This window comes from Giraffa tippelskirchi, chromosome 3, assembly GCF_054371585.1.
Source record: "Giraffa tippelskirchi isolate mGirTip1 chromosome 3, T2T-mGirTip1v1.2.pri, whole genome shotgun sequence".
Classification (NCBI taxonomy): Eukaryota; Metazoa; Chordata; class Mammalia; order Artiodactyla; family Giraffidae; genus Giraffa; species Giraffa tippelskirchi.
The window spans coordinates 188,508,747-188,578,383 of NC_137277.1; the positions used below are offsets into that span (position 1 = coordinate 188,508,747).

Genomic DNA, 69,637 nt, shown 5'->3' on the forward strand with positions numbered 1-69,637 from the left:
TGACATCTACCTTGTGAGAGACCCTGAGCCAGCATCATGCAGCCAAGCGGCTGCTCCCCAACTCCTGACTCACGAAAACTCTGAGATAATAAAGTTATTTTTGTTTCAAGCCACTACGCTATGGATTTTTGTTCTAGAATGTTTATTGGAGTATAGTTGCTTACAATGTTGCATTAGTTTCTGCTGTACGGCAAAGTGAAACAGCTGTATACATATATCCCATCTTTTTTGGATTTTTTTCCCACTTAGATCGCCACAGAGCCTGGAGTCGAGTTTCCTGTGTTATACAGTAGGTTCTCATTGAAGTGAAGTGTAGTGAAAGTCGCTCAATCGTGTCCAGTTCTTTGCGGCTCCATGGACTGTAGCCTGCCAGGCTCTTCTGTCCATGGGATTCTCCAGGCCAGAATACTGGAGTGGGTAGCCTTTCCCTTCTCCAGCGGGTCTTCCCGACCCAGGGATCGAACCCAGATCCCCATATTGCAGGCAAATTCTTTACCATCTGAGCCACCAGGGAAGCCCAGGTTCTCATTAGTTACCTGTTTTATACATAGCAGTGTGTATATGTCAGGCCCAGTCTCCTAATTCATCCCACCACCCCCTGCCCCCCCTTGGTATCCATATGTTTGTTTTCTACATCTGTGTCTCTATTTCTGCTTTGCAAATATGTTCATCTGTACCATTTTTCTAGATTTTTACCAAAAGGTACTGAATATAACCCCCAGTCTGTCACACGGGCTCCAAAGCTCAGGTTGCGCCCCCTTCTCGCCCTGCCCGGCTGCCCTACAGGGTGCCCTCTGCCCCCATCTCTGGGCCTCAGCCATGCTGTGCCCAGTGCCTCCAACCTCTAAGCACCATCTCGCCCCCCAGGTCTTTTCCACATGCTGTTCCCTCTGGTCCCCATCCTTCTTTCTCGTCTCTTCTTCCAGCCTGTTCATCTTTCAAGCCGTCTTAAAAGTCACTTCTCTTAGGGAAATAGTTCCCTGAACTAACTGTGCTGACTTCCTTGGTTGTGTCTCTCGAAACATGTATCAGAACAGTCATCAATTCATTATTTGTGTAATCATTTATTTAATTCCTGCCCTCCTCTACTCTGAAGGCTCCCAAGGCTTTGGGTACACCTAGGACAGGGAATACATCTGTTTTGTTTTTTTTTTTTAATATTTATTTGTTATTAAAAATATTTACTTATTTATGTGTCAGGTCTTAGTGATGGCACGCGGGATCGTTAGTTGCAGTATGTGGACTCTTAGCTGCGGTGTGTGGGATCTAGTTCCCCGACCAGGGGATCTAACATGGGCCCCCTGCATTGGGAGTTCGGAGTCTTAGTCACTGGACCCCCAGGGAAGTCCTCCACGTCTGCCTTTTGCATTCCTAACTCCACACTGCCCTGGTTGGCATCTGGAACATAGTAGGAACTCAAAAGATAGTTGCTGAATAGCTGAGTGAGATGTGTTCCCGTTATTTGACTCAGTTTTCATCCTCTCCAGTCTGAAAAAAACAGCTTAGAGCCAACCCTTAATTGATGGCAGGTCAGTACATTATTCTTAAAGGACAGCACATACACTTTTATTTTTTTTATTAAAGTCTTACTTCCGACAATGACTCATTTTGTGACCTTGGACTGCTTGCCTTTCCACTCTGGAAAAGGTAGATAGCATTTGGTACAATGCTTCTCTGGAAGGCTGGGAAACTGTTTCGTTTAGAGAGAGGTTTGCAAGGTTTTTCAGTGCTCTTAAAGTACAATTTTCTTAGTATCCAGGTGGTTGTAAATGATTATATAAGTGATGAATAGAAATGAACTATGATTTACCATGTGAATGTATTTCAGTTATAAGGGTGTGTGTGTGTGTGTGTGTGTGTGTGGTGCTAAATCGGTAAACATTTGTGTGTGCATATTGGGCTTCCCTGGTGGCTCAGACAGTAAAGAATCTGCGTGAATGCGGGAGACCTGGGTTCGATCACTGGGTTGGGAAAATTCCCTGGAGAAGGGAAAAGCTGCCCGCTCCAGTATTCTGGCCTGGAGAATTCCATGGACAGAGAAGCCTGGCAGGCTACAGTTCATGGGGTTGCAAAGAGTCAGACACGACGTTCACTTTCACTTTCATTTCTTTTTAAAGAATAGTTTGCTCTAGAATGCTCATGAACATCCAGAAGTCTGCTGCAGATTTGTTTGAAGCTGTAATTGTTTGACTTTTCTTGAAGCTGTCAGTTCAGTTCAGTTCAGTCGCTCAGTCGTGTCCGACTCTCTGCGACCCCATGAATTGCAGCACGCCAGGCCTCTCTGTCCATCACCAACTCCCGGAGTTTACCCAAACCCATGTTCATCGAGTCGGTGATGCCATCCAACCATCTCATCCTCTGTCGTCCCCTTCTCCTCCCGCCCCCAATCCTACCCAGCATTAGGGTCTTTTCCAATGAGTCAACCCTTCGCATGAGGTGGCCAAAGTATTGAAGTTTCAGCTTCAACATCAGACCTTCCAATGAACACCCAGAATTGATCTCTTTTAGGATGGATTGATTGGATCTCCTTGCAGTCCAAGGGACTCTCAAGAGTCTTCTCCAACACCACAGTTCAGAAGCATCAATTCTGCGGCGCTCAGCTTTCTTCACCGTCCAACTCTCACATCCATACATGACCACTGGAAAAACCATAGTCCTGACCAGACAGACTTGAAGCTGTATTCATTTCTAATTCATTTGGCTCTATTCATTTCTGATAATAACAAACCAATATTTACTCATGTGCTCAGAATTATGCAAAACCTTTTCCTTTATCAGAGCCAACCCTCCTGATTACTTTTGCGAGATAGGGACTACTGATATTTATAATTCCCGTTTTACAGATGACAGAGCAGGGACTCAGAGAGGTGAAATAACTTCCCTAAGTCCGCACAGCTAGTAACTGACAGATCAATAAACTACAATCTGTTTGGTGTGTTCTTAACCTTTGGAGAAACTGTGCATGTGCATTTCTGACTAAGAAATAAAGAAAAAGAGGAATGTGACCAAAGTTACTATTCATTCTGAAGGATTTTCAGCAGAAAGGCGCCTTCTGAATAGCATTAGTCTACCATCAGATGTCTCACTACTGAGTGGTATGAATGCAAGAGGGGAGCAAAGGTGATGGATGAAAATATTACCTTCAGCGCCCCTGTGTTTGTGAGATAAGCTGGTGCATCCATCAAATTACAGTCCAGTGCAAAGCAAAGTCATGTTTGCAAAACAGAGCAGCCTAAACCAAGACTGGTATTTGGATACAGCTGGATCTCAGGAATGCAGCAAGGGGAGACACCTACAGCCCCCCAGGCCCTGAGCCAGAGCAGGTGGGAGCAAAGACGGGGTCAGAGGAGGGAATGTCAAGGTCGGCTCCATTTTGTACTGACACTAACCTCCCTGTGAATCCCTCCGCTTGGCCTCCTTCATCTAAGCACATATAGTCACTCTTTTTTAATTAAAAAATTTTTATTGAAGTATAGTTGATTTTACAATGTTGTGTTAGTTTCTAGTGTACAGCAAAGTGATTCATATATATATGTATTTATAAATAACATATTTTTTCATATTCTTTTCCATTATACGTTATTACAAGATACAGAATAGAGTTTCCTGTGCTATATAGCAGGTCCTTGATGTTCATCTATTGTATATCTTCATTCACTCAATCAGCCATTCAACAAATAATTTCTGGCCACTTGATATGTAGGCACAGAGTATGGAGGAGAATAAGGCATATGTGTGTCCTCTGCTGCTGCTGCTAAGTCGCTCAGTCGTGTCCGACTCCTAGCGACCCCATGGACTGTAGCCCACCAGGCTCCTCCGTCCATGGGATTTTCCAGGCAAGAGTACTGGAATGGGGTGCCATTGCCTTCTCCGTGTGTCCTCTACCCTGGAGCTTACAGTCTTGCTTGGGAGAGGGTTGTATGTCACAGGATATGCGCTAAATGAACAGATGTCCTTGTTGCTCCCTAAAGTCTCCTAGGACACTAGACCACACCACCCAATGCTTCTCTTTGCTCCAGTCATCTACCAGCCCCGGGGGCCATCTCTCTTAAGGTCTGAGCTCCTGCCTCTGTGTTCTCTGCTCTGCCACTCCTGCTTCATTCTTGGCCACTTCAATGTCCATGAAGTGGTCCTCTGACCTTCCTGCCTCCCCGTCCCTCCCCTGAGGATCCTGTCTTCCACCCATCTCAGCACTCATCCTCACTGTCATACCCTTGACCTTGCCATTGTCAAAACCTGCAACCCCTACATAATGTCAGTTTTTTAGTTTACTTATTTTTCACTGGAGTGCAATTGCTTTACGAAGTTGTATTAGCTTCTGCTCTACAATGAAGGGAGTCAGCTACATGCATACGTGCATCCCCTCCCTCAGGTCCTCCCTCCCCGCCATTGCACCCACCTAGGTCGTCATGGAGCACTGAGCTGAGCTCTCTGTGCTACACCGCCGGGTCCCACTAGGGATCTGTTTTACACATGGGGGTGTATTTGTGTCAACCGTAATCTCCACGTTCACCCCACCCTCCCCTACCCCACTCTGTGTCCACACACTCATTCTCTCCGTCTGCATCTGTTCCTGCCTTGGGATTAGGGTCATCTTGTGTCACTTTTCGAGCTTCTACATTTTTCTAGGTTCTACATTATCTAGGGTTCATACATAGATGAACCCTACATAACGTCAATTTAAAGCATCCCACAGGGTAAGAATTCACCTTCTAGTGTCCCTTCAGCCACACAGCTTTGACCCCACCTGGGCATCCAGTTCATGGATCTTGCTACCTTTCCATCCTTCTCACTGCTCATTTCCTCCTCCCTCAGCTGAAATCCCTCGACTCCTTGCATGTCTCTGTATCAGCGTCCTGTTGCTGCTGTAACAAATGACCATAAGCTTAACAGCTTACAACAACACATATCTGTTCTCTTGTAGTTCTAGAGGTTAGAAGTCTGAAGTAGGGCTCACTTGCTAACATCGAGTTGTCCCTAGGGACAGGTTCCTTCTAGAGGCTCTAGGAAAGGATTTGTTTCCTTGTCTTTTCCAGCTCCTGGAGGCCACCCATATCCTTTGGCGCACTGCCCTTGCCCTCTGTCTTCAAAGCCAGCAACGTTTCGCTGAGTCTTTGTCATGCTGCCATTTCTCTGGTTCTCTCTTTCCTTCCTTCTTCTTCTGCTTACAAGGACGCTGGGATTACTTTGGTCTTATCTAGACCACATAGTTCAGTTCAGTCACTCAGTCATGTCCAACTGTTTACGACCCCATGGACTGCAGCACACCAGGCTTCCCTGTCCATCACCAACTCCTGGAGTTTACTCAAACTCATGTACATCGAGTTGGTGATGCCATCCAACCATCTCATCCTCTGTCATCCCCTTCTCCTCCTGCCTTCAATCTTTCCCAGCATCAGGGTCTTTTCAAATGAGTCAGTTCTTCCCATCAGGTGGCCAAAGTATTGGGAGTTTCAGCTTCGGCATCAGTCCTTCCAATAAATATTCAGGACTGATTTCCTTTAGGATGGACTGGTTGGATCTTCTTGCAGTCCAAGGGACTATCAAGAGTCTTCCCCGACACCACAGTTCAAAAGCATCAATTCTTCGGTACTCAGTTTTCTTTATGGTTCAACTCTCACTTCTATACATGACTACTGGAAAAATCATAGCTTTGTTTAGATGGACCTTTGTTGGCAAAGTAGTATCTCTGCTTTTTAATATGCTGTCTAGGTTGGTCATAGCTTTTCTTCCAAGGAGCAAGCATCTTTTAATTTCATGGCTGCAGTCACTGTCCGCAACGATTTTGGAGTCCAAGAAAAAAAAGTCTGTCACTGTTTCCACTATTTCCCCATCTATTTGCCATGAAGTGATGTGACCGGATGTCATGATCTCAGTTTTCTGAATGTTGAGCTCTAAGCCAACTTTTTCACTCTCCTCTCACTTTCATCAAGAGGCTCTTTAGTTCTTCTTTCCTATCTGCCATAAGGGTGGTGTCATCTGCATATCTGAGGTTACTGATATTTCTCCTGGCAATCTTGAGTCTAGCTTGTGCTTCCTCCAGCCCAGCATTTCTCATGATGTACTCTGCATATAAGTTAAATAAGCAGGGTGACAATATACAGCCTTGACGTACTCCTTTTCCTATTTGGAACCAGTCTGTTGTTCCATGTCCAGTTCTAACTGTTGCTTCCTGACCTGCATACAGGTTTTTCAAGAGGCAGGTCAGGTGGTCTGGTATTCCCATCTCTTTCAGGATTTTCCACAGTTTATTGTGATTCACACAGTCAAAGGCTTTGGCATAGTCAATAAAGCAGAAATAGATGTTTTTCTGGAACTCTCTTGCTTTTTTGATGATCCAGCGGATATTGGCAATTTGATCTCTGGTTCCTCTGCCTTTTCTAAAACCAGCTTGAACACCTGGAAGTTCACAGTTCACAGACTGTTGAAGCCTGGCTTGAAGAATTTTGAGCATTACTTTCTAGTGTGTGAGATGAGTGCAATTGTGCAGTAGTTTGAGCATTCTTTGGCATTGCCTTTCTTTGGGATTGGAATGAAAACTGACCTTTTCCAGTCCTGTGGCCACTGCTGAGTTTACAAAATTTGCTGGCATACTGAGTGCAGCACTTTCACAGCATCATCTTTTAGGATTTGAAATAGCTCAACTGGAATTCCATCACCTCCACTAGCTTTGTTTGTAGTGATGCTTCCTAAGGCCCACTTGACTTCACATTCCAAGATGTCTGGCTCTAGGTGAGTGATCACACCATCGTGATTATCTCAGTCGTGGAGATCTTTTTTGTACAGGTCTTCTGTGTATTCTTGCCACCTCTTCTTAATATCTTCTGCTTCTGTTAGGTCCATACCATTTCTGTCCTTTATTGTGCCCATTTTTGCATGAAATGTTCCCTTGGTATCTCTAATTTTCTTGAAGAGATCTCTAGTCTTTCCCATTCTATTGTTTTCCTCTATTTCTTTGCACTGATCGCTGAGGAAGGCTTTCTTATGTCTCCTTGCTATTCTTTGGAACTCTGCATTCAGATGGGTATACCTTTCCTTTTCTCATTTGCATTTCGTTTCTCTTCTTTTCACAGCTATTTATAAGGCCTCCTCAGACAATCATTTTGCCTTTTTGCATTTCTTTTTCTTGGGGATGGTCTTGATCCCTGCCTCCTGTACAATGTCACGAACCTCTGTCCATAGTTCATCGGGCACTGTGTCTATCAGATCTAGTCCCTTGAATCTATTTGTCTCTTCTACTGTATAATCATAAGGGATTTGATTTAGGTCATACCTGAATGGTCTAGTGTTTTTCCCTACTTTCTTCAATTTAAGTCTGAATTTGGCAATAAGCAGTTCATGATCTGAGCCACAGTCAGCTCCCGGTCATGTTTTTGCTGACTGTATAGAGCTTCTCCATCTTTGGCTGCAAAGAATATAATCAATCTGATTTCGGTGTTGACCATCTGGTGATGTCCATGTGTAGAGTCTTCTCTTGTGTTGTTGGAAGAGGGTGTTTGCTATGACCAGTGTGTTCTCTTGGCAAAACTCTACTAGGCTTTGCCCTGCTTCATTCTGTACTCCAAGGCCAAATTTACCTGTTACTCCAGGTATCTCTTGACTTCCTACTTTTGCATTCCAGTCCCCTATAATGAAAAGGACATCTTTTTTGAGTGTTAGTTCTAGAAGGTCTTGTAGGTCTTCATAGAACCGTTCAACTTCAGGTTCTTCAGCGTTACTGGTCGGAGCATAGACTTGGATTACTGTCATATTGAATGGTTTGCCTTGGAAACGAACAGATACCATTCTGTTGTTTTTGAGATTGCACCCAAGTACTGCATTTCGGACTCTTTTGTTGACTATGATGGCTACTGCATTTCTTCTAGGGGATTCCTGCCCACAGTAGTAGAGATAGTGGTCATCTGAGTTAAATTTACCATTCCAGTCCATTTTAGTTCGCTGATTCCTAGAATGTCGATGTTCACTCTTGCCATCTCCTGCTTGACCACTTCCAATTTGCCTTGATTCATGGACCTAACATTCCAGGTTCCTATGCAGTATTGCTCTTTATAGCATCAGACTTTGCTTCCATCACCAGTCACATCCACAACTGGGTGTCGTTTTTGCTTTGGCTCCATGTCTTCATTCTTTCTAGAGTTATTTCTCCACTGATTTCCAGTAGCATATCGGACACCTACTGACCTGGAGAGTTCATCGTGCAGTGTCCTATCTTTTTGCCTGGAGTAACAAGCAAATTTGGCCTTGAAGTACAGAATGAAGCAGGGCAAAGGCTAAAAGAGTTTTGCCAGGAGAACGCACTGGTCATAGCAAACACCCTCTTCCAACAACACAAGAGTAGAGCACGCAAGATAACCTTTGATAATCTCCCCATTTCATGGTCAGCTGGCTAGTAACCTTAATTTGGTCTGCAACCTTATTCTAATTCCCTTTTGCTGCCTAGTCTAATATATTCAGAGATTCCAAGGGTGAGGATGTGGACATCTCTGAGGGGGCCATTATTCTGCTTCCCACAAGCCCCTCAAATGCCTTTCCCTCCCCCTGGGTTGTTATTCTAACCTGAGCAAAATCCCAAATCTCATTCCATCCAACTGTCTGCTTGCTCCCTGTCTGCACCCGTGCAGGGCAACATGGTTGGAGAAAGACGGAAACCACAGCTCACTCCACATTCATGACCACTGGTCTTTTTAAAATTAATTAATTTTTGGCTGCCCCAGGTCTTCATTGCTTTTCTCTAGATGCAGTGAGTGAGGGCTGCTCTTCATTTCATGGCCAGATTTCTCATGGCAGTGGCTTCTCTTGTTGCAGAGTGTGGGCTCCAGAGCACTGGCTCAGTAGCTGTGGTTTATGGGCTTAACTGCCCTGAGTCACGTAGGATCTTCCCGGACCAGGGGTTGAACTCTTGTCCCTGCATTGACAGGTGAATTCTTAACCACTGGACCACCAAGGAAGTCCCCTATGACCACTGGTCTTGAGTAAGCCCTTAGACCTGCCAGGCAGTTCTCCTACATTTCCTTAGTCCATTCACTTTCTCTCTCTCCTGTTTGATGAGCTCATACCTCCTCCTCACTCTTCACATCCCCACGCTTCCTTCCTTGTCCTCACTCTCCGCTGAGGCTCTTGTTTCCTAGTTCCCCGAGAAAACTGGGGCAATGAGAAGCAGACAGACTCTGCCGCACATCCACCTGCCCACTGGCATCTGCGCTTGTATCCACCCTCCCTCTTGGTGCTATGGACCAACTGCCCAAAGCCAGTCCCCCGCTGGCGCCTGGAGCCTCTCCCTGTTCGTGTCCTCGAGGCCGTCACTGCAAGGGAGCCCCCCCACTTCATCCTGTGCTATCATTACCCACCCCCTCTGCCTTTTGGATCATTTTCCCATCAGCATACCAGCGTGCTATCATTTCTCCCATCACACAAAACCAAGCCGAAGTAAAACCCACTTTGGATTTGACATCATCTCTCCAGCCGATCCCTACTTCTTTGCTTTTTTGGTACAGAAAAATGACAAAAAGAGCTCTCTGCTTCTCGGGTCCAGTTTCTTTCCTCTTACTTCCTTGGATCTGCTCGCATCTGGCTTTGGCTGCCACTGCGCTTCTCAAGGTCACCGACACGGCCAAGCTGCTGTATCTACCGGTGGATTCTTGGCGTGGGCCTGGCCGGGCTCCCGGCAGCGTCTGATACAGCTCACCTCTTCCTCCTGAACGCCCTGCCTTTAGTCCTCGCTTGCTGTCCCCCTCTCTCAGTGACCACTCATCTCAGCCTCCTCTGTGGAGTTCTCCCTGTCTCCTGGACCTTGAGATGTGGGAGGGCCCCCTGCGCCCTTGGTGATCGCATCCAGGCCCCCAGCTTGAAATACCGTTTTATAAGCTGCGCTTGTGCTTAGTCACTCAGTTGCGTCCGACTCGCCGAGACTCCACGGGCTGTAGCCCGTTGGGCTCCTCCGTCCCTGGGGAGAGGCTCCTCCGTCCCTGGGGAGAATACTGGAGCGGGTTGCCATGCTCTCCCCTCCAGGGGATCTTCCCAACCCAGGAATTGAACCGGGGTCTCCTGCTTTGCAAGTGGATTCTTTACCAACTGAGCTATCAGGGAAGCCCCTTTTTATTAACTAACCACCTCCAAATTCTAAGGGCTTCCCTGATAGCTCAGTTGGTAAAGAATCTGCCTGCAATGTAGAAGACCCTGGTTTGATTCCTGGGTTGGTAAGGTCCGCTGGGGAAGGGATAGGGTACCCACTCCAGTATTCCTGGGTTTCCCTAGTGGCTCAGCTGGTAAAGAATCTGCCTGTAATGCAGGAGACCCGGGTTCGATCCCTGAGTTGGGAGGATCCACTAGAGAAGGGATAGGCTACTCACTCCAGTATTCTGGCCTGGAGAATTCCATGGACTGTATAGTCCATGGAGTCACAAAGAGTCAGACACGACTGAGTGACTTTCACTTCAGTTCCAAATTCTATCTGTAGCCTGGACCATTTCTGAGTCCATTCTCTTTCCTAACCTCCACTCTTGGACGTCAAATAAACTTCTCAAAATTGAAGCGTCTAAAAACGGGGATGGCCACGCCAGCCTCTCAGTTAGTTACTCCAGACCAAGAATGTTAGCATCAATCTTGATGCTAACAATCAATCCTCTCTTTCCCTCACACCCTTCACCCATCTGAACTGTTCATGTCAGCTCCTCGGCAGGTGCACCCAGGATCTGACCCTCCTTGTCACCTCCACTGCTCCCACCCTGGTCCACCCACTCTCTTTTTCTTTCTTTTTTTTTTAAGTGTGTCCGACTCTTTGTGACCCCATGGACTGCAGCATGCCAGGCTTCTCTGTCCATCAGCAACTCTTGGAGTTTGCTCAAACTCATGTCCATGGATCGAGTCGGTGATGCCATCCAACCATCTCATCCTCTGTCATCCCCTTCTCCTCAGGCCTTCAATCTTTCCCAACATCAGGGTCTTTTGCAATCAGTCAGCTCTTCGAATCATGTAGACAAAGTATTGGAGTTTCAGCTTCAGCATCAGTTCTTCCAATGAATATTCAGGACTGATTTCCCTTAGGATTGACTGGTTTGATCTTTTTTCAGTCCAAGGGACTCTCAAGAGTCTTCTCCAACACCACAGTTCAAAAGCATCAATTCTTTGATGCTCAGCTTTCTTTATAATCCAACTCTCACATCCATACATGACTACTGGAAAAACCATAGCTTTGACTAGATGGACTTCTGTTGGCAAAGTAATGTCTCTGCTTTTTAATATGCTGTTTAGGTTGGTCATAACTTTTCCAAGGAGCAAGCATCTTTTAATTTCATGGCTGCAGCCACCATCTGCAGTGATTTTGGAGCCCCCCAAAATAAAGTCTGTCACTGTTTCCCCATCTATTTGCCATGAAGTGATGGAACCAGATGCCATGATCTTAGTTTTCTGAATGTTGAGCTTTAAGCCAACTTTTTCACTCTCCTCTTTCAGTTTCATCAAGAGGCTCTTTAGTTCTTCTGCGTTTTCTGCGATAAGAGTGGTGTCATCTGCATATCTGAGGTTATTGATATTTCTCCCAGCAATCTTGATACAGTCCATGGGGTCGCAAAAGAGTTGGACACAACTTAGTGCCTAAACAACAAAATCCTTAACTTGATCACATCTGCAAAATCCCTTTTGCCGCGTAAGGTGATGTATTCACAAATTCACAGGGAGTAGGATGTGAACAACTTTGGAGGGGGGTAGTATTAGTCCCCTCACCTAGCCCACCTTCTAATAAACCGCATATTATTACCACTTTACCAGCTGTCCCCTTGAGGATCTGGACTCCTCGGGAAGGACTTTTGCCTGTATCCTCAGTGCCTAGGGCTATTCATGGCTAATAGTGGGTGCACAATAAATGTTTTCTTGAATGAACATCTGTTGTTTTGGCTGTGATTGTGTTTGCCTGTTCTTGAGATATGTGCCACCAGCCACAGCAACTCTGTTTGAAATCCCCTGCCCTCAATGTGCCGGGCAGCGTCAGCAGTGGCCGGGGGTGGCTCTGGGGAGTGTGTTGGGCAGCTGGATGGGAGCTTCATTTCTCTTCCATCAGCCTTTTTTTCCCCCCCAGTCTGCTTCAGTGCACTTTAATTTAATTCTTTGATGTTTATCAGAGTCCCCGAGGTGGGAGGCTTGGTTCCGCCTCGCCACTCCAGGAGATGTCTAGAAAGAACCTCATCTCTCTCAGATTTGAGCCAGAGATGCATCTTCAGTCTCGCAAATGGTATTTTGTTACCATGGCAACCGAACTTCTAACAAAACGGATGTCAAGTAACATGCGGATCTCAGTGCTCATGGCAACCGCCATTCTGCATATTTTGGGGAGAAAATGTGTGCCGCCTTCTTCCTGCCTGTGGGTTGAGGAGGGGGAAGGTGCGCTTAGCAGCACCAAGTTTCCTTCCAGAATTGATGAGACATTGAGGATTTTGGCAATAGCAGGGTCAGAGGCCAGACCCCCACCTCCCAGGGTGAAAGCATCTCTTTTCTACAAGGTCACATAACCGATGCCTCTCCCGACACCGCCCCCACCCACCCCGTGCTTGAAAGGAGTTCTGTCTTCCGCTGCTTCTGCCTTTGATGCTCAAACCCCTGGAGACGCACTCGGGTTCTACCACGTGTAGAGCATACACACCCCGCTGCGGGCTGAGGACCTGACGAGTGTGGGGATCACTCTTCACCTGTTCTTGCCTTTCCTGGCTCTTGGATTCACTCATGTGACCCCTCAGGAAATGTTCGCTAAGAGCCCACTGGGTGCCAGGCCCTGGGCTGGAGCGTCGGAGGCAACTAGGCCGTGCTTCAGGATGCGAGCCTCTTTCTCCAGCCCAGAGCCTTTCAGAGGAGATAAGTAAACACACAAATTACTCCGTGGCTTGAAAGAGGCGAGCGTGAGGCACAATCAGGAGGGAGTGATTAGCTCCGGCACAGATGTCAGTGGGGGTGGAAATCAAAGAACCCAGCTTTGTTTTAAATTCTTTTACAGAAAAGATTGGCCACACTACGGACATTCGAGGAAGATTTAAGAAAAGATCTCTGACAAGTTTCTCAAAGACATTTTGGCCTACGTGCTCCATTCTCTTAACCGAAGATGCACATTTTCCCTGTTATAATGTTTCTGAAATCAGGATGTGTTTTTATTGTCAACTATATATTCAATGAAATGTTTCCCTTTGTTGTTTATTCGCTAAGTCCCGTCTGACTCTTTTGTGACCCCATGGGCTGTAGCCCGCCAGGCTTCTCTGTCCATGGAATTCTCCAGGCAAGAATACTGGAGTGGGTAGCCATTTCCGTCTCCAGGGGATCTTCCTGACTCAGGGATTGAACTTGAGTCTCTTGCATTGGCAGGCGGGTTCTTTACCCCTGAGCCACCAGGGAAATGCTTTCTTCCCCTACTTCCAATTAAATTGATGGTAAGTCTTAGAATCAAGGAAACATGAGATTTCTTTTTTCCCCTGTCAATATTCATTAGTAGCTGAGCCTGAGAATCTTCCTGGCCTTGGACCACTGCTCATATTTCCTCCCTGTAGAAGTGCAGCCTTTCCCATCAGAGACACCCCAGTTCGATTCTTGCGTACGGAAGATCCCCTGGAGAAGGGATAGGCTACCCATTCCAGTATTCCTGGGCTTCTCTGGTGACTCAGATGGTAAAGAATCCACCTGCAATGCAGGAGACCTGGGTTCGATCCCCAGGTCAGGAAGATCCCCTGGAGGAGGACATGGCAACCCACTCCAGCATTCTTGCCTGGAGAATTCCATGGACAGAGGAGGCTGGTGGGTTACAGTCCACGGGTTCGCAAAGAGTCGGACATGACTGAGCGACTAGGCACAGCACAGCACAAGGTTCCAGACAGAATGATTTTGCGGGGCTTCTCTGCACTGGGCGGCAGTTAAGTTAAAGAGGGTGGGTTCTGGAGTGGCACTGCCTGGGTTCACTTCACATCCAGGCTCCATCACTTTCTAGCTGTGTGGCCCCCTCAGAGCCTCAGCATCCTCATCAGCATGGTTGTACTACTACATACTGTCAAGGCTGGTGATCTTTCAGTGTATCCTTTCTGAACAAACCAAAGTCTGTCCACTAAAGACAACAAAACAGAAAGATGAGTTTACTGCAAGGCTTTCAGCCTGTGGGCTGGAAACTCAAGGCCGTGAAGCAATGAGTTCCAAGCTGCTCACCGACCAAGGGATTGGTGGGTGGTAAATGCTGAAGATACTTGGCTTTTTCAGCTTATGGGTTGCCTTAGTGGTCTTTCCCCGCCTTGTCCCTCTCAGATTTGAGCCAGAGGCTTATCTGCAGTCCTTTCTAGCACATGGGTGTGTTATTTCGCTTCCAGCCTTGACAGCTGATGGTCCCATCGTTTGGTGACTTTTCAGCAGTTTCTTTTACTCTGACTTGCCTCTGCTCAGAAGCGCCTTGCTGCTTACAGAAGAGAGTTCAAACTCCACAGTTCCTAGCACCTAAGGCTTTGGACACAGATTTATTGAAATAATGAAAGAACCTCCATGATCTAGCTCTAATGTATCTTTTCAGTCTTTGTTGCCACTACCTCTTCCTGATCGGGGGTGGAATCTATTTTTCTGTAACTCAATTGGTGCAATTTTTAGAAACCTCAGGTTGTCAAGCTGTGTTGTTTAAAAACAATTGTTTCCATAGAAAAATAAAAAGACTAGAGTGTCTCAGATTTAAAATACTAAGAGCTGTCTTTGTCTGCCCATCAGACCTTCCTCTCTTCTAGTCCCAACCTTCAGCCTCTAGACCACAGGGGTGAGCACCTGTCCCAGATTGGGAAATTCTATTATCCTTGGTCACAGCGATTGGTCCGGGCACAGACACGTGACCCAGGATAGCCAATGGGAAGTCTTCCTTGAGATTTTTTTCCTTCATGGCCCCCCCGCCCTTCACCTCGTCTGTCCCAGTTTTTCTTGCAAAATGAAGGCCTTAGTCTAATGCTGCTTGCAACTGTGATCTAACTGAAAGGAGAAGGACTAATGGTGGTGAGAGATTGAAGCGAAAAGGCAGAGAAAAGCAGAAGAAAGGAGAAGGGAGAGAGGAAGGGGAGAAAAGAAGAGAATTAGCAAATACTGGTGCGTTTGAGCCCCAGACCCATGTATCCTAGAGACCAGCTTCACTATGTGCTTCTTCTGCTCAGAATGCTCAGTCTATAATTTTCTATTTTGGCTTAAGCTAGTTTGAACTGGGTCCGACTAGGACTGCAGCAAGGCAGGCTTGCGTGTATACTCCTGAGAGTGAGTACCCTTAAATTTGTACCCTAGACTCCTCCTGGGTGCACCTTAGTCTTTAGCCTGAGTTGAGTTTCAGTGGCTTGTAACTGAATGAATTATTGGCTAATAAAAACTCTGCTTATATTTTGTCATTACAAGCTAGAAACATATCACTTGATCAAATTAGCCAAATACATTTAAATACTAATTGGCATAGCCTGAAGAACACAGATGACTGGGTCAATGTCAGTAAGTTTCTAGGCTAAGAAAGTAAACTGTGGCCCATTTCACAACTGCCAACAACTGGCTTGGTTGTAGCACAAGCCGTGAGTTAGGGAACATGACTGTGTTGATTATAACTTGTTCACATATCATTTGTAACCTCAGAGCTCCTGTCTCTCTAACTTGTCTTATGGTTGGTAGAATGGATGCGAAGTCATCCCTCCTTCCTTAGGTAACAGAGCCCAGAACAGTGCTTGTTACATAGAAGGCGCTCAACTGTTATTTGTTGGATTGAACTGAAAAGCACCTTGATCTGTGGTCTCCCATCTCCTCGTACATGTCTAATAGCGAGTGTGTCATTTCTTCTTGGCTTGCTGTTATTGTTCAGTTGCTAAGTCATGTCCGACTCTTTGCGACCTCATAGACTGTAGAATGCCAGGCTCCTCTGTCCTCCGCCATCTCTCTGAGTTTGGTTGAATTCATGTCCAATGAGCAGGTGACACTATCTAACGTCTCATCCTCTGCTGTCCTCTTCTCCTTTTGCTTTCAAGCTTTCCCAGCATCAGGGTCTCTTCCAATGAGCTGGCTCTTCACATTGGGTGGCCAAAGTATTGGAGCTTCAGCGTCAGTCCTTCCAATGAATATTTAGGGTTGATTTCCTTTAGGATTGACTGTTTTGACCTCCTTGCTGTCCAAGGGACTCTCAAAAATCTTCTTCAGCACCACAGTTCAAAAGCATCAATTCTTCAGTGCTCAGCCTTCTTTATGGTCCAACCCTCACATCTGTATATGGCTACTGGAAAAACCATAGCATTGACTATATGGACCTTTGTGGGCAAAGTGATGTCTCCGCTTTTTTAATATGCTGTCTAGGTTGGTCATAGCTTTCCTTCCAAGGAGCAAGGGCCTTTTAATTTCATGGCTGCAGTCACTGTCTGCAGTGATTTTGGAGCCCAAGAAAATAAAATCTGTCACCATTTCCACTTTTCCCCCTTCTATTTGCCATGAAGTGATGGGATTGGATGCCATGATCTTAGATTATTTAATGTTGAATTTCAAGCCAGTTTTTTGCTCTCTTCTTGACTAACAGGTGTTTTGCCTCCCCTGGCTTCAGTGATTAGCTCAGGGATGGATATGTGAGCCAAGGCAGTTCATGAGACTCAAATTCCAGAGTTTTTCTTGAAACTAGTGGGACCAGAACCAGCTGTGCCTGCCAGTAGTACTAACCCCTGCATTTGTCAGGGGAATAAAAGGAACCATCTCTTTTAGTCTGTGCTTCTTAAGAGAGGACTTCCCTGAAGCCCCTCTGTAGACCTTCTGTCCCAGCTCCTTGGCCAGAACTGGATCATGTGTTCATTCCGAAGCCATTCCCTGGCAAAGAGGATGAGACCACCATGACTGGCTGGGACTAAGCCGAGGTCTGCCACCCTTGCCGCACAAGGTCCCACAGTGGGTCCTATATTTGTCCCTTCCTCCCGTGTCTACAGTCTGTTCTCTCCTCAGGTTCCATCCTGTCTGCCTCACACATAGACAATTCCCTTCCACCTCTAGGAAAAGCTCTTCATTTGGCCCTACATCCTTTCTAACCACCAAATTTCTTTCCTTCCTTCCATTAGAATTAGGTAGGCTAATGACTTGCAGAACTCAAACGATGTTGCTGAGGTGTGCAGAAGGACTCTATATTCAGCCTCTCTCTCAAAATGAACAAAAACTCAAGAAAGTAGAACCAGTGGCAAAGGAAACCATTCAAGCAAAGACTGGGTGACCATCTGTGGGTCAACGTAGAAAGGCTTCTCCTATTCGGAGTGAGTTTGGATTGAGTTGTTTATTTAGTCAACAAGTATTTATTGAGCACCTACTATATACTAGGTACTGGGCTAAATACTGAGGATGCAGCAGTTAACAAGACAGAAATACTCCTGGGGTCATTCAGCTTAGAGGTTAGCAGGGGAGATGGACCTTGAGTGAGTAATTATGCAGACAAATATATAGTTACAGGTATTGTAGAATGACCCTTAAAATCCCTTCGAATCAAAGACTTATGATTGTCTATGTAAAATATTTAGCTCAGTGCCTGGAGCATGGTAGATAGTTCAGTGACTGTTACTGCTATAGATATTCCCTATCCAATGAGCCTCTGGGGAATGTTTCTCGCCTCCAAACTTCTATGTTGTTTACATCTGAGTACTGTGTAAGTGCACGTGTGCCCAGTCTCTTCAGCTGTGTCCAGTTTTTTGTGACCCATGTACGGTAGCCCACCAGGCTCCTCTGTTAGTGGAATTCTTCAGGCAAGAATACTGGAGTGGGTTGCCATGCTCTCCTTCAAAGGATCTTCCCAACCCAGGGATTGAACCCAGAGCTCCTGTGTTGCCAGCATTGCAGGCACATTCTTTACCACTGAGCCACCTGGGAAGCCCTGTCTGAGTAGTAATATTTGCTATTCAGCAGTTGTTGTTCAGTCACTCAGTCGTGTCCGACTCTTTGTGACCCCATGGACTACAGCACGCCAGGCTTCCCTGTCCATCACCAACTCCCGGAGTTTACTCAAGCGCATGTCCATCAAGTTGGTGATGCCATCCAACCATCTCATCCTCTGTCGTCCCCTTCTCCTCCTGCCCTCAATCTTTCCCAGCATCAGGGTCTTTTTCAGTGAGTCAGCTCTTTGCATCAGGTGATCAAAGTATTGGAGCTTTAGTTTCAGCATCAGTCCTTCCAATGAATATTCAGGACTGATTTCCTTTAGGATGGACTGGTTGGATCTCCTTGCAGTCCAAGGGACTCTCAAGAGTCTTCTCCAACACCACAGCTCAAAAGCATCAATTCTTCAGTGCTCAGCCTTCTTTATGGTCCAACTCTCATGCCTGTACATGATCTACTGGGAAAACCATAGCTTTGACTATATGGACCTGTGTTAGCATTCAGCAGTAGTTTTACTATTAAATTTTGAATTTGTTTATCTGGTGCCTCCAACTATAATATTAACCTACCAAATGACCAGATTCAACTAGTTAAAAAACAAGAATCCTTCATATTGATCCACTTCTTTGCCTATGTTTTGCAAGCCAAGAACACAAATAGTAATTAAAAAGAGAAGAATTCCTAATATATCTCCAGCAGTTTCCCATACATCAGCTTATTTGGGCCAACAGCAGTCCTGTGCAGAAAGCAGGAACGTTATCCTCCCTTTTCCGCTGAGAAAACTAAGGCTTAGGATATCAGATGGTTTTTCAAACTGGGGAGGAGAATGGTTCTTCCTTCAGTTTTTATTTATTTTTTAAAGTTTTATAGAAAATGTATTTGGCTGTGCTGGGTCTTCGTTGCAGCACGCGGGATCTTCAGTCTTCCTTGCAGCAGGGGGATCTTTTGTTGCAGCAGGGGGATCTTTTGTTGCGGCAGGAGGATCTTTTGTTGTCACAGGGGGGATCTAGTTCTGTGACCAGGGACCAACCCCAGTGCCCTGCAATCGCAGAGTCTTAGCCACTAGACCCCAGAAGTCCCTCCTCCTGCAATTTTCAAGCCTCTTGACTAGCACTCCTGCTGGAAGACACCAGGGGGATAATCTACTCCTATTTTCCCATTTTACAGATGAGAAACTGAGACTCAGGTAGGTGCTGAACTTGATAGCAACCATGTGGTTAGTAAACCAAAAAGCTGATGGAAGACTCCTAGCACCTGACTCCCAAGCCTGAATCAAGTCATCCTGTCCTAATACACTGAGCAACAGCTGCTATTAATAATTAAGGGTGAGTGGGTGTTAAGGGTGGGTGAATGGAGGGCGGGAGGGGAGAGGGGTGGGGGTGAGGGGATGAGGATTTGGCATTTCCCAGGTGGGGCTGGAGGTAGAGGTGGTCACAGGGCCTGGGGCTTACTTGGGCCCCTGATACAGTCTCATGTGGGGCCACAGTTAGCCTCAGAGTTCCCCTTAAATCTTGGGACCTGGACCATTATTCCTCCATCTCCCTTCCCTGGGCCCTAGGTTCTGATTGCCTTCTGCATTCTGTGCTCTTGGTGCCCCGTTGTGGCTGGAAGTATCCACTGCAGCATTGATTGCATCTGTTCCTGGCGGAAAATACCCGAGATAGAAATAGGGATTATAAATAGAGATTATTTTACAAATTGTTTCCATTTTTCTTGGTGGAATCCTGTCTTCTAGGCTAGTTTCCCAAATGTATTGTTCTTGACCAACTCTTCGACTAGGAGTAATGTGTGTGGTTCAGGGTTGGAATGACTCCCACCAATCACCAAGTTGTTTCTAGGGCCAAACAACATGAATGAGGTAAAAGTTGGTAGAGTTTAGTACTTGGGCATGGAGCTCTGCAGAAAGACAAAGTTGTGTAAGCTGCAGCTTCACTTCAGTGATCCCCATCTGTAAAATGGGGATGAAAATAATCCCTAATGAGGCCTCCCTGGCAGTCCAGTGGTTAAGACTTGGTGCTCCCAATGGTGAGGACACAGGTTTGATCTGTGGTTGGGGAACTAAGATCCCACCTGCCACTCTGCATGGCCTAAAAAAAGTACCGAGCCAGTTTGTAGGCAGATGGGAGAATGGTGTGGAAAGGACAGTGCTTGGTACACCACGTACAAAAATTAACTTGTGTGATAGATAGTGGTTAAGATAGCAGATCTTAAGAATTCTCATCACACAGATAATTAAAAAAAATTTTTTTTTTAGTATCTATATGAGATGATGGATGTTAACTAAATCTATTGTGGTCATCATTTCACAGTACATGTAAATCAAATCATTATGCTCTATACCTTAAACTTACACAGTGATGGATGTTTTATTTATTTCTCAATAAAACTGGGAAAAAATAAGTTAAGATGGATCACAGACCTAAAACTATCAACCTTTTGGGAGAAAACATAGGAGAAAAATGACTGTGCTCTTAGATTGGGCAAAGACTTCTTAATGCAATACTGAAAGCATGATACATAAATAAATAAATCGACAAACTGGATTTCATAAAAATCAAGAACTTCTGCTCTTCAAAAGACAAAGAGAATGAGAAGTCAAGCCACAATACTGAAGAAAATGTTTGCAAATCACATATTTTGTAAGGGACTTGTATCCAAAATATACAAAGAATGCTCAATAATTAGCAAACAAAACAACTCAATTTAAAAAATAAGGAAAAGATTTGAGCAGATACTTTCCTCGCAAAGATATGTGGGTGGCAAGCAAGCACATAAAAGATGTTTGATGTAATTAATTATTAGAAAAATGCAAATTAAAACCACGATGAGATGTCATTACACAACTACTAGAAGAGGGGTCCCCAACCCTGGACCATGGAATGGTACCGGTCCGCTGCCTGTTAGGAATGGGGCCACACAGCAGGGGGTAAGCAGGAGGCTAGCAAGGGAAGCTTCATTTGTATGTATAGCTGCTCCCCGTCACTCATTACCACCTGAGTTCTGCCTCCTGTCAGATTCTGAATTATGGTGAGTGGTCTATATCATTATACATCACCATGTAATAATAATCGGTATTAGTATCAGTTCAGTCACTCAGTCATGTCTGACTCTTTGTGATCGCATGAACTGCAGCACGCCAGGCCTCCCTGTCCATCACCAACTCCCGGAGTTACCCAAACTCATGTCCATTGAGTTGGTGATGCCATCCAACCATCTCATCCTCCGTCGTCCCCTTTTCCTCCTGCCCTCAATCTTTCCCAGCATCAGGGTCTTTTCAAATGAGTCAGCTCTTCTCATCAGGTGGCGAAAGTATTAGAGTTTCAGCTTCAGCACCAGTCCTTCCAATGAATATTCAGGACTGATTTCCTTTAGGATGGACTGGTTGGATCTCCTTGCAGTCCAAGGGACTCTCAAGACTCTTCCCTAACACCATAGTTCAAAAGCATCAATTCTTCAACGCTTAGCTTTCTTTACAGTCCAACTCTCACATCCATACATGACTACTGGAAAAACCATAGCCTTGACTAGACAAACCTTTGTTGGCAAAGTAATATCTCTGCTTTTTAATATGCTGTTTAGGTTGGTCATAACTTTTCTTCCAAGAAGTAAGCGTCTTTTAATTTCATGACTGCAGTCACCATCTGCAGTGATTTTGGAGCCCAAAAAAATAAAGTCAGCCACTGTTTCCACTGTTTCCCCATCTATTTGCCATGAAGTGATGGGACCAGATGCCATGATCTTAGTTTTCTGAATGTTGAGTTTTAAGCCAACTTTTTCACTCTCCTCTTTCACTTTCATCAAGAGGTTCTTTAGTTCTTCATTTTCTGCCAAGAGCGCTGTCATCTGCATATCTGAGGTTATTGATATTTCTCCCGGAAAATTTGATTCCAGCTTGTGCTTCATCCAGCCCAGCGTTTCACATGATGTACTCCTCATATAAGTTAAATAAGCAGGGTAACAATATACAGCCTTGACGTACTCCCTTTCCTATTTGGAACCAGTCTGTTGTTCCATGTCCAGTTCTCACTGTTGCTTCCTGACCTGCATACAGGTTTCTCAAGAGGCAAGTCAGGTGGTCTGGTATTCCCATTTCAGGATTTTCCACAGTTTATTGTGATCCACACAATCAAAGGCTTTGGCGTAGTCAGTAAAGCAGAAATAGATGTTTTTCTGGAACTCTCTTGCTTTGTCAATGATCCAGCGGATGTTGGCAATTTAATCTCTGGTTCCTCTGCCTTTTCTAAAACCAACTTGAACATCTGGAAGTTCACGGTTCATGTATTGCTGAAGCCTGGCTTGGAGAATTTTGAGCATTACTTTGCTAGCGTGTGAGATGAGTGCAGTTGTGCAGTAGTTTGAGCATTCTTTGGCTTTGCCTTTCTTTAATCCTACAAGGATTAAAAGGTGACAGATCTAGGATGACTTCTCTACCTCCACAGCCAAGACCAGACCCCCTCTCTGCTTCCTCGACCCTCCTCTCTGCTTACGTGTGACGCTTACTCCTTGGGAGGAAAGTTATGACCAACCTAAACAGCATATTAAAAAACAGAGACATTACTTTACCAACAAAGGTCCATCTAGTCAAGGCTATGGTTTTTCCAGTAGTCATGTATGGATGTGAGAGTTGGACTGTAAAGAAAGCTGAGCACAGAAGAATTGATGCTTTTGAACTATGGTGTTGGAGAAGAGTCTTGAGAGTCCCTTGGACTGCAAGGAGATCCAACCAGTCAATCCTAAAGGAGATCAGTCCTGGGTGTTCATTGGAAGAACTGATATTGAAGTTGAAACTCCAATACTTTGGCCACCTGATGAGAACAGCTGACTCATTTGAAAAGACCCTGATGCTGGGAAAGATTGAGGGCGAGAGGAGAAGGGGACGACAGAGGATGAGATGGTTGGATGGCATCACTGACTCAATGGACATGAGTTTGGGTAAACTCTGGGAGTTGGTGATGGACAGGGAGGCCTGGCAAGCTGCAGTTCGTGGGGTCGCAAAGAGTCGGACACGACTGAGCAACTGTACTGAACTGAGTGCAATTGTGCGGTAGTATGAGCATTCTTTGTCATTGCCTTTCTTTGAGATTGGAATGAAAACTGACCTTTTCCAGTCCTATGGCCACTGCCGAGTTTTCCAAATTTGCTGACATATTGGGTGCAACACTTTCACAGCATCATCCTTTAGGATTTGAAATAGCTCAATTGGAATTCCGTCACCTCCACTAGCTTTGTTTGTCGTGATGCTTCCTAAGGCCCACTTGACTTCACATTCCAGGAAGTCTGACTCTAGGTGAGTGATCACACCATCGTGATTATCTGGGTCGTGAAGATCTTTTTTGTACATAATAATGGGCTTCCCTGATACCTCAGTTGGTAAAGAATCTGTCTGCAACGCAGGAGACCCCGGTTCAATTCCTGGGTTGGGAAGATCCCCTGGAGAAGGGATAGGCTACCCACTTCAGTATTCTTGGGCTTCCCTGGTGGCTCAGCTGGTAAAGTATCTGCCCGCAGTGTGGGAGATCTGGGTTTGATCCCTGGGTTAGGAAGATCCTCTGGCAAAGGGAACGGCTACCCACTCCAGTATTCTGGCCTGGAGAATTCCATGGACTGTAATGATATTAGAAATAAAGTGCACAATAAATGTAATGCGCTAGAATCATCCTGAGACCATCCCCCCTCCTGGGTCTGTGGAAAAATTGTTTTCCACGAAACTGGTCCCCAGTGCCAAAAAGGTTGGGGACCACTGTATCGATGCTTAAAATCAAAAGACTGAGTATACCAAATATTGTTGAAGATGTTAAAGATTTGGGATTCTCACCCACTGCTGGTGGGAATATAAAATGGTACAACCATTTTTGGGAACTCCTAGGTAGTTTCTTAAGAAGTTAAACATATATCTGATGTATGACCCAGCCATCCTTGTCTGAGGAATTTACCCAAGAGAAACGAAAGCGTCTGTCCACACACAGACTTAGACATGCATGTTCAAAGCAGCTTTATTTGTAACAGTTAAAAACTGGAAACAATCCAAATGTCCATTAACAGGTCACTGAATAAACATTGTGATGTATTTACACAATGGAACATCATTCAGCAAGAAAAAAGGCATAAACTGCTACTGACATGCAGTAATACGGATAAATGTCAAAATAATTATTCTAAGTCCAAGAAGCTGGAGAGGAGAGAGTATACACCATGTGATTCTATTTATATGAACTTTTAGAAGACGCAGACTTACAGTGACAGAAAACAGCTCTGTGGTCACCTGGGGATGGGATGGGGTTTACCTCATTATAAAAAGAAAAGGGTCTCCGAGACACCCTGCCTGGGGTCAGGGGGTGTGTCCTGCATAGTATCCCTGTGTTCCACTGTGTCTGGGGGAGTACACTACATGGGTTAAATGCTCATTAAAAGTATGTTGACACGTGATAATTCCTAATAATGATTAAGTTAAGGGGTCTCCCACAGGAAAGCTCTGCAAGGAAAGTGAGTGAGGACCTGATGTGATTGTTAACCTTTTTTAAATTTCCCTCGGCACACCTGTGCGGCAACAGTAGGGCAGGAGGTCTAACCTTTCAAATCTCTCTGGTGCCTGGACCCTGCCAATGTCTCACCGGAATGCAGCACCTGCAAGGGCGTTTACCCGGTGACTCACAGGGAACTCAGGGACTCAGTGAAAACCACCAGCTGAGTATGGCGCTCAATGCTTCCAGTGGGGGCACTGTCCTCAGTAAACCCCTCCCCTTCCAGTTGCTCCTCCTAGATTCTCTGCCTGGTATCTCACTTTCCTCTTGGGAACTTAACCTCACTTTCTCTAAGTCAGAGGCTCCTCTTTAACTTGTGATTCAATGAGGACAGTCACGCTTAGCTGAGAACGGCGCCCTGGGGACATCTGGCTGCAGCTGAAAGTGTCCATCGTCCATCACTCCTAACAAGGTCCACATGACGTAAATCTCAAAATGTCGCAGTAGTTCAGCCTGGCTACTGAAGGATTTCAGCCTTTGGCAAAAAAAAAAAAAAAAAGACCAAACTGCTTTAAGAATGACAATCTTCTGGAGAAGGCAGTGGCAGCCCACTCCAGTACTCTTGCCTAGAAAATCTCATGGACGGAGAAGCCTGGTGGGCTACAGTCCATGGGGTCGCAAAGAGTTGGACACAACTGAGCAACTTCACTAAAAAAAAAAGGAAAAAAAAAAATGACAATCTTTTATAGAGTACAAACTTATGTAGGGGAAAGGTGGGGGAAAGATAAATTAGGAAGAGGGATTAACAGATACACACTACTCTACATAAAATAGATAACAACAAGGACCTAGCATTGGGAACTACATTCAATATCTTGTAATAACCTATAATGGAAAAGAACCTGAAAAAGAATCGATACACATGTAATTGAATAGATAAATATGTATAACTGAATACATATGGATACATATGTATAACTGAATCACTTTGCTGTACACTGGAAACCCTGTAAATCAACTATAATTTATTAAAAAAAAAAAACAAAGGGAATCTGGTGTTGGACCTTCCCTTCTCCACCTGGTGGGCTACAGTCCACAACGTCACAAAAGACTGAGCAACGGAGCATGCACGCAGGCCACACACAAAGATAAACTTAACTGGTTTAAAGATCTAAATACAAGAATGAGAACCTGTATCAATCTAGAGGGGTGGGATGGGGCGGGAGATGGGAGGGAGGTTCAAAAGGGAGGGGTATATGTATACCTATGGCTGATTCGTGTTGAGGTTTGACAGAAAACAACATTTTGTAAAGCAATTATCCTTCAATAAAAAATTAAATTTTAAAATATGGGGAAAAAAAGAATGAGAACCGTAAAACTCCTAGAAGAGAACACTGACAGAACACTCACTGACATAGTTGTGGCACTATTTTCTTGGGTAAGTCTCCTAAGGCAACAGAAATAAAACCAAAAATTAACTATTGGGGCCTGCTGCCAAGTCACTTCAGTCGTGTCCGACTCTGTGCGACCCCATAGACGGCAGCCCACCAGGCTCTCCCATCCCTGGGATTCTCCAGGCAAGAACACTGGAGTGGGTTGCCATTTCCTTCTCCAATGCAGAAAAGTGAAAAGTGAAAGTGAAGTCGCTCAGTCACGTCGCTCAGTCAGCCTACAAGGCTCCTCCGTCCATGGGATTTTCCAGGCAAGAGTACTGGAGTGGGGTGCCATTGCCTTCTCCAATCGGGGCCTAATTACATTTAAAACTTGTGCACAGCAAAGAAAACCATCGACAAAATAAAAAGACAATCTATGAAATGGAAGAAAATATTTTTAAATGATGTGACTGATAAGAGGTTAATATCTAAAATATACAAACAGTTCATACAACAATATCAATATACAATATCATCAACAACAACTACCTAATCAAAGAATGGGCAGAAGACTTGTATAACCATTTTCCCAAAGAAGACATACAGATGGCTAACAGACACATGAAAAGGTGCTCAACATCACTAATTATTAGAGAAATGCAAATCAAAACAACAATCAGATCACCTCACACCTGTCAGTATGAGTATCATCAAAAAGTCTACAAATAACAAATGTTGGAGAAAAGGCAACACTTGTACACTGTTGGTGGGAATGTAAATTGGTGCAGCCACTGTGGAAAATACTTTGCAGCCTCCTCAAAAAATTAAAAATAAAGTTATCCAGCAATTCCACTCCTGGGTATACATCTGGGGAAAAAAACACTAATTGGAAAAGATAAATACACCTCAGTGTTCATAGCAGCACTATTTACAATAGTCAAGACATGGAAGCAACCCGAGTGCCTAGCAACAGATGCCTGGATTAAGAAGCTGTGATATTTCACTCAGTCATTAAAAAAAAGGCTGAAATACTGCCATTTGCAGCAACTTGGATGGACCTGGAGAATATTGTGCTTAGTGAAATGAGTCAGACAGGGAAAGGCAAATTCTGTAAGATATCATTTATATGTGGAATCTAAAAACAGTACAAATCAATGTACATGCAAAACAGAAACAGACTCAGAGATGTAGAAAATACACTTACGGTTACCAAAGGGGGGAGGGAAGTTAGGAGAGACAAAATAGGGGTTCTGTGATTAACTGATACAAACCACCGAATATAAAACAGATAAGCAAGGAGGATATCCTGTACAGCACAGGGGGTTATAGGCATTATCTTGTCATAACCTCATGGAGTATAATCTGCAAACATATTGAATCACTGCTGTACAGATCAGAAAACATTTTGAAATCTGCTCTATAACTGTGCAGTGAGGATTAAGTGGTTTGATGCTGGTAAAACTTTTTGTCAGTTCAGTTTAGTCGCTCAGTCGTGTCCGACTCTTTGCGACCCCACGGACTGCAGCATGCCAGCCTCCCTCTCCATCACCAACTCCCGGAGTTTACTCAAACTCATGTCCATTGAGTTGGTGATGCCATCCAACCATCTCATCCTCTGTCGTCCCCTTCTCCTCCTGCCCTCAATCTTTCCCAGCATCAGGGTCTTTTCAAATGAGTCAGTTCTTTGTATCAGGTGACCAAAGTATTGGAGTTCCAGCTTCAGCATCAGTCCTTCCAATGAATATTCAGGACTGATTTCCTTTAGGATGGACTGGTTGGATCTCCTTGCAGTTCAAGGGACTCTCAAGAGTCTTCTACAACACCACATTTCAAAACCATCAATTCTTCGGCGCTCAGCTTTCTTTATAGTCCAACTCTCACATCCATACATGACTACTGGAAAACAACAGCTGTAGCTGTAATTATAAATTAGTAAACTAAGTTGTTACGTGTGATGATGGCAAATTAAGGAGTTACTTTAGTGATATAACCTGCCGTCTTGGAGGTGATAAGCTGTGCAGTCCGGTAAATTCCCCTCCAGTAGCAGTGTGACTTTGAACACATCCCCTAACCTCTCTGGCCTGTCTTCTCACGTGTAAAGCGGAAGAATAAAAGCCAAGACCCAAGGTTTGCCCTGAAGCTTAAATGTGTACTCCCCCTGAGTGCTTACTAGACGTTCTTTCCTCCCAATCCAATGGCGGAGTCATCGAACAACGCCTGCAATAATAATATCCCCAGGAAAGCAGAAGTCCTGAAACCGTGGCACTGGAAGCGATACAACTACAGCCAGAGTTGAACGGGTCGCGGAGCGACGAGCGATCGCTCAGGTTCCGCAAACCATTCCGCACTCCCAATTCCCGGAGAGCCGACTCCACCGAACGCAGCTGATGCCGGTCCATCACCCTGGCAACAGCACCTTCCGGTCTGTTGTGCCCGCCCTACCTCGCCCCACTTCCGGTTCCGGGTCCTGTGCCCTAGGCCGCGGGCTTCCGGGAGGAGCCGTCTGCGGGGCTGTGGTTCCGGGTGGCGGGAGGCTGAGGGGCGAGGGGTCGCTCGAGCGCGGCGACCTCGCCGGGGCTCGGCGCAGCCATGGAGAGCGGAGGGCGGCCCTCCCTGGGCCAGTTCATCCTCCTGGGCACCAGCTCTGTGGTCACCGCCTTCCTGTACTCCGTGTACCGGCAGAAGGCCCAGGTCGCCCAGGAGCTCAAGGTCAGTGCCGGAGCCCGCCCGGCCTCAGCCGGCCGTGCCGCCCCGCGGGAACGGTGAGCCCCCCGACCCGCCGTGGGCCGCTCCACCCTCGGGAGAAGACCCCAGAGAGGAGCCAGGCCCTGCGAGGGCGTCGCCCGGCCCCCAGGAGCCGGGATCAGAGTCGGGTCGCGTGATAACGGCTTCCCTTCCTCCCAAGTCCCTCTCAGTTACTCAAAATAAACTTTGACTTCATCACTTTATTGACGAAAAAATGTTTATTGAACACTTGCTATGCTCCAGGCGCCGAGCCTGGGTGGAACAGACAGAAATTCCTGTCCTCGTGGAGAGTGCATTCTAGTCCAACCAGACAGTAAATCAATCAGATGGTGTGAGACGTGGGGATAAAAACGACAGCCTAGTGCAGGGAAGAGAGGAAATGGGAATGCTGGAGAAAGGGAGGTTTGCTTTTTTAAACAGGGTGGCAGTTGAGCAGAGCCCAGGAGGATTTGGGGCGCGCGTGCAGGTGCCTAGGAGGGGACAGCAAATTTACCCTCTAGGTAACCACTCAGCTCCTTGCTTCTGCAGACTCTGCCTTTTCATATTATGGCCATTTAAAAAATATCGCTCACTTTCCTAATGTAGCACCTGACGATTTACACAACATATTCCCATCTTGGTTTTAGTTCTGCTTCACAGTAATTTGAGGTCGATGAAATGATACCTCCAGACTGCCAATCAAGAAATCGAAACTCGGAGGAAAGGTCTGTACAGTGTCAGTTTGGAGCTTAAATTTAGGTCTTTTGATTCAGAGTGTAGGATTTTTTTTTTCTTTTTGGTTGACCACATTGGTTTATTACGAATGTGTGAGTGGCTCATGAGAGATGAACCTCATTAGGTCAGAAACGGGATCTTATCCTTCCTTCCTTCTAGGTTCTAACTCAATGCTTAACAGAGAGTAGACACTCAATAAATATTTGTGGATTTGTTTTGGGTGAAATTTCTTTTTTAAAAGTTAATTTCTTCGATGCTGTGCCGGGCTTTCTCTAGTTGTGGCGAGCAGGAGCGAGGGCTACCCTCTAGCTGCAGTGTGCAGGCTTGTCATTGCAGTGGCTTCTCTAGTTGCAGAGCATAGGCTCTGGAGCGCATGGCTTCGTTGCCTCGAGGCATGTGGGAATCTTCACGGACAAGGGATGGAACTGTGTCCCCTGCACTGGCAGGTGGATTCTTAACCACTGGACCACCAGGGAAGTCCTGGCTGAAATTTCATAATACAGCAGGGCTTAATTTGACATTTATTTGGAAGACGGATGCCTCAACCTGACACACTTCATTATCATCAGATAATTTGCGTTGAGAGCTTAGAAACAAGTGTGTGAGTTTTGGAATACACCTAGTTACCAGGGAGGTGAATTTGGGGTGTGAGTCACAGCCTGGTGAGATTCCAGCTGCCTTCTTGTCTGCTTAATTAAATTACTTCTGAAATGACTGGCTGTGGTTGTAACTGATACTTCAGTTTCTGACTCGGAATCAGAAATCACATAAGCATCAAGTTGGCTAGAGATGGGATCCTTTGAAGCAGTGAGTGCTCCGGGATCCATCTTTGGATGACCTTAAAAGCTTTGCTAATTAGTTCCTCAATGAGGATGAAATAAGTAGCTCCTGCCTGGGAAAACAGTTGGGACTTGATCTTAGGCTCTATTTTCTTGATCCGATTACAGAACTTCCAGACTAGGGTTTGTGTCTTACCCTTTTACATCTCTCAGTGATGGGAATGCATATTTATCGCATACCTACTGTGTGCCAGCCCCCTGGTCTGGATTCTTTCACACCTTAAGTTTCATTTAATTCATACGAAAATCCTGTGAGATTGTTTTCCCCACCTTTTACATGTTTTGAAACTGAGACTGTGATAAATTAAGTTGCCCAAAGTCACAATAGAAGCTTGATTCAGTCGCAGGCTTTCTGACTGAATTTCACCTCCTTTCCTTCTAAAAAATTTTTAGACTATCCTGTGGTGGATACTTAACTATTTAGGTGACTTTGAGCAAACTACTTCACCTTTCTGAGCGTCAGTTTCCTTATCTGTAATTGGGGATGATAATGTCTACCGGAGAGGGATGGTATGAGCATTAAATGGGGTTATGCATTTAAAATGCTTAGTAGATGGAGAAGGAAATGGCAACCCACTCCAGTATTCTTGCCTGGAAAAGTCCGTGGACAGAGGAGCCTGGTGGGCTGCAGTCCATGGGGTTACAAGACTGAGCACGCGTGCATGAGGGGGGAGGGAGATAGGTTGGTAGCAATAAATGGGTAGAACTAAAAAAAAAAAATAAAATGCTTAGTAGAGTGCCTGGAATGTAATATATCTAATTGCTTATTTATTCACTTATTTCTTCATCAGATATGTATTTAGTGCCTGCTATGGGTCAGGCACTATCTCGGCACTGGGGGTACAGCAGTGAACAAGACCAACCAGGTCCTAGCCCTCCTACACTTACAGTCCAGTGGAGGGAGAGACAGATGATAAACGAGTAAATAAACTTGAGTGTGAGTTGTTTTACTGCCCATTGTTTTTATTACCTTTGCAGTGTATGTGGGTAGTAATTTTTATTGACCTTGCTCCTTTTGTTTACTGGGTAGCAGTAGCTTCAGTGCAGAGTGACCTTAACACCATATCCAGTACTCCCCACCTCTTTAGAGGTTACTTGTCTGGTATCTTTAAGACGGTGCTGATGAAAATATCTGAAAGCAGGAACTGTCTCCTTCATCCATCCCTGAATCCCTGGCCCCCAGCACAGTGCCTGGTTCAGGAAATGTTCAGTGGTTTCATTAATTTTACCTTACTTTTGATGCAGTAATAACAGGCTTGATTGGTTCCCAAGCACAGCAGATTGGGATGAGAATAGGAAGGAATGGAGAACTGGGGACTGAGAGGAAGGTAGCGGCAGAGGTGACTGTGCTCGTCTGTTTGAGTGGGAAGGAGGCAGATGGAAAAGTAGGATAATGTTTAGCACTGGTTCACAAAGCCACGCCCTATAGTGCAAAGGCAGTGCTTTATTATAATGTCTGATGCAGAGCATGAACTGACAAGGACCTGGTGATAATAACACCTACCACTGCCCAAGCCCCTACCATGTACTGGGCACAGGTTCACGTGCTTTTACACGTAAACTCTTCGGGTGCATGGTTCTGTATTGTCAAGAAGAGATCAAATTACATTCAGTTTATGGTATGCAGATTGATTAGTACCTTTAACATTTTCATCCTAATAAGTGAAACTGAAAAGGACTGTCTGTTTGATTAACTGCAGATAGAGGGTGAGTGGCAGCCCCATTTGAGGTGGCAGAAACAAGGCGCTGGTTTATATGATAAAAGTCCTGGGACACAGCTTTGGAATCTGACTCTCAGTCTCTTTCCTGCCTGGTTCTCTTATTCTCTCCACATGAAAAAAAGAGTCTCTTTCTTTCTTCACTTGTTTGATTGGGCATGTCAGTATTCAACAGTCAGTCCAATCTGTTGTTTCCATTTAGGGAGCTAAAAGAATCCACTTGGGTGAAGACTTAAAGAGTATTCTTTCAGAAGCTCCAGGAAAGTGTGTGCCTTATGCTGTTATTGAAGGTATGTTTGTTTATTGGTAAAATGAAAAATAACTCAGTCTTTCAAAGTTTGATAGAGATCTTCCTGGCTGACATTGATGGCCTTTTGTAGCCTTGGGGTGGGGGTTCAGAATTTGGACTTTGGAGTCCAGAAGACCTGGGTTAGTGCTGTATGATTTTGAGGAAATTACACAAGCTTTCGAGCCTCCATTGCCCCATCTCTTAACATATACTTTGAAAGTGAAAGTTGATCTGAAAGTGAAAGTTGCTCAGTCGTGTCTGACTCTGCAACCCCACTGACGGTTGCCTGCCACGCTCCTCTGTCCATGGAATTCTCCAGGCAAGAATACTGGAGTGGGTAGCTATTCCCTTCTCCAGGGGATCTTCCCAATCCAGGGATCAAACTCTGGGTCTCCTGCATTGCAGGCAGATTCTTTATTGTCTGAGCCACCAGGGAAGCCCCAAATGTACTTTACAGGGTGAGTAGAACACTAAAATGATGTGATCCATGTAAACTGCTCAGCAGAGTGCCCACAAAGCATAACTACTGGTGATAACATGGTTATCACTTTGATTAATTAAACTAACTCAAACCAAAAACAAAATCTAAATTACATTAAAGGAAAGGACAGAATAGTTCTTCAGAAATAAAATAATTTGTTTCCATTTAGGAGCTGTTCGATCTGTTAAAGAAACGCTTAACAGCCAGTTTGTGGAAAATTGCAAGGGGGTGATTCAGCGGCTGACGCTTCAGGAGCACAAGATGGTGTGGAACCGGACAACCCACCTTTGGTGCGTATTCTTGCTCCAGGGGCCCAAACCTGGAAGCTGACGTCCTGGCCCTGTCTCCACGTCCTCAAGCTCTCCTGAGACAGGGCGGAGACCAGTCTCTCAGTGCCACTAATATTCTTTTGAGAGGTCTGAGGACCTCTGCCACTGCAGTCTCCTAGGCGTCCTGTCCAAACGCAGATTCCTGGCCTCTCTTTCAGATCTGCCTAGATTGAATTTCCAGGATAGGGGACCTGGAGTCTGTAGATATGCACACTAGGGGTTGAGAAGCACTGATTGATGGCATGTATTGATGATTTTCAGTGCTCCATGCTGTAACATGGAGTACCATTTTTCCAACTGATCCTAGGGGGGTTCTGTTTTGGAGTTTTATCTTAATTTTTATTCTAAAAATTATAATTAAAATTAAAAATTTAATTTTAATTTTTATTAAGGATGCTTAACCTGCGATCTCCTCTTTTAACGAAATTTTAAGTGCAGCAATGCAGAACCATTACAGGCACAAGGTTGTACAGCAGATTTCGAACTTACTCGTCTTGTAGAACTGAAATTTATACCCGGTGAACATCAACTCTCCGTTTTCTTCCCTCAGCCCCTGGCAATCTGTTTTACTCTGTTTTGATGAGTTTGGCTACTTTGGATACTTCATGCAAATGGAATCCTGCAGTCTCTGTCCCTCTGCGACTGCCTGAGTTCACTTTGCTTAACGTCCTCCAGGTTCAACTATGTTGTCGCATGTGGCGAGATTTCCTTTTTCTTTGTTTTTTTTAAAGGCTGAATGGTATCCTGTTGTACGTATGGACCGCATTTTCTGAGTTCATTCATCGATAGACGTTGACGTTGACGTTGATTCCGTGTTTTAGCTGCTGTGAATAAGCAGTGAAGCAGGGAGCACAGATCTCTCTTCCAGACCCAGAGCTCAGTGCTTTTAGATCCATGCTCCCGAGTGGGATTGCTGGGTCATCTATGGTAGTTCTGTTTTTAAATTTTTTGAGGAATTTAAGATAAAAATCAATCTGTCGTAACAGGGCAAAGGGAAATAAAAAAGAGTAGAGGTGATCTCTGCTGGCATTTGTTGCCCACTGAGGTGGCCAGAGAACCGGAGAAGCTGCGCTTCCCTCTCCTGCGGCTCTGGACCGCTGGGATGTCCGCTGTCCTCTTCTCGTGCCCTCAGTTCGCGCTTGATCCTGCCCTGGCCTTGAGGTGGTCTCCACCCCCATCTGGCTGGGAGGTATTTAAGGTCCTCTGATTTATCTTGCGTCCTCATTCCTGCAGGAACGACTGTTCCAAGGTCATTCACCAGAGGACCAACACGGTGCCCTTTGACCTGGTGCCCCACGAGGATGGCGCGGGCGTGGCTGTGCGCGTGCTGAAGCCTCTGGACGCGGTGGACCTGGGCCTGGAGACCGTGTACGAGAAGTTCCACCCCTCCACGCCGTCCTTCACAGACGTCCTCGGCCACTACCTCAGCGGGGAGCGGCCCAAGGGCATCCAGGAGACGGAGGAGATGCTGAAGGTGGGGGCGCCGCTCACGGGGGTGGGCGAGCTGGTCCTGGACCACAGCTGCGTGCGCCTGCAGCCCCCCAAGGGGCCGGGCATGCAGTACTTCCTGAGCAGCCAGGACTTCGACAGCCTGCTGCAGCGGCAGGAGTCCAGTGTCCGGCTCTGGAAGGTCCTGGCGCTGGTCTTCGGCTTCGCCGCCTGCGCCACCCTCTTCTTCCTTCTCCGGAAGCAGTACCTGCGGCGGCGGCGTGAGCGGCGGCGGTCGGAGGAGGAATTCCGGGAGCGCGCGCATCCCGAGGAGGACCGTCTGGAGGAGGATCGAGAGGGCCCGAAGGGCGCCTGCGTCGTGTGCCTCAGCAACTTCCGGTCGTGCGTCTTCCTGGAGTGCGGGCACGTGTGCGCCTGCACCGAGTGCTACCGCGCGCTGCCCGAGCCCCGGCGGTGCCCGATCTGCAGGCAGGAGATCAGCCGGGTGGTGCGCTTGTACAACAGCTAAGAGGGGGGACACGGGGGGGGGACCCCGCCCCGCTTCGGGGGTGTTTATCCTCTCCGGGCCTTTACAAGAGCAGTGACGGGGCCACTGCCAGCCGCGGAAGGCCGCCTTTGTCCATCGTGGGGGTGGCCTTTGCCAGCCCCGAGGATAGGCGCACAGTCGCCCTGGCACGGGCGACGGGGGTGCCGCGTCCCTTCCCGGGAGCCAGGTGAGACCGTGTGTGGCTGAGAAGAGCTCATCGCCCAAGCGCCAAAGTCCATGGCCTCCAGCTTTTCTGCCCCTGTTGTCTAACCTCCCCGCCCCGAGGTGTGGGTCCCTGTGGACCTGAGCCTGAATGACTGGCCAGAGGGGAGAGCAGTTGCCTTGAGGAGCTGCCTGAGAGCCAACTGTGGGGCAGCGTTCCTCCCCCTTGCTTACCCCCCCACCCCCCAGGGAAGAGTCTCCAGGCTGGTCATGTCCCCTGTCTCTTACCCTGCTGGCCTCCCACGTGTGTGCATGTGCATCAGCATAAAAGGGAGTGAATCCAGCATCTGCCCTCTGCCTAACAGGCCAGGACTCTGGTCAGAGAAGGGAGACAGGTCGCTGGCAGGGGTACTTGGAATGGTGCCCGTTCAGTGGTCCTCCGTGGCGATGAGGGCAGGGCCACTTAGCTGCAGCCCTCCTGGGGCCACAGGACCTAAAGAGAAGGCACTCAGAGCACGCGCCCCACCCTGATTTGGAACTCCGAGGCCTGGAGCAGCTGCGGGCTGGCTCTGGTTTTCTCTGCCCAAGCTGAGTTGGGAAGGTCTTACCCCCAAAGGAAGCAATAAGGACGGTGCCCCAGCCTCGAGTTTTCTCAGCTTCTCATGGAGGCTCCCACCAAGGAAAAGTAGCAGCCAGCATCTTGAGCCCAGGGCCTTGTCCAAGCTAACCCTAACCCCGGCCACTGAAAAGCTCATGTCCCAGGGGTGTCATCACCGTCCCTTCTCTCGGCATCCTTCACCCCTCCCTTGTCCCGCTTGAGTTTGTGCGTGTAGACAAGTGGGCGAGCCTCTCTCACTGCCTCTAAGTGTCCAAGGTCACTAAAGTCAGGTGCACAGCGCTTCTCTCCTCTCCCGGGCTTTGAGTATCCATGCCCCCATCCCCCTTCGTGCAGGGGAAGGGGGGTGCTCTCAGGGGGCTGACACCAGCTCTATGCAGCGTCCAGTGTGGACGGCACTAATAAAACAGCTTATAACCAAGTGTGAGCATGCTGCTTTGAACAGGAGTTCGACAGCTAGGCCGACGCTTCCCTGGGAGGGATGGGGTCCTGTTTTGATGGGATGAACTGGGGACCTGGAGGCCTTGTCCTTCCTTGGCTGCAAGGAGGTCTGGGGGCTCCCTAAGGTGGGTGCAGCTTGGTGACGCCAGAAGAGGGGGGCCATGTGGGGAGTCTCAGGGCAGCCTGGAGACTGCCTGCGGGTCATGCCTGGCCTCGCCCAGAGCCGTCCTTGAAGAGCTCTGCCCTGACATCCTGAACACAGGCTGTGAGGTTTCACCTGTGGGGAGGATGGGCCAGGCGGGCACTGGGAACAGCAAGGGGGACACAAACGTGTGTACTCGGCGCTCTTTCCGGCTTGGGTTTCAAGGTGGGTTGATCCTCACAAGACCCTGCAGGCTCTCACGTCCTCTCATCCTACAGGCAAAGAAGCCAGTCCCGAGAGGGTATGTTTCCTGGGTCAAAAGCACACAGCTAGTGAGGCGGGTGGTCCACATTGAAACTCCAAGCTGTTCCAGTCTCCTGACCCTCCTGCTCACCAGCGATGGTCCTAATTCCCCTGATGCTCATGGGAACGCCCCACAAGACGCTGTTCCCCATGTTAGTGGAGGAGATCACGCTGTGGAGGAGGAGGCAGGTTGGTGAGAGTCCATTTGCCCAGTGAGTCCTGTCCAGGGAGGTATTACGACCCTGGCTTTACATAGAGGCATTGTGGGGGCGGGGGGCAGGCTGGGAGGGGGACTGGTGGGGCTGACCTCGGAGCATCTCAAAAGCATCTGCCGTTCTTCTGTGTCCTTTCAGCAGGCGCTCTGAAAGAGGGTCCAGGTTATGAGGATGAATGAACTGTGTGTAGGGGTGAGTGGGGGGAGGGTGTGTGTTGAATCTATGAAGAGGTCAGCCCTCGGGATGAATTTCATGAGTGAATCTGATCAAGTGATTGAAAAGCCCAGGCCGACTCATACCCTGGGCAGACCGATTCTTCGGTCTCGAGGGCTCCTCCAAGGGAGTTGTGCCCATCATGGGAGACACGGGAGCAGCACACCGTCCCTGCCTTGAGGTGACAGCTGGTTGGGAACACGAGCTCACACGTACCCAGACTCCAGACCTGAGGTCCACATGTGGTCCTAGCCTGGCTGGACTGAGACTGCCCTGTGTTCTCCATCATGCATACCAGTCCCCACCTTCTGTTTAAGAAGCTCCTTTCCAGCAGGCTTGAAGGGGCTTAAACTGATGTGTGGGATGGAAGCTGGTGAAGAAGTGAAGTGAAAGTCGCTTGGTCGTGTCTAACTCTGCAACCCCACGGACCATACGGTCCACGGGATTCTCCAGGCCAGAATACTGCAGCGGGTAGCCTTTCCCTTCTCCAGGGGATCTTCCCAACCCAGGGGTCGAACCCAGTTCTCCTGCATTGCAGGCGGATTCTTTACCCACTGAGCTATCAGGGAAGCCCGTGGAAGCTGGTGGTGGGGGACTAACCATGGGATTGTGGTGAATTTCAATTCAACCCTTAGGCTCAGCCACTTGAATCCGACGCAGACAGCATTCAGCCAGGATATTGCTCCTGGTGTTTTGAAATTCTTTGCGAGGTACTTGATATGGGTGAATGCTTACAGTCTGACAAAGCGAGTATTGTTCACCCCGTTGTACAAATGAGAACTTCCTGGTGTAGCAGGGTTACAGTTTACTGACGGGCCCACATCATCACCAGCCTGGCAATGCTGGGCTCTACCGATGCCAGGTGTGTTTCTTAGATTTAGGGTGAACTGGAAGTGGAGGCTATATCACCCCTTTTTGCAGCTTATGTGATTTGCTCAAAGCTATCAAAGTCAGTATAAAGCCCTTTCCCTTTAAATCACATTGAACCTGAGAGGCTAAGAAGGAAAACAGTCCAAGAGACCAAGTGACTATTACAGATGCACATCATTTTTGAAGCCAGTCAGCACCCTGAGAATCACCAGTCACCCCTGGTTTTACAGACCGCAGGTTGAGGCCTACCCTGATGGAGGAGGAGCCAGAAGGCAGGTCCTTGGAGCCCTAATTCATTCAGAATTATGATGGAAGATTCAAACAGCAACAACATGACAAACTAGGGCAAACTCTTGACACCTTTTGCAACCCTGGTCCTAGCCTGGATGTGGACAGATCTGATGTGGATGATCATGAAGGGCCTTGGGGATGCTCAGAGGAAGAGCTGTCACGGTTTGCTATCCTTGGTGGGCATTTAGTCGTCCCAGAAGCATCAGCTAAATGTGTATTCTGTGCCTGGGGATTCAGAAATGAATGTGGCGCAGTTTCTGCCCTCAAAGCACTCAGCGTTGTCTTTTAAAGTGGCCTGATTGTTTGAAAATGAATAAGCCCTACAGATGGATGGATGATGGCTGTTGGAGCGTTTTTGGTTCGCAGAATGTTGTAGCTGGGAGGGCCTTTGAGATTGGCCTGGTTAGAGCAGATGCCCTGACGGTTCAAAATACAGCCACCAAGGGTAGGGTATCTTTGCTGAAAGGGAGCCAAGCAGAGAACATCCACCCCACAGAGCCGAGAATGATCTACTGGAAACACCAGTCTGACCCCAGGCCTTCTCTGCTTGAAAAGAAGCGGAGCCTGGAAGGTCCCCAGGCTCCTTGTCACCTCCACGCTCAAGCCCCGGGTCCTCTAAGGCACATGGAGATGGTGAGCCAGCCCCTGGCCATCTCTCCAGGCCTGTCCACATCCGTCTCTCTCTCACTTGTGGCTCCAGCCACACCGAGCCTCTGAGCTTTGTTAAACACGCCTGCCGTTCCTGCCTCCTTGCCTCTGCTATTGCCGAGACTCACCCCTGGCATTCTGGTCCTTTCTTTACCTTGCTAACATCTCCTCACCCTTTAAAACTCAGCTTTAGGTGTTCCCTTCAGAAAACCTCCCCTGACCCTCCCAGCTTAGGTGGAGTTAGGTGCCCCTCCTCTGACATTCCATCATCCAGTCCTCCTATTCTTTCTCTGAGCCATCTTGCCCATGTCTTGGGCAGGAACCGTGTCTTATTTCTGCTCCAGCACGATTTTTTTTTAGGCTGTGACTCTACACTAATTAGAGCTCACATTAGGGCTTGCTCTTTGCTAAGGACCTACAAAGGAATGGACATGATTAATGTCACTTAATCTTCACCGTGAGCTATGTGTTTGTATTATTCTTACTTTAAACAAAAGGAAGTCAAGGCTCAGAAAGGTCAAGTGTCTCACTCAAGCACCCAGGAAAGACAGGATTTAAGCCCAGGCACTTTGACTCCAGAACCCCAACTCTTACTGCTGAATGTACAGGGAATGAATGAGTAAACTGGTGAATAAGATGAGGGATGTGGGCCAATAATCCTGGGCCAATAACTCCTGTGGGCATTGGTTTTTGGACCAGAAGTGAGGGTCATGGCTTGATTGTAAAGAACAAGGGCAGGGGCCTCTCTGAGTGTCTGGAGCTACAATGCATTGTGTAAGAGAACATCACGTACAATGAGCTGCCCAGAGCTTCGAGGGCTCCACACAGGAGAAGTCTGGATGGCATTGCTGCATGGTGCAAATGGTCTGGGCTGGGAGCTGACTTTCTCTCGGGTTCTGTTGCTGTGTGATCTTAATGGAGTGGTGTAACCTCTCTGAGCTTCAGCTGCATCTGTAAAAGGAGCAGGTTGGATTAGAAGCTCTCCAAGTCTCCATCCAGCTTTGCCGTTTGGCCTGTCTGGGACACAGGGAGTGGATGAGCGAGGCTTCAGGGTGGTAGTTTCAAAGCCCTTCTTGGGGCTGCGGTCTGAGACCCGAGGGCCCTCTTCAGCAGAGCTGCCTGCCGTGGCCCTAGGACCACGTTCCCAGAAAGTCGGGGAGATCAGCACATTTTCTCCCTAATTAGAGAGTGATAGCTGATCAATTTTGAATGAGATAAGTTTCCATGTGCAATGTCCTGAATTGCTCCCCAGAGCGCTCATTAGTCATTTCTCTTGCAGCTGCTGCCTTATTGTTTTTCAGATGCCAGCCGAGGGACCTGGCATTTCCCTTCCCCGAGCCTGGGTCACGTGAGGCCGAGCCAAGGACACTGGCACCCGTCCCAGGAGCTGCCCGGGCCTGGGGGAGGGCCCTCTGCTCCTGACCTTTACCCCGTGATCCTGCCAGAGCTGTGGCCTCACCTTCGGTGACTCAAATCCAGATTCCTCTTGGATTGGGCTGTGACCCTGGAGGGCCTCAGCTGAACTCCACGAGCACTTATTAAGCACCTAGTGCACCAGACACCTTGTTATCTTGAACCTGAATGGTCTCCAGGCTGGAAGCAGGGGTTGCACACCAATATAAATGTCCACACGGCCATAACTTCAGGCCTCCCACCCCCTCACGGTCTTCCCTCGTGTTTAAGGTGTTTCACTGGATGGGGCTTCAGTCGTGCTTGCAGTACGTTGGCGCATACTGTGCATTTCTTCCTGCCCTTCCCTGCCCCAGGGCTTGTGATAGGATCCCTCTCTTGCTGTGATTTCTACCATGGCCTCCAGGTGGGGCTGTGCTCCTATGGTTGCGGCTGCCAGAGGCCTTGCCGGCGACACTGAGGTGGTGCTTCCAAAGGGGGATGCAATTTTCTCTTTTCCTGGGGGCTGGAGAACAGGCCTGAGAACAGAGCCTGAGAAGGACCTGGGGCTGCTGACACCAGGCGTAGCTGGGCACAGGCTGGAAAGGGGACAAGCAGGAATGTTCTCTCTAGTTCCTTTCTCTGCCCAACACACCAGGAAGCCGGGTGCAGATGTGAAAATACTGAGAATTCCAGAAAATTCAGGGGGAAAAAAAAAATCCCACATTTCCCTCCCTATAATTTTCCAGGCATTCACATCTTTAAATATACTAACCATGATTTCTTTCAACAAAAAAATAAGACATGCATAATGCATCACACGTTCTTAAAATACCCAGATGACTTCACACTGGTAAAGGATGCTGAAAAAAATTGCATGGCATAGATTTTGATTTTTCTCCCCAGAAGCTTTCTCAGTGGAGAAATCCTGCTTCTCCCAGCCTGGCCTGCTCCTTTGCCGTCCTCTCCTCTGTCCTGTCTTTGCCTTCTGCCCTCTTGCCTAGGTATCAAGTTTCTCTGTCTCCTCTGCAAAGAGACGGAACTGCCAACTACTGTACTTGACAGTCCCGCCTCTTGTCTACCCTGTTGCCTCTTGTCTTTGAGTGTGTGATCGAGTTTCTTCCTCTTCCCGTGGATCTGTCTTCCGCTCTGGGGCTTTTTTAGTCTCTGCTTCTGTTGGATTCCATCTGCTTCTGTGAGTCTGTCTCTCTTCGCATCTTTCTCACCTGCACCCGACACCTCCCCTCCCAGACCTGTCTCTTCTGGATGCCCTGCTCCGCCCCGGGCCTGGCAGGGCAGGGTGGGGAGGGCCTCTGTGCCCAGGTCCTGGCTGCTTCTCAGCTGCTGCCCTTCCTACTACACAAGAAGTTCCTAGGAAGAGAAAGCCCTTCTCTCCACCCTCGCAGGCCCTGGAGGGCTCCAGGCGGTGGGGCTCACTGCGTGGAGCTGTCCCCTGGCCAGCTGTCCCACTAGGTCTCCTCCTAGGGACCCAGTCAGCACCTCACCTGATCCTCACAGTGTCCCCTTGAGGCTTACCTGGTTACCTCCACTGTACTGCTGAGAGGAAATCTGGCTCAGACAGCAAAGTGACCGCTGGGAGGCTGTGCAGGTAAGAAGGGGTGGAGCTGGGGTTGAGCTGCTGATTCCCCCTCCTTTCACTCACTCATCACTGGGTCCAGTGGACAGAGCTCTGAGCTGGTTGTCGGGAGGCCTGGGCTCTCGGTCCTGGCTCTGGTTCCAGTTGGGCAGCTGGCCTTCCTCGTTTGGGGCTGACTCCTTCCCACTGTGCAGTGGGCCAAGATCCCTCTCTGTCCTGCTGACCTTACAGATTGTCATGGACACCAAATGACCTTGCATCCATAGGATGGGGATGTGCTTGAATAACACCGTGTGGGAACCCGAGAGGCCAGAGAAGCACCTATCCCCTTACTGGGAGTCTGGGCTCAGAGGTCCACGATCACACTGTTCTGCCCGGGGCTGAGCCCCCCAGGTCTGACCCTAGGTTTAGGGGAGAGTCAGGGTGAGGGTCCTGGCTTTAAGGTGTAAGGAAGCTCTTCTGTTTTTACAGGATACTGGTGGAGAGAGTCATTTACAGGATCCAGTCCTGTGTTCTTTATCTGGAGGAACTTTGCGGTTCAGAAACCCCCTGGAAATTGCATACACAGTTTTCTGCATCTGGGAAAGAGAATCCATCTCTTTCAGTCGATTCCCAGAGGGGGTCCTCCGTGTGCAAGAGGTTTGGACTGTAACTTATATCCCCTTGGTCTATGGGTGGGGCCAAGTGCGGAGACTGGAAGAGGCTTGTCCCGGGTTGCCTGACCCCCAGGTGTCCTCAGGGAGGCAGTATCACCCAATGTTTGAGAGGCTGGCCCGGACTCGGACCCGCCGCCTCTCCAGGACTGTGTGTGTTGCTTTGGGCTCCTGACTCAACTTCTAGGACCTCAGAGCCCCTAAGGATGATGAGAGAGAGAGAGAGAGAGAGAGAGAGAGAGAGAGAGAGAGGGAGAGAGAGAGAGAGGGAGAGAGAGAGAGAGAGAGAGAGAGAGAGGGAGAGAGAGAGAGAGAGAGAGAGAGAGAGAGAGAGAGAGGGTAATCACAGCCTCCTTCGGTGGTTACTGAGTGTGGATATGTGTTCTTGGGGTGTGGGAAGCTCTTTACAGAGACTGAGCCGTGGTCAGAGGCCTACCTTTTCTGAACTCAGTGGGGTCAGCTCCTCCTTAGTCCCCATTAGCGGTCATGGTTTACTCAGCTCATCCACTGGTGAGGTCAGGGGTTCTTGAGTCAGGAGACTTCAGGCCTCTCTCCAGGCCTCTCAGGAGCCTGGTTAGATATTCAGAGCCCGGGCGCTGAAGCCAGACCACACATGCCAGCCTCCTGAGCCTCCACCGTCTGTCCGCTAGGCTAATGTCATCCCTGGGCTTGTCTGCAGCGCTCAGGGTCATGCAGACACTGCTGTGGCTCTCCTCCTGGCCTGGGCCTGAGCGCGGTAGCTGTTTCCCAGGGTGACATGGAGCCCCAGCGCCTCCCACCTGCTGGTTCTGGGCTGGTCTCTCAGAGGTCCGAGGACCGTCCCCCCATCCTCTGTGTGAGGATGTGCAGTGACTGAGCAGGGGAGGGTGCAGTCAGGACACTGGTGACCCCCCCCCGCCCCCACCATGTCCTGGTGAAACTGGACTCCTCAGCTACCCCAGCTCTCCTCACTGTTTCTGACGTTCTAAAGAGCCCGTGGGACTCTCACTTTGCGGGGTCGTTGGTATAATAAAATCTTTTTAAAAATTGCCCTCTGATCTTCTTATTCTAAAGGAACACAACAGACTTCATCGTTGAAAGAAGACCTCTTATTTTGTGACTGATTGTGTGTGTGTGGCCGGAGGTCCCCTCTGGGTACTGTTCTGAGCTGTGGTGACGTGCAGGGCAGGAGTCCAGTCCCCTCCATGGGCCCCTGCTTCCCCGCCTGTGATGGAGGTGGTGGGACCAGTTGAACTCTAGAGGCGGTTTCATGCAGAACCTTCTAGAACTCTGGGCGCTCTTCGGAGACCCTCTGGGGAGGATGAAGGGCCCAAAGAGTGGGGTCCTGAGCCCCTAGCTCCCCAGCAGCTTTCCCTTTATCTACTTTGATTTACTGAGGTTCCCTGTAAGATTTTATTTGAAGAAAGGATCTCGGTGATAAACAAAGTGAAGAAGCCACTACTCTTTGAGTTTTTGCAGGGAAGGACTGTGGCAAAGTCCTCTGCAGATATTTGCTGAATGAAGGAAAGGTGAGTGAACTCTTTCTGAGTTGTTGCTTGAGACTAGGTCTGAGCCACCCCTAGTTGGCTACCAGGCGTTTTTTCACTCTGTGTTTGTGCACGTGTGTGTGTCTTTGTACACATGCGTGCAGGCGTGGTGGGGGGTGGGCGGCAGAGGCCCTGCCTTTCAAGGTGGGTGGGGGATGGGCGACATGAAGTCCCAGTCACCAAGGTGAGAAGGCTGGAGGCAACGAGGGTTTATTCAGCCTTGGCTCAGACGGGTGGTCCCCTGCCGAGAGGACACGGGGCGTCTCTGGAGGTGACCCGCTGGCCGCTAGGGACCGCCACATCCCGGCCTTCCCTGATGAACCATCGAGGGTCTGAGCCAGCCCTACCGAGGCTTAGCATTCCCAGGGCTCCGACCCACAGGAAACTGGGCTTGAGCTGCCAGGAGAGTCCCCACCCCCAGGGCTGAGGCATCCAGTAGCCTTCCTCTTCTCTAAGTCTCCCATTACTCTCTGATGCTGTGGACCATGCCTTGGCTTCCCCATCTGGGCAGGAGAGAGGGGAAGGGAACCAGGGAGTGAAGGCAGGCAGGACATCTGTTTGATGCTGGGGCCCATCTGGGGCTTGGCTTTCTGTTTTTCTATCCCGTGGACACTAGTCCCAGGCTCAGGGCAGGAAAGGCCTTGCAAATACTCCATGGTTAACATGGAGTATTTGTGCTGAAAAAGCTCACCGAGATGGTCCCTGTCCTCAGTCTGCAGAGCCCCAGGGCTTGGTGAAGGGGCTTTCAGGTGAGGTTTGAGGGGGAAGCCCCCACCTGGCCTCAAGCAAGGTTTTATCTACTTTAGATTTGATGGACCTGGTTGATTTTGCAGCTGAAAAAATAGAAAAAAAGATGTGATTGTCTCCAAGTTTCCCATTTTGTGATTCAGAGTTAGAGGCCTAGAGGAGAGAATCAGCTTCTTCAGTTACAAAAAGAGTCAACAGCTAATAATTATAGCTGCATTTACTGAGGACTTACTGTGTGCCAGACACATGATACATATATAATCTCCTACCCTGGAACAAACCACCAAGTAGGAATGATTATTACCCCGATTTGACAAGTGAGGAAACTGAGGCACCATGAGGTGAGCTAACCACAGAGTTAGGAGATGATGAGCAGGAATTTGAATTCGGCTTGCCCTCACGAAGGCCGCTCCCTTCACCCTAGACTGCTGCACTAGACGTAGGCTTCCTTGATGGGTGGTGTACAAAGGGGTCTCCTCCTACCTTCTTGGTCCACTCCTCTATCTGGACCTGGCATCTTCAACACAGCTCTGAACATCTGGCTCAGAGCCAGCCTCTTGGCTTTGGCGGGTAAGGCAGGGATGGATGAAGACCCAGGGTACATGTCTGCCTCCATGTCTGGGGCTCCAGTATAAAGCAACGGCCCAGGGTTCTCAGCCCCCTTCCTCCCATCTCCACAGGGTGTCTGGCCTGGGGAGGCCAGCCTCTCTGTTTACACAGTTTGGGGAGGGGGCTGGACTGGCCCCTCTCAGGAAGCCTCTTTATGCCTCTAGCACTGAAGGCTGAACAAATGGAGGACTGGGTGAGGCCTTTGAAATGGAGACAGTGGAGGGGGGGCAGGGTAGGGATGGAGGAACATCCTACTGATTCACACTTTCTCTTGCAGAGCTTGTGTGTGCCCTCGGAGGCATCACTTAACCTCCAGGAACCTTATCTGTCAAATGGGCCTGTGTGTCCTGGCCCCGCTACTTCTGAAGGTTAAAGGGAGGCTCTGTGAAGGGAACAGTCATGGAAACACCTTTCTGACTGTAAAGTGCCATGTGCCTGAGAGGGATGCGTGGTTTGGTAAGGGCGAGGGTAACCGAGTTGGGAAGGTGTGATGCTGCCCCCTTTCACCTTATGTGGAACAAGGCAAAGTAAACATGGGGCTTCCCAGGTGGCTCAGTGGTAAAGAACCCACCTGCCAATGCAAGAGATGTGAGTTCGATCCCTGGGTCGGGGAGATCTCCTGGAGAAGGAGATGACAACCCACTCTTGCTTGGGAAATCCCATGGACAGAGAAGCCTGGCAGTCTACAGTCCATGAGGCTGCAAAAAGAGTCACAAGCGAGCAACTGAACAACAGCAACAAGGTAAACATACAGACAGACGGCTTCTCTTTTTGTTCTCACCTGCTGTGCGTGCAGGGATTCACCAGCCCTCTCTGTGCCTTTCCGTGAATCTTCTGAACAGTGGGACTGCGGTAGCTGCTCGGTATGGACACTGCTTTGTTACTTGGCAATAAGGAAGGAGCCGGCGGGTATGAGATGAGCAGGGTGGTCCCAGCCCCGCGAACTGTCACCACTGTGAGGTGTCCCCTATGGGGACCTGGAGTAGTGGATTTTCTTAGCTCCGTCACTATAGCCTGTGACCTTGGCAAGTCACTCATACTCTTTCTGCAAACAGTTAAACAGGGATGTACTGTCTCCTCTTTCTGTCTCAAAAGGTGTTTATTTTGAGAAGCAAGGTCAATAACGGATGTGAGGATGCTTTAGTGGGGGTGGGGGAGGAAGAGAATGCCTGATACAAGACTAGGAGCTTCTTTTAACCATCATCCTACTTCTTATGCTTTTGTTTTCTCTTCCAGTGCTTGGCCTGGTGCAAACCTCAGAGCAGACGCTCAGTAAAGCCTTAATGAATGGAGACAGGCGGCTTGTGGAGCGAAGCAAAGCAGGCCAGAGACCTGCTGCTTCTTCCACTGACAAGCTGGGAAATTTGGAGCGAGTTCCTGACCCTCTCTGGGCTTCCGTTTCCCGGTCTGTAAATGAGGAGACTGGACTGGGTCCTCTCTACGGATCCTTCCGGCTCTGGGGGCTCTGAAGTGGGAATGAATGAAGTGCTACTGTTCCTTCGCGTTAAGTCATCTCTCAAGTGTTTGGTGCACATTCATGCCCGGCCTGGCACTGGAAGCCTGATGTCACCTTGTTTTCCTAACGGTCCTGTGAGGCACACAGGCAGCTAGTGAGCCACATGCCCCATTTTATAGCTGAGATCATGGAAGTTCAGAGAGGGGATGTGACGTGCCCAGAGTGACCCCGCGAGCCAATGGCAGGACGGGGATTCAAACTCAGGCCTGAATCCAAAGGCCATGCCTATTCCATCTACATTCCGGGTTCTCAGCCCCCTTCCTCCCATCTCCCCAGGGTGTCTGGCCTGGGGAGGCCAGCCTCTCTTTTCACACAGTTTGGGGAGGGGCCTGGACTGACCCCTCTCAGGAAGCCCCTTTATGCCTCTAGCACTAAAACCACCCAGAGTTCTAGATTTAAGGGGCAAGTGAAACTGAGGATGCTCTTCTGCTATTGGTGGGACTCCTCGCAGGGCAGCTGGTTGAGCCAGCTGACACTCATCAGGGGACCAAGATGTGTTCCCCTGCCCTGCCCTCATCGCGCTTGGTGACCTTGGCATGGACGCCCCTTTCGGTGGTCAGGCTGGCTCTGCTGCTAAAGGCGTCTCCGGGGGGAGAGCAGGTGCTGTTGACTCTGAGTGAGGATAACGAGCTCTCTTCACGCACCTTGCCCCCCTCGGAGTTACCATCTGCTCTGCAGGCGCGCCTCCCAGGCCTCTGGGGGCTGTCCCCCTCCCCCAGCCCGGCTCCTAGCCGGGATCCAGAGCCCGCTCCTCGCTCCTCGGTCCTGAAGCCGCCGTCTCTCCCCAGGGCTTGTGGCTGTTGCTGGAAGGGAGGTCCCCGAGGGCAGAGGGCTGGAGGCCCGGGACGTCCCTAGCGGAGGCAGCCGACGCCAAGGCCGGGCATCCCGGGCGAGCCCAGCGTAATGAGGCGCTCCCCTCTCCTCGGGGAGGCGGGGCCGCCCCCGCCTCCGCCTCCACCCCGAGGCCCCGCGGCGGCCCCAGTCCAGAGCCCCGGCGGGGAGCGGTGCCTTCCAGGGCGAGTGCGAGGCCCAAGGGGCCGGGCCCGAGAGTCTAAAGTGGGCGTGCGGTGATGGGGCCGGGGGGCTCCCCGGTTGCTGCCGGCGGGGAAGATGGGTCCACAGGTTGCCGGGTGCCCTCTGACTTCTGGCCCCGCCTCTGGCCTCCAGGGAGACCGGCATCCATCTGTCCTTCCCCGTGTGCGCGTCGTGGGTCCCCCCTACCCCGCTCCCGGAACCCCCCACTGCACCCCTCCCCGGCCCCCCTCGGGAGGCAGAGCCGGGGGGCTGGTCCCGCGCGCAGCCGCCGCGCACCGGCTCGGGACCGGGTAAACACCCACAGGAGAGGGTGCGGTGGGGGCGGCGGGCGGGGAGGAAGCGCCCGGAGGCCGCCGGGCCGGGGCGGGGCTCACCGGGGGCCCCCTCGGCTCGGGCAGGACGCGGGTGCCGGGGGCGGGGGCAGGAAGCTAGCCGCGGCCCCGTGACGTCGCCCGGCTTCCAGGGATCGCTCCCCGAGGCCCGGGTCCGCTCCTCCCCGCGCTCCCCCCGGGCCTCGCCTCCGCGCCGCGGCCGGCATTTGTCGCTCGCGGGCTGGCTCCAGGTCCCAGCCGCCTCCTGCTCCCTCTTCCTCTCCTTCCCCTTCTCTCCCTCGCGATCCCCTTCCCCTCTCCCGTCGCCCCCCGGCCTCTCCGATCCTGAGCTGGACGTTTCCTCTGCCCCTGCTTCGCCGCCTCTCTCTTTCCTTCCTCTCCCTGTCTCTTTCGGTCAATCCCCCTGCCTCCCATTCTCTCTCCGTCTCCGCTTCTCCGCGCGTCTCCCTCCGGGTTTCTCGCTCCCCCCTCCCTCCGGGCATCCTCTCCGCCCCCCGCCCCCCGCCCCCTGGCCCTCCCCCCTTGCTCGCTCCCCTCCTCCTCCGCCCCTCGCAGCCCCGCCGCTCGCAGCTTCCCAGTCAGCCTCCCCGAACCGGCGCCGCCGCCGCCTCAGAACCGGCCCGCCCGGCTCCCCGGGGTGCGCCCTCTCCGGCCCCGCGTCCTCGGGGCTCGCCGGCACAGCCTCCCCTCTCCGCCTCCGGCTCTCGGCCCCGCCCGGCCCGGCCCCAGCCCCGCGCCGGAGCGCGCCGAGGATGTGAGTCCCGCTCGCCTCTCCCGGAGAAGCAGTCCCCGGCGCGCCGAGCCGGAGCGCAGCGCAGCGCAGCCGCGGGCGCTGGCGGGGTCGCTCGGGCCGGCCGCGCGCTCCCGATCCAGCGGCGCCCCCACCCCACCACCACCCCGCCGCCCCGGGCCTCTCGCCGGCGCCGCCGCCGCAGCTCGCGGGCCGTCCCCGGCCGGCCGGCCCCGGCCCCAGCGCCGCTGACCCTGTCCGCCGCGGGCGGGGACGCGGGCGGAGGAGGTGCCGCCGCGGAGCCCCCGGACGCGACCATGTCGGAGGTGCTGCCCTACAGCGACGAGAAGCTGAGCCCCTACGGCGACGGCGGCGACGTGGGCCAGGTCTTCTCCTGCCGCCTGCAGGACACCAACAACTTCTTCGGCGCCGGGCAGAACAAGCGGCCGCCCAAGCTGGGCCAAATCGGTCGAAGCAAGCGGGGTGAGTTCGCGTCCCCCTCCCCGATACCCGTTTCTCGGGCACCCTGGTGCCGGTTCGCTAGGGTCTCCGGGACCCGGGGGACCGTTCCGACCCACTAAAATCTCGTCGCGCAGAATTGCGGGGAGTGGGGGGTGGGGGATCCCGCACTGCGGGTTCAGCTCCGGCTGGCCTTGGGAACCCCTCCCCCTCAGCCCGATCCTCGTTTGGGGTCACCCAGGGGGCGTGGCGGCCACTCGCTGCCGCAGGGGGCCGAAAGGTTTTCCCAGATCCCTCCTGACCGTGCCAAAGTTTGCTTTCTGATTTCTATCTTTTGCCCCCTTTTGCGCAATCTAATTGCAGCTGCACTCCATCTACAACCCGGGTGTGTGTGTGTGTGTGTGTTGGGGGGAGGGGGTCTTAGGGCTCCCCAAGGGACGGCATGGGGACTGCGGGGGTAGGGCCGGTTCCTGCGGGGAAGGCGAGGAGCTTTCGGATCGCAGGGGCTTTTCATTGTTACTTGGCAGGGGGAGGGGGTTTGCGGAGCCGGGGTGCTCGGCGCGGGAGCTGGAAAAGCCCGGGAGAGACGGGAACTCGGCGAGGCTCCAAGAGGAGCTCCAGAGGCGCGGGGACCAAGAGGGAGACCGATAGCCGCCGGGAGAGACGGAGGCGCAGAGACAGGGAGGGAAGCCGCGGGGGGAGGCAGGGGGAGGCTGGGATGAGCAGAGACCTAGACAAAGCTCGGGAGAGAGCGAGCCGGAGCCAGGGAGACCGCGAGCCTGGGACTCGAGTCTAGGGGGGACGCAGGAGCCGCTGAAACAATGAGGGCGACCGACACCCCGGACACAGAGAGGCCCGGAGACCTCGACAGGTGACCGTCGCGCTGGGAGATGACGGAGAGACCGAGGATGGGCAGGCTAGGCAGAGATGGAGAGAGAGGCGGAGGACGCTGCTGGAGGCGGGCGAGCCCCCCAGGCCGCAGCAAAGAGAGGCTCCGACCTCCGGAGCGGCGAGTGCGGAGAGGCCAAGTCCGCCCGCAGGCAGCGCGGAGGGGCGGGGGGGTGGGGTGGGGGGGACCTGGCCCCAGCGAGGCCTGAACCCCTCGACGGGCTGCATGCTGTGTGGCCAGCCCCCTGATGTCCCCGCTGGCTCGCGCATCTCTGAACGCCCCCCCCCCCGCCTTGGCTGCCCCCGCGCTGCGCTTGGGGCACCCGGGAAGGGTCCCAGACCCCTCTCGGACCCCGGAGCCTTCTTGCGAAAGAGATGTGCCCTCCAGGATGAGAGGCGGAGGGGTGAGAGCCAGGCCGGTGCGCGCCCGGGCTGTAGGCAGTGCTGAGGGTTTTGTGCCGTTTCGGCTTCCTGGTCTCAGAACGGTGCTAGGACGCAGCCTCGGGGTGGAGGTGGGTCAGAGGAAAGCCGCAGAGGGACCCCTGGCCAAGATGAGGAGGATGGGACCGTGTCGGCGGGCGTGGAGCCCCCCTACCTCTCTTTCCCTCCGTCTCTGCCCGTCGGAGACCCCCCCGACCCCCCGGTAGGCCCAGATAAGAGCGCTCACTTCTGCTTTTCTCCCCCTTTTTTTTGCAGTTGTTATTGAAGATGATAGGATTGATGACGTGCTGAAAAATATGACAGACAAGGCACCTCCTGGTGTCTAACTCCCCCAAAGACAATGAGTTAAGGGAGAGAATAAGAGTGAGACCGGCGGTTAACAGTTATTGGCAAAAAGAGCATGAAAAGAGAAAGCACTTTGAAATTGATTACTAGCTTGCTACCCGCGAGGAAATCAACAACCTGTATCCGTGTCAGGCCGGGAGACAGATGAGGCGTGAAAAGGAGAAGGCTCTGGGCTCCTTTGCAAAAATAAAAATGAAAAAAAATTTTTAAAAATTAAAGAAATCACTATATACACACATGTAAAGAAATAAAAAGAAGTCTCAGTTGCAGCTATTTGTCAAAGTTAATATCCATTTCTTTTTATATACAGTGAATATTGCGCAATTATAGATCTGGATTTTGAACCACTTAAATAATGAAGCAACACCGGGTGTTTTGAGGTGTTGGCATTCTTCGCTGATTTGGCTGTTCCCAATGTTTACATTATTTAATCTTGCAAAAATGATTCTGTGCACTTGGATGTGAAATGCTGTCCAGTTATATTTTTTTTATGTTGTTATCTTTGGATGTACAAAACAAATCAGAAAATGATCTCTATAGATATTCCATCCTATTTTGGTAATCTTTTGAAGTTATCAAGAGTGTGTTTAAAACAAGAAGAGAACTTTTCTAAGGAATCATGCATAGAAGGAATCCTTGCTTTATTTTAAAATGAATTGTAAAGCTTGTGTTTCTTTGTTGCTACAAGCTATTTGCCCAAGTTAATGCAAACGAACACATTTTATATGTCAGGAAAAAAAAAACCACATAAAAAAAGCAAAGAAAAAAAATGCTTGAGCTTTTTCTAACCTCTCCCTGCAATCTGTTGTGTGAGCAGCCTGTTTTTTTCTCTAATATTGTGTCAGTTTATTCTCTTTAATGGACTGTAAAAAAAAATGTAATCACAAGAGTGCCAAATATCTTGAAATGCCAAAAGGCATTTTGGTTTCTTTTCTTTTCCCTGTGCTCTGAGTCCACGTAAAGGAATGCTTGGAGTGTCTTTTTCTGTTATTTATAGGGGTTCTCTTAAGGCACACCAGCTGCCTGTTTTGCATGGTTTTTGCAAAAATGCCTCTTGCGTGAGGAAATCTTCTACCATTTTTTGTTGTTGTTGTTGTTGCAACTTTGGACCTCAAGAGGTTTCTTCCTTACCCTACCCTGTTGTCCCCTCTTTTCTTAATTCAATATTCTGTATGTTGCACCTTTAACCAGCACACAGGGCTATTTCTCCGATGTACAATAAAAGAACTGTTCCTGTGTCTCACTGCTCTCTTTTCTCAGCTTTGGTTGGGAGGGAAAGGGGGACTTGCTTTTTGTCTCTGCTGGCTGGAGACAGGGAGGAGGGGACAGTAGCTTTGGTTGGAGAGGCTAAAAGGCGGTGTGGAGGCCACTGTGGGTTGGGCTCAGATGATAGAAAAGACAAGCTGGATTGGCAAGGCCATTCCCGAAGGGCAAGTGCATCCAATTTGGATTTGCATTAGGCTCTCCCTGCTTCCCTGAGGCTTCCCTGGTGAGGTGTGTTGGTTGGCAAGGAGTCAGTCTTACGAAAGGCAAAGTTTGGAGGCTGGCAGACTTGGATTCAAATCCTAGCTCCTTCACTTCCTAGCTCTAGGCATTCGAGCAAGTCCCTTCATTTCTGGTGGCTCAGACAGTAGAGAATCTGCCTGCAATGCAGAAGATCCGGGCCGGGTTTGATCTCTGGGTCGGGAAGATCCCCTGGAGAACGGAATGGCAACCTGCTCCAGTATTCCCTGGAAAATCCCATGGACGAAGGAGCCTGGCAGGCTACAGTCCATGGGGTTGCAAACAATCAGACGTGACCGAGTGACTAACACACACTTCACTTCTTGAAGCCTCAGTTTTCAAATCTGTGAAGTGGGGATAACGCAGCTCCCACCTCAAAGGTTGTTGGGAAGATGAACACAGCAGCCAGTGCACAGTAGCACTCAGCATGAGATGCCCAGACCATCCATCATGGGCTACCCCTCCTCAGAGGCAGGACTGAGGGGCAGCTGTGCTCTTTGCCTGGCACCTTCGCCTTCCCAAGTCCCCAGGTCCTTGCTGGAGGGAAGAGCCTGGTCCTCTGGGGCCCACAGCCTGATTCCATTGTCTCAGGCTTCCCAGACTCTGTGGCCCTCCTCCAACTGCTGCTCAAAAAGTCTCCTTATGAAAAAAATTCTCAGCCCCTTGTTGGACTCAGGACAGTTAATGGCAGTGGAGCAGGCCCCTAGGGGAGGAGGGATTCGGAGAAAGATTTTGGCTGAAGAAAGGCCGGGAGAGTTTGGTTTTTTTTTCCTCTTGGGCTGTTCGGCATCCAGGAGTTCCAGCACGGGGAGCTTTTAATGTGTTTGTTGTAAAACTGTCAGCCAGGGAGTCACAACACAGCTCTTGGTGACAGGAGCCTGTGTGTGACTCAGACATCAGGTGAGACAGGCCTGGGGCGAGCGGGGAGGAAGAGGGGTTCCAGAGGGCCTGCGGGGAGTCGGGGGGATGGCTCATGCCGCTTCTCAGGAAGTGCAGGCCCAGAGCCTGGGGGAACCCAGCCGAGTCCTATCTGTCATCATCAGGAATGGCAGGCAAAGTGGAGCTGGCAGGGCCTTCAGAATGCCAGGGGAGTGCCAGCTTGATCTTCCCAGGGCCGTGACTCTGTTCCCAAGCCTGGCCCTCATCCCTCCTGACCCCAGAGAATCCCAGTGCTCAGGGTAGATGACCTTTAGGCACCACAGAGCCCCGCCTTGGAGAGTTGGGGGCTGGGCCCACCCTCTGCGCAGCATCAATTTGCCAAGAGGGGTAGGAGCCAAACGAAAAGATTCTTTCAGAAGGTAGGTCTCTGTCCGCACCCAGGAGTAATTACCACTTACGTGATCAAAGCACCATGCAATTACGAAACGCCCTCCTTTCTGAGCCTCGCATAATCCAAGCTCAGCAACCCTGGAAACCCACAGCCCTTCTGTCTCATCAGTAGGTGAGGGACTCGACACTCCAGAGGGGTGAAAAGGATGGCACGACATCCGCACTCACTGGGCTCTTACTGTATGCCAGGCTCGCCACAGCTCTATGAACCATGTCCTGATGAGACAGGAGAAACCAGGGCTGGGAGGCTTTAGGTGACTTGTACGAGCTCACGCCCCATGGCTCCGTGGGCAAAGACTCTGCCTGCAATGCAAGAGACACAGGAGACGTGTGTTCAATCCCTGGGTTGGGAAGCTCCCCTGGAGAGGGAAATGATAACCCACTCCACGATTCTTGCCTGGGAAAGTCCATGGACAGAGGAGACTGGGGGGCTACAGTCCAAAGGGCCGCAAAGAGTCAGACACGATTGAGCGACTACGCGCATATACGCACACACGAGGTTGCTCAGCTAGGACGTCGTTGACGCGCCCTTGAACCCAGAGGCCAGTCATCTGACCCCAGGCTCCGTCCCAGCTGCAGCCATTGTCCTTCAGCCTTAAAGATCCTTTTGTTGGTTGATTCTTCTCAGCCTGGGCTCTCCTGCTATTCTGACAACAGATAACTGCATCGGGGTCAGAGGCAGGGCTGGGATGCAGTCAGCTAAGATCTGGAGCTGCCCTCTGCTGGGAAGTGGGGAACCCGAAGCCCTCGGGCAAGGCTCCGGTCCTTCTTGGTAAGTGATGTATCAAAATGTTCCTGCTGAAGGCTATCCCCTTTGCCAAAGCAGGATTCTCAGGCTGGGAAGGCTGAATCTGCCTTTCCCGAACAAAAGAAGGATATGAATCTTTTAAATACACTGAAACACTGGGGCAAACATTTGTTGAGAAGTCACTCTGGGGACTGGGCAGATATTGAATTATTACACCAAGTGTGGGATATGTTCGAGGTATCTGGTTGGTTAGGTAGCAATAAATATAGAAAAGGACAGTGAAGGTCTGATGTGGGGGAGGGTGTCTTGAAGCCTCCAGGCACGGATCGAACATTCGGGGTTGCATTATTCCAACTTCACTAATTGAATGCTTGTAATAAGCAACCAACTCTCTGGATTCCACCTCCTTGGCCTTTCCAGGCTGAAAGAATATCCAAAGCACCTCTAAGGGGGAAATTGGCAAACTGAGTTTTAAAAGAGAGACTCAAAAATTACTGCTGGTCTGGAGGCCACAGATGAAGGGGCGAGTGAGGGTACCTCAGCAGGCAGCTGGTTCTTGGCCCTCAGGACCTAGCAGAAGGGGTAGATTTCGGGCTTCCCTGGTGGTCCGGGGGTTAAGAATCCACCTTTCAACACAGGGGATGAGGATTTGATCCCTGGTTGGGGGACTAAGATCCCACATGCCTTGGGGCAACCAAGCCTGTGTGCCACAACTAGAGAGAAACCCTGTGCTTCAGGGAAAGACACCGCGTGCCAAGCAAAGATCCTGTGTGCCAAAGCTAAGATCCGACACAGCCAAATAAATAAATTAATTTTTAAAGAAGGGGTAGATTTCAGGGTGGCTCCTGGGCATGCAGCGGGCATGAGTTTGGGACTTGGGTGACTTGAATTTGAAACCTCTCTTATATACTTTCTTGTCGAGACTCGGGGCCAGTTTCTCAAGCTCTTTGGGCCTCTGTTTCTTCTTATGGAAAATGGGATAGTGCCAATGGCACAAAGGATTCAACAGGAACTCCCACTCCGCCAGAGCACAGGGCCTGGTGCCTTATAAATGGCAGTCATCACATGATTGTACAAGAGATGCCTACTGTGTGCCACGCAATGGACTTTCAAGACCTAGCAAACAGTTTGTGGTATGCGAAGCTTCTTTGCCGATGGTTTTTGGCACCCCAGGGCTGATACTCCAAGGGGGCAGAGGGGCAGGGGAGGTGTCCCCGCAAAGGGTAGGGTAGAGGACTCCTCTTGCCTCTCATTACCCCATCGATTCCCCAAAGCACCCCAATCAATATGATCCTAAGTAAACCTGTGTGTGTGCTCTCCAAAGGCAGTTGAGAAGAGTCTCCTAATCCCCTTCCAACCAGACTGCCAGAAGCCTTCCTTCTCTGGATGGAGGCTAGCAGGTACTGACTTCCTGCCCTGGGAAGCAAAGAGTTTGGCTTTCTGCTTGGACCACCTCCATCAACAGGTCCTCCAAGGTTTTCATTCACTTGACAAATACCGACTTTGCACTCACCTTGGGGTGAGTCCTATGCTAGGCTAACTGAGCATCTGATGGTGAAGAAATGGGAGTTTTCCCTGGGCTTGAGAAATGATGACGGTTGCCATGGCAATGAGGTTGGGAGCCAAGCGCTTGGAGATCCCCCAAATCAGCAGCTTAGACCCTACTTGCTGGCAAAAAGAAGGGACCAAAGAACTCTGGGTCTTGGGGACTGCCTGAAACCCAAACACGGGATCCACTGTAGAAAAACACAAACTTTTACTTTAGAATAGTTTAAGATTTACAAAGAAGTGATGAAGGTAGTGGAGAGTTGCCAAGTACCCCCGACCCAATTTCTCCTCTTCACATCTGACATTTCCACGATATGACATTTCACAAGCAAGGAACCAACAACATGGGTACAGTACTATGAACTGTAAATCCACCATTCATTCAGATGTCCTTCCTTTTTACCTAATGTCCTTTCCTGTTCCAGGAGTCCACCCAGGATACTATGTAACATTAAGTCATCTTGTCTCCTCAGGCTCCTCTTGGCTGTGAGCATTTCTCAGATTTTCCTTGTTTTTGACGGAGTCCTGCTCAGGTATTTTGTAGGCTGTCCCTCAATTGCGCTTTGCCTGAGTTTTTCTCATGCTTCCACCGAGGTTACGGGTTTTGAGAGGAAGACCATGGAGGTAAATGAAGTCATTCTCATCACATCCTCTCAAGGCTGTGCTGTGTGCTCAGTTGCTCAGTGGTGTCCGACTCTTTGAGGCCACCAAATTCCTCTGTCCATGGGGATTCTCCAGGCAAGAATACTGGAGTGGGTTGCCATACCCTCTTCTAGGGGATCTTCCCAACCCAGGGATCGGACCCACATCTCCCGCATTGCAGCCAGATTCTTTACCGTCTGAGCCACCAGGGGAGCCCAGGAATACTGGAGTGGGTAGCCTATCCCTTCTCCAAGGGAACTTTCCAACTCCGGAATGGAACTGGGGTCTCCTGTATTACAGGAGGATTCTTTACCAGCTGAGCTACCTGGGAAGCCCATCAAGGGTACACACTATCAACAAGAGGGATACTGTTGGTGTTGACCGTGATCACCTGGCTGAGGCAGCATTTGTCGGGTATCCTCCACGGCAAAATTACTCATTTCCTCCCTGTTTCCATCCAGTGCTTTTTGGAAGGAACTCATTCTGGCCCACTTAAGGGGTGGGAGGTTATGTTCCCTCTCCTAGAGAGGGGAGTGAAAGTGAAAGCCGCTCAGTCATGTCCGACTCTTTGCAACCCCATGAACTATACAGTCCATGGGATTCTCCAGCCAGAATACTGGAGTGGGCAGCCTTTCCCTTCTCCAGGGGATCTTCCCAACCAGGGATTGAACCCAGGTCTCCCGCATTGCAGGCAGATTCTTTACCAGCTGAGCCACCAGGGAAGCCCAGAGAGTGGAGTGTCTCCATAAATTATTGGGATTTTTCTGCCTAGGCAATACGCGTGACCTACTTTTCCGCTGATCAATGTTGCCCCTGTGTTGGGTAAGTCCACTGGGGTTTAGATGGCATCATGAGTTCCAGGAAAAGTGGGGAAAATAAAAATTGCCACGAGACCCAAGGTGCTGCCTGATAACCCATAGATGGAGCCTTACAAAAAAAAAGAAAAAGATTAAACAAAATTAATAAAAGCAACTTCCTGTGGAGGGAGAACTGTCACCCTGATTAGAAACTGTGCAGAATTTTCTCTTGGAAACCTTCAGGCAGCTGCTCTGGTTTATAAAATCTGCCTATTGGAGGGAAGGCGGAGGGGGGGAAAGGTTGTCATTATTCCAGAAACAGAGATTCTCCCAAACCATATGCAAAAATAAATCCTCAGCGACCGGGCTGTATCCGGGGAAACCTGGCAGCTGGGAGGCGGGGCCGGAGCTTGCGGGGCGGCCCCTGGGGACAGAGCCTGTGTCCATGGGCCCTAGTCGCTTCTCCAGAGACTGGGAGTCCCAGAAAGGCAGTCCCACCTTGCCGGCACTGGGCCCCACCGCAAGCCCTCCCTCCCTCTCTGAGATGAGGACTTGGTCCATCACGTTACCCCTCGCTTTAGAAGCTTTAGGCTTAACCCGGGGCAGCACACGCCCACGGGTCTGGAGGAAGGTCCTCGACCCAGAAGCAGCTGTTTGAGGACAAAGGGTCACTAGAGGGGAAGGGAGGTCGGGGAGGCCAGGCGGACCTGGGAAATGGGCCATGGGAAATCCTAACATAGCGGCGAAGGGGGCTGGGCGGGCGGGGTCAGGCAGTGATGACCGCAAGTTGTCAGGGAAATGAATGTCTGCAGAGACAGACAGCCCCGTGGCTGAGAGCTAAAAGAGCGAGGTCCAGGCGGGCGTTTGGGTAGAGGAAATTAACTAATTAATTAATTAAATCCCTATTCATTCAAGGACTCAACTGCCAGGGGTGGGGTGGGGAGGGTATTATGCTTGGCACTGGGAAGACAGGGCTGACGAAAACAAGGCTTCTTCTGGCCTTCAGAGCCCTCACAGTCTGGTCAATGACCATCTGGTGACGCTGAAGCCTCAAGAGGTTGAGAAGGGGGGTGGGGTGGACCCGCAGGAAGCTTAGGAAATCCTTGGGGAACACCATGAGCATGCTGCCAGCATCCGCAGGGGTGTCCTGGAAAAGACTGGCAGCGGCATTCCGATCACAAATGTGTCAGTACACACTGGGTGCTGCTCGTCACAGGGCTCAGGTATTTACCCAATTTGGAAAGCAATATTTACCAGGTGCTGGCTCTAGGCCAGTCACTGTTCTACACTCTTTGTATTTAATTCATTTACTTTTCACAACAACACTAGGAGGGAGTTACTATTATTATTGTTAATATTATTATTATTCCCATTTTCCAGATAAGGGAAATCGAGGCACAGAGCAGTGACGTCACCTGCCTAAGATGGCACGACCAGACAGTCGTGGAGCTGGCACTGACCCCGGGGAGGCTGACCCCAAGAGTCCCTGGTTTCCAGTGCTCCAATAAAAGCAGAGGGTAGAAGGCAACTTTGTACTGCTCCCGGCAGCCCGGAGAGCAGCAAGGTTCTGGGCCTACGACGCCCATCCTCCCTTGGGGGAGGGGAGGCTGAGGATCCGGTTGGCGGTGAACCCTGGACCAGGCCAGCCGGTTGCCATGGGGACGGCTGGGCGGAGGCCGCCGGCCGAGGCTGGTCGCCCCGCGGGGCAGTTCCGGGGAGCTCCCGCCACCGACAGGGAGTGGCCTGGGCCCGGCACCTGGGGCCGTGTTTTCCTGGCAGACCGAGCCGCGTTACTTCTCCCTTCTCAGACAGGGCAGACCACAAGTGCCCTGCAGCCGGCTGAGCCTCCTCCGACCTGAACTCAATCCCCCACGAAGCGGCACTTCATCTCCAGTTCATCTGCGTGAATTATTTACCGTGTCTGGCGGCCGCCCCGGCGGCCTCCGCCCTCCCTGCCCCCGCGGCTTGTTCACATCCTGGTTCGCAGCAGCCCCTCTTCCTCCCCATCCCGGGAGTTCAACGATGGTCAGGCCTCAGGAACAACTTGGGGCAGAAACCTCCCACCTCGGGCGGCAGCCTCCCCTGGGCATCCGTGTCCTGTAAACCAGAGAGAGAGAGAGAGAGAGCACTGGGTTAGGAGTCAGGAGTGTTTGATTGTCCCAGAGGTGCTGCCCATCAACACGGTACATCATCCCCATTTCACAGATGAAGAAGCTGAGGCCTGGAGGACTTGACTATCCTGTCCACAATCAGGAAGGAGCCACACGTGGGAGCAACTGGAGGCTGGCTCTCGCCCTTAACTCTTAGCCACTGCTAGGCAGAGTGCCGTGATGCTGTCCTTAGTCTGAGGGCCAGTGGCGCCCGGGAGTGGCCATGTGCACAGAGCAGTGAGCTTCTCCCTTTGCCTAGCGCTGTGCTGGGTGCTGGCAACACACACAGTTGGGTATAGCTCCTGCCCTCCAATTGCTTCTGTCGGAGCGGGGCGGGGCTCGGGCCCAGGGAGCAGGCAAGCACAGACAGGTTGGTGATTATGATAGGAGTTGGAGGGCTGGGCACAAGACAGCAAGTTCTAGGGCCCTGAGCGGTCCTTCAGGGAGTGGGTGGGGCTTCCGCTGGGCCTCGGATGGGTGCGGGGTGGGAGGTGGGGGGTCTTGGGGTGGGGAAGACCCGGAGCAGAGCTGGCAAGCCCGGGGTTTGCTTGAAAAAGGGCGAGTTCTCCGGGAGGGTGGTTGGAACAGGGCATTTCTGTTGGCGTTGGGGAGAGGAGGGGCGTTCGGGTCAAATGGGGGGGGCGGTTCTTGGAATGTGAGCTCAAGGGCGGTGCTTCTCCTGGGGTTGGGAAACAGTTTTGCCCTCCAGGGGCCATTTGGCGATGTCCCGAGACCTTTGTGGTTGTGACAACATGGGGAGGAGGGTAGGGTAAAGCTCTTGGTGTCGAAGGCTAGGAGGCATGGATGCTGCTAAACTTCTTATGACGCCCAGAACCATCCAGCCCCCAGCGCACCAAAGCTGAGAAATCTTGGTTTAGAATGTGCTTAAGAGCCTTTACCAGGAACCAAAGTGAGACTTTGGGCAAGTCCCTTAGTTTCATGCCTCAGTGCCCTCCTCCCTAAAATGGCCTGATTATACTGGCTAATGTTTGAGGAAGTAGCTGTCGTTTTTCATGTTGTGTGCGGGTCACACCCTAGTACTTTACAGATATGATCTCATCTAATCCTTATAACCCAGTGAGGAATATTACTCCTACTAACAGTCAACTTTTGCAGACACTTCTTAAGCACCAGGCCCTGTACTAAGCTCTTTACAGATACTCATTTATTTGATCCCTGCAACAACTCCGTGAGAAAGGCACTTTTACAATCTCTATTGAACGACTGGGGAAACAGAGGCACCAGAGGATGGAAGGTTCCCGAGGACACTGTTTCGCTTGTTTCCTTCTCTCTCTCTGACTCTTGGCGACCCCATGGACTGCAGTCCATCAGGCTCCTCTGTCCATGGGATTCTCCAGGCAAGAACACTGGAGTGGGTTGCCATTCACTTCTCTAGGGGATCTTCCCCAACCAGGAATCGAACCCAGGACTCTTGCATTGCAGGCAGATTCCTTGCCATCTGAACCACCAGGGAAGCCCACCAGTATCTAGAACAGGGTCTAAATTAAGCAGGAAATACATAAACCCTCCATGGACTTCAGTGGGCCCGTGAACCTCCTGCCCTTGTGAAGAAACTGAGGCACAGAAAGGTTGAGGATCTCGTTTGGAGACACGAAGGAGTTCTTGCCTCCCTTGCCTCCTGGCCGAGGAAGCTGCTGGGTGCTTCTCCTCTGGGCCGCTAGAGCTGGCTGGAAGGGAGCTCGTGTGGGAGCATGTCTGAGATGCCCAGAGGGCAAGCGGGCTGGGGTTTCCCTGGAGTCCCAGCTGAGCCGGAAAAGACTAGCTTCTTGGACTTGAACCAAACCCGGAAGGCGGTCTGCGTGAGAATGTGTCTAGGGCCTGGGATGGGGTTTGTACCACATCCCCTGGTGAATGTGAATGCGGAGAGATGCTGATTTAATCCGACCCTGGTCCCCTACCTGCAGGGCCCTGGGAGAGGCAGACGTGGTGTCAGACGCGTCCCCTGCCTGAGCCGCTATGCCGTCTACAGGCTCCTTGCTTGAGGTGCGAATCTCAGCCCTGCCTGGGAGCAGCCAGGTGGGGACTTGTTCAGAGGCTTCAATCTCCGCCTCTCTGATGCCTTGAATCCTAAACACGCTTTCATTTCATGAGTGCCTATTACTTGACTTTTCTGACCCTCATTGGTGACATGGGACCAGGAATCCAGGTCTCAGAGGCTTGCTGGAAAGATTTAAATTAAGTCGCTCAGTCGTGTCCGACTCTTTGCAACCCAATGGACTGTAGCCTGCCATGCTCCTCCGTCCATGGGATTTTCCAAGCAAGAGTGCCAGAGTGGGTTGTCATTTCCTTCTCCAGGGGATCTTCCCGACCCAGGGATTGAACCCAGATCTCCCATGTTGTAGGCAGATGCTTTACCGTCTGAGCCACCAGGGAAGTCCTGGAAAGGTTTAAAGGCGGTAACAATGACTACCCAGCGTCTTAGTAGGTTCTTGCCTGAACTTCCTGGGGAATCCATCGAGCTTGAGCTTTGGGGTAGTCCTGGGGGTGCAGTGGAGCTGGTAGTCAGGGATGGGGGATGGCGAGGGTGTGCAGAGGCTTGGGAGGAGGCCTCTAAACCCTGCCCTGTTCGACTCGATGAGGAGCGGCCCCTCCTCATCCCAGACCGTCTCCCTGGTCCGGTCCCCTGATGCTGTGCGGCCCTTAGGCTAGAGAGAGGGCGGTACTGCTTGCTGGGAGTGGGTTGTGCCGCCCCTTCCTCATCCCCTCAACGGTTGCAGGATCAGCAGCAGTTAAAAGAGCAGATGCCGGTGTGGTCCACCCCGCAAACCTCCTCTCCTTCCACCTCTCCATAAACCGCTACTCCCTGGCCACGCTGTTCTTTCCAGAATGTCATTCTTTTTCTGTCTCCGCACTTTTGCATATGCTGTTCTCTCAGCCTCCCACTCCTTTTCATCTTGCCAAACTCTTCCTCCAGATTTCAGCTGAGTTGTTGCCTCCTCCAGGAAGCCGTCCCTGACTTGGGCTCCTGCAGCCCTGTGCTCCTCTCTGCCCAAGCACTCACTGCCCTGTGTGTCACTGCTGGTCAGGCCGCCACCAGCAGACTGTGTTTCCCTCTGGGTTGGCTCTGGGGCTCTCTTGTGGGTCTCTGTGTCCCCAGGACTTCAACACAAATGCCTGGCGTGTAGCAGCTCCTCAGGGAACACTGTCGACTTAATGCTATAATAATAACAATCTCTTGCATATGTATAGCTCTTTTTCAGTTTCGAAAGCCTTTTTTGTGGCAATTCTGTCATCTGATCTTCACAGAGAACTTGTCATTCAAGGGAGGCAGGGGTCCCACTGCTATTTCTGTTTACAAGGAGGAAACTGAGGCTGGAATACCTTAGGTGTGTTGCCCAGGTGCCCGGTTGACAGGGGCACTGCCCACACTATCTTGCCCGAGGCAAGCGTGGAAATGCAATATTTTTGGTCCAGGATGTAATATAGTCTGCTCATATTCTGATGGCAAGCTTTCTGCCTTGGGGGATGGGGTGGAGAGTTGGGGGCCAGGAGCTGTTGCTTTCAAGCCCTGGGGAGGAGCGGAGGCCAGCTTTGTGTGGCGGTGATGGGCTGTGTGGGGATGAGCATTCTCTGGAAGGGAAAGAGTGGGAGGCAGTGGCTCTCTTCTGCGGGGGTTCGTTCACTGCTGTGCTGGAGAGGGTTTCAGAACCCTGAAAATTTGCAGAAAAAATATATCCAAAGTAGAGGAATGACTAAGTAAACTGTAGTCCATCGACTTGGAATATTTAGCAACCATTAAAAATAATGTTTCTGTAGCTCGTGCCTTGGGAAAGTATATATGTCATAATGATGAAGACAAAAAGGAGACTATAAATTGGACCTAAGATAGGAGAACAGTGTGGAGGAATGGTTTGAATCCCAGCTCTGCCTCTTAGTCCTGCAAACTCAGGCAACCTAATCTCTCTGTGACTCGGTTTACTGCTCTGTAAAATAGGCGTAACAGTAGTCCTACCTCGTGGAGCTGTAGGGAAGATTAAATGTGTTAATAGATGCAAAGCACTTAAAGCAATGCCTAGTGTATATTGTTTTAAGATTTAGTTATTCATTTTTTAAATTTGTGTCTGAGTATCGTTGATTTACAGTGCTGTGTTCGTTTTGCTGTACAGCAAAGGGAATCAGTGATGCGTGTACACATGTCCACTCTTTTCTTTTAGCTTCTTTCCCCATATATGCCATTACAGAGCACTGAGTCGAGCTCCCTGTGAGAATAGTCATCCTGATTTATTTAGTTGTTGGCTGTGCTCGGTCTTTGTCTCTTTGCCCAGGCTCTCTCTGGTTGCGGTGGGTGAGTGGGGGCTCCTCCTGCTGCGGTGGCGTCTCGCTGCGGTGACCTCTCTTGTGGAGCATGACCTCTAGGGCTCCAGGGTTTTGGTAGTTGTGGCTTCCAGGGTAGTTGCCACGGCATATGGGGTCTTCCCGGACCGGGGATGGAACCGGTGTCCCTTGCATTGCAAGGTGGATTCTTTACCACTGGACCATCAGGGAAGCCTTACTTATTCTTAATAATTATTGTTATCTTCGCAGCTATGGAAAATATATACAAGAAGAAAAGGTCAGTGCTATATTTTTGCAGGAATGAGGTTACTGGGTGATTTTTACTTTCTTTTTTCTCCACTTCCCTAAATATCCCCTAAAATGTATTGCCTCAATATTTTACAGTAGGGATGTATTTCTTTTATTATCCTAGAGGATAATAAACTACTTTCCCCCAAACCACAATAGCGGGGAGACAGACTCAGGAATAACTTTCCTTTTGGACTCAAGGGGCGTGATCACAGGTCACCTCCGTAATTAACACCTGGGATGCCCTGAGAACACATGCATGTCAATATATTTTTCTTCTGCCTGGGTCAGCAGTTCTCAGGTAGTCTTTCCCCAAACAGATCAGGCTGACCCTTTTGTCTTTCATCTGCTTGTTTAATAATTTTATATGATGCCCATTGAAACAAGGAGCGGAGCTGTTTAATACCCACAACCGCAAGCTGTCACCACCTGATGACAATGAGAATTCCCCAGGCAGGGTGCATCAGAGATGAAACTAAATCATTCTGACCACCCCTGTCATCATCACACGCTCCCTCTATCCAGCGAGACAAGGGCATTTACAGTGAAGGAAACACCAACTGCTGTGTAAGCTGATACGGCTCCGTCAGTCAGCTGGCCGGGCCGGCAGCCTGCCAGGGCAGGCTGACCAGCTGGCCGGCAAATGACTGTGCTGAGCACACAGTAGGCGTTCAGCAATTACTGCTGGGCAAATGCAAATGCAGTTTTGTTAGGTCTGGCAATGTGGGCACTGTCCTGTGTCCTGGTGAAGAGAGGGGTGTGCAAAAGGATAGTTTTGACCTTTCAAGGGTAAAGGCCCATGGGTTCTTTTAGGTTCTTTTACCAAGAGTTGTGTGAGTTTGGGATGGTGGTCCCAGACCTAGGGGGTCTATGCTAGACCTTTATTTGAGTTTTCTCCGGATTCTTCTTGGAATAAGAGTTGATGTGACCATGATAGCCATTATTGCAACATCTTACCAGTTCTCACATCCTCATCCCCCTATTTTTCATTAATCCACCCATCCATCTCTCCATCTGTCCATCCATCCATCCTTCCATTGTGAAGCTATTTGTGTGTGCGCATGTGTGTATGCGTTAGTCACTCAGTCATGTCTGACTCTTTGTGACCCCGTAGACTGTAGCCTGCCAGGCTCCTCTGTCCATGGAATTCTCCAGGCAAGAATTCCAGAGTGGGTTGCCATTCCCTTCTCCAGAGGATCTTCCTGATCCAGTGATGGAAACAGTGCAGTGTCTCCTGCACTGCAGGCAGATTCTTTACCATTGGAGCCACCAGGGAAGCCCAGGAAGCTATTTAATGGTGGATAAATAATTAGATCCTAGTGTCAGGGCTGCAAATCTGCTCGTGGTCTGGGAGGCAGAGATACGATCAGGCACTGAGGTGACAGGGCAATCTCAGAGTTCTGTGAGTAAAGTGAGGGGGAGTCCGACACCCACCTGGAGCCTCAGGGGAGCCTTCATGTGGGGCACCATCATTGCCATCACCATTGCTGTTGAGATTCTTCTGACTAGTGGTGGAGCCCAACAAAGTCATTGACAAAGTGAAAGTGAAAGTCGCTCAGTCGTGTCTGACTCTTTGTGACCCAGAATTTGCCAGGCCAGAATACTGGAGTGGGTAGCCTTTCCCTTCTCCAGTGGTTCTTCCCAACCCAAGGATCAAACCCAGGTCTCCCGCATTGCAGGCGGATTCTTTACCAGCTGAGCCACAAAGATGGCCTTAAACCTCCGCCTGGTCCCTGACCCGCCTCCTCTTCTCGGCACTCTGACCTTTCCCCCAACCCCTCTGGTCTTTCCTGCCTACTCTGCTGCCTTTCCTGGTTCTATTCCCCACTCTCCCTGACTCCTCTATCCTTACCCCCTACCTGTCAAAGGCACCAGTCCCCAGAGCCCCGCTCCTTGCTAGATGACAACTAATTAGGTTGATAAACCAACTTGTGAAAATGGGGCTCTGAGTGTTGCCGTGTCCCTGTGACACTCTCCCTGGAAACATCTGTCATCGCCATCGTGATCTAGTGTGCGCGTTTATTGTGCGTCATGAACGCCTTTTGTGAACAGCACCAATTATGTGTCATTATCCTGTATTCTGAGCACCAAATGTGAGCACTGACTCCATGATTGAACTTCTCATGTGGGCCTGTATTGTGAATTTCATTTGGCTCTAGATTTCAGATAGCACGTTGGAGTAGGGAGGAGGAGGAGGTCCCGGTCACACGGACCTGAGTTCAGATCTCATAAAACCTCTTGCTAGCTCTTGGGTAAGTCATTTAACACCTCTGAGCCTCAGTTTGCTTATCTGTTAAATGGAGACAGTAACACCTACCTGGATGACGGGCCTGTTGCAAACAGTCAGGTATCGTATTAGTGGGAGAGTCACCCCAGGAGTGTTGAATGCCCTGCACGTGTTCCCCCTGCAGAGGGGCTGGAGACTGGGGGAGTGTTCGGAGCCAGCTTGCATCTCGGGGTCTGTGCCCTGGGCTGGCTGTGTTGTGGGGCCCAGGCAGGTGGTGTAACCAGAAAGGTCTGAGAGTGGTTGGTATCTGATTGTCCTCTCCTTGGTCTAATTACACAGAGCCTTGCAGGAAGTTTTACAAGCTGAGGGTGGGAGTTTCACCCACTCAATGTCCCCCGGGTCTCAGTCATCGCCACTGGGGGGCCCTCTCTTACTTTCTCCCTTGGGGATTCACGTCACCCACTCCCGCTTCTCTGTCCGTCCTTTGGCCTCCCACAGAGTAGTCCAACCCCCTTCCTTATTTTCTTTTAAAACAGAGAAAAACAGGCAAGAGTTTTATAACACATATACCTCCTGTATACATGGGAGATACAGGAAAACTAAGGAACTTCCTTTTCTTTGGGTTTTTTTTTTTTAATCTATAATTTTGCTTATTAATTTGTGGCTGTGCTGGTGTTCATTGCTGCGCAGACTTTTCTCTAGTTGCAGTGAGCGGGGCTACTCTCTGGTTGCAGTGTGCAGACTTTCCATGGTGATGGCTTCTCTGGTTGCTGAGCACAGGCTCTATCGGGCATGTGGGCTTCAGTCCTCGCACACGTTGGAGCTCCCGGGCTCTAGGGCACAGGCTCAGTCGTCATGGCACGTGGGCTTAGTTGCTCCGAGGCATATGGGATCTTCCCTGATGAGGGATCAAACCCATGTCTCCTGCATTGGCAGGCAGACTCTTCACCACTGAAACAGCAGGGAAGCCCATTCCCTGAGTTTTGAATCAGCAAAAAAGACAGTCCCCCGGGAGTGAGATCCCTCAGAGAGGCCTTGCCCTCCATGCATTAATCCATCTTCACCTTCATTCAGCCCACGCTTTTAAAGTTCTACTGTGTGCTGAGTCCTGTGCATGAGACAGGATGTCATGGATGACAGGGATGATGCTGAGCTTGGTTTCATCTGATGAGTGGTTTGAGACATTCCCCTCCCCTTCCCAAGGTCTGTTCTCAAGAATCAATAGGCTTAGTTAGGGTCAGCATTGTGGCTTGGGACTGCTGCTTGATAATCAGTTCAACCACTCAGTCGTGTCCGACTCTCTGTGACCCCATGGAGTGCAGCACACCAGGCTTCCCTGTCCATCACCAACTCCCGGAGCTTGCTCAAACTCATGTCCATTGAGTCGGTGATGCCATCCAACCATCTCATCCTCTGTCGTCCCCTTCTCCTCCCACCTTCAGTCTTTCCCAGCATCAGGGTCTTTTCTGATGAGTCAGTTCTTCGCATCGGGTGGCCAAAGTATTAGAGCTTCAGCTTCAGCAAGAAGCATAAACTTGCGCTTGGACATGTCTGCCTGCTGCATCTGGGTTTGAGACTGTGTCAAATGTCACCCTTTCGGTAGATGGTTGGGAATGGGGGTGATCAAGAGAGTCGTTGCAACTGGGAGATACTACTGATTTGAGGTTACGATCCTGGAGGCAAAGGGTCAGGTGATGACGGTGGGTATTACTGGGCTAGGGTCTGAGGGAGTGGATACATGGCAAGAAGTTGGGGGAAGAAGAGAAGGGGGAATGGAGGGGAGAGCCTCGGTGAACAGTCCCTTGAAAGCTTGGGAGGCCAGAAGAGGCCTGTTCTCAGAGATGGGATGAGAGCTTGAGGAAAGGGCAGTGGGGATAGGGTTAGGGGAGATCCAGGGCCTGGTGGTACCCAGGCATGGTGGCGTTGGGGCTGGTCACCTCTGTGACCTTGAGGTCGGGAGCAGAACGCAGGAGGTTGGCAGCCAGAAGAGGTAGGTGGGGTGGGGGGGCTGGAGAGACTTGGCCGTTCTTTGGAGGAGGTGGGCAGTGGGGGGAGGGGTGCTCGTGAGTTGGGGGACATCTTTGGGCAGGACACAGAGGCAGAGGGAAGGGTCTCCTTAGTGCTGTGCATATATGGGGTTGGCCAAAAAGTCCAGGTTTTCCATACCATCTTATGGAAAAAACTTAAGTGAACTTTTTTGGCCAGCTCAATACTTGGTGTGGGACCAGTGCTGGCCAGTCACCTTCTTAGGTCAGTGGTGCCTTTGTCTTATTCACTAGGTCCTGCCACTTCATGGCAGCTAGCCCATCCCTCAGTAACTACTAAGCACCGGTTATGTGCCAGAATCGTTTCCACGTGCTGAGGGTACAGCTGAGAGAAGGCGGACAGGGTCCTAGCCTTCAAGCATCTTCCCATCTAGTGGGGACGATGCCAGCACATTATAACTCAACTGGCTTCAGTGCCGATGAGATCAGACGGAGATGAGAGCCACCAGGCTTTAATCAGAGACGCACCATTGTTAACACACACAGACCTTATTCAAGTGGGGCCGTGTGGGGCCCTGTGTGCGGGCTGCTCCTCTGCTCCTGAGGTCCAGCCTGGGGGTTGGGAAGGAGGGAAGGACAGACTGGAATGCACATGTCTCCCCACCGCCCACCTTGGTGCCGGGGTGACCTCCTGGATGAGCTGGCCCCTGTCACCATGGAGCTGCACAGTCACTTGGTCCAGGACTCCAAGAGGCTGAAGGGGGCGATCAGGGGAGGCAGAAGGGCTGCAGGATCAGGGGCCGCTCCTTGCCAAGAGTGGGCCATAGATCAGCGGTAAGGGGGCACCCCCCAACCTTCAGACTCTAATATACACTTCCAGCTGCCGGCACTTCACTCTCGCCTTCCACATCCTGAGCAGGCTGTCTTTCGCTGCCGACGCCACCCCAGCACCGTCCAGGGGAGGGAGTTCTGGGAGAGGGCACGTGAACTCAGTCACACTGGGTTAGCTCCACAGACACAGCGCAAAGCTAAGAGATGACAGGGGACGATGTGGGAGGGATGACAGGGGCAGGGTTTCCTTAGCTCAGGTGGGTGGGGGAGGCCCCTCTGAGGAGGTGGCACACGTGAGAAGACCTGGGGGAGAGAACTGGGCACCTTCCAGGGACAGAGAGA

At 50.2% G+C, this 69,637-nt stretch overlaps 2 protein-coding genes and 3 long non-coding RNA genes across 5 annotated transcripts in view; 4 read left to right on the top strand and 1 right to left on the bottom strand.

Moving 5' to 3' along the window:
• Window positions 1–23,834: 23,834 nt before the first annotated feature.
• LOC145542233 (uncharacterized) lies at window positions 23,835–28,091 on the bottom strand. The gene is made up of 2 exons (XR_014079699.1): window positions 26,093–28,091; window positions 23,835–24,946 (listed from the first exon to the last, which is right to left on the bottom strand). It is a non-coding gene; the product is annotated as an uncharacterized LOC145542233 (long non-coding RNA).
• An 85-nt stretch (window positions 28,092–28,176) lies between these two features.
• MUL1 (mitochondrial E3 ubiquitin protein ligase 1) lies at window positions 28,177–35,982 on the top strand. Its single transcript, XM_081580646.1, has 4 exons — window positions 28,177–28,402; window positions 31,912–31,999; window positions 32,649–32,769; window positions 34,042–35,982. Exons 1-4 carry the CDS (start codon window positions 28,283–28,285, stop codon window positions 34,763–34,765), a joined length of 1,053 nt encoding a protein of 350 aa, XP_081436772.1. The 5' UTR covers window positions 28,177–28,282; the 3' UTR covers window positions 34,766–35,982.
• A 2,550-nt stretch (window positions 35,983–38,532) lies between these two features.
• Window positions 38,533–42,594, top strand: LOC145542232 (uncharacterized). The gene is made up of 3 exons (XR_014079698.1): window positions 38,533–38,669; window positions 41,592–41,682; window positions 42,142–42,594. It is a non-coding gene; the product is annotated as an uncharacterized LOC145542232 (long non-coding RNA).
• Window positions 42,595–48,198: 5,604 nt separating this feature from the next.
• CAMK2N1 (calcium/calmodulin dependent protein kinase II inhibitor 1) lies at window positions 48,199–52,191 on the top strand. Its single transcript, XM_081580647.1, has 2 exons — window positions 48,199–49,301; window positions 50,862–52,191. The coding sequence occupies exons 1-2, from the start codon at window positions 49,136–49,138 to the stop codon at window positions 50,930–50,932; spliced, it is 237 nt and encodes a 78-aa protein (XP_081436773.1). The 5' UTR covers window positions 48,199–49,135; the 3' UTR covers window positions 50,933–52,191.
• A 6,990-nt stretch (window positions 52,192–59,181) lies between these two features.
• LOC145542235 (uncharacterized) overlaps window positions 59,182–69,637 on the top strand; it is a 15,788-nt gene continuing 5,332 nt past the window's right edge. The window contains exon 1 of the long non-coding RNA XR_014079700.1: window positions 59,182–60,038. This is a non-coding gene — a long non-coding RNA (uncharacterized LOC145542235). The remainder of the gene's footprint in view (window positions 60,039–69,637) is intronic.

What these genes read in the sequence shown, in the direction of transcription:
- MUL1 (XM_081580646.1), top strand. Translation starts at nt 28,283, where the DNA reads ATGGAGAGCGGAGGGCGGCCCTCCCTGGGCCAGTTCATCCTCCTGGGC. An exon ending in AGGTCGCCCAGGAGCTCAAG is followed by an intron (nt 28,403 to 31,911) that starts GTCAGTGCCGGA and finishes GTTTCCATTTAG; the next exon opens with GGAGCTAAAAGAATCCACTT. An exon ending in AACCGGACAACCCACCTTTG is followed by an intron (nt 32,770 to 34,041) that starts GTGCGTATTCTT and finishes TCATTCCTGCAG; the next exon opens with GAACGACTGTTCCAAGGTCA.
- CAMK2N1 (XM_081580647.1), top strand. Translation starts at nt 49,136, where the DNA reads ATGTCGGAGGTGCTGCCCTACAGCGACGAGAAGCTGAGCCCCTACGGC. An exon ending in AATCGGTCGAAGCAAGCGGG is followed by an intron (nt 49,302 to 50,861) that starts GTGAGTTCGCGT and finishes TTTTTTTTGCAG; the next exon opens with TTGTTATTGAAGATGATAGG.